We start from the raw sequence: 60,948 nt of genomic DNA on the forward strand, positions 1-60,948 counted from the left end.
GGTTTGCAAGCAAAAGCTAATTAAGTCAATTAATTATCATAAGCCTCTCCTGCCCCAAGATTGGTTCCTTCTAGAATATAAGGCAGGGAGTGATTATCCTCCCTGCTAGTTATAGCGTGGGTGCTGTCTGTTGCTGACCTTCTGTGTGCTCTGTGTTCCTGTGGATACTCTGCAGAACTTCTGATTAGCCTATCTGTTGTCACCCCTTGGCCTATTTCTGGACCCTGCTTATTCTCTGATTAACCTGATCTTTGGCATCATTTCTTTAAATCTCTGCTCGCTGCCAACACTGACCCTTTTACTGTCCCTTACTTCTTTGCCTGCTATGAACCCCTGACCCTGGCCTGCTTCTGACCATCCACTACTGTCTTGGCTACAACCTCCTATCTACCTGCTGTGGTATTGTATATAAACTTCCACTATCTCAAGAGTTAAGACTTGGGGGCATCCGAGTACCAGTGAGTGCAACAAGCTCTAGGGGTAAAGTCAGCTGCTGTAGGCGAAGATCTCTGTCACCTGTTCTGGAAGCTTGTGCCAATAGCTGCTAGCTGTAACACTTGCTGGGCAGGATCATAGCTGTTAAAATGAACATACTTCCAAAATAGCAATATCACTTCCAAACTCTCCTTGTGGCAGTTCCCACATCCTTATTAAATAGCATTCAGAAAGCCTTTATCCACTTTATTTGGAACAACAGTCCCCGAGACTCTCAGTTAATATATTAAAGAACTATATTGATAATAGTAGAAGGGATCTTCCTTATGTTACATTATATGCTCGCTAATACTTCTAGACCTATATATATGTTTGATCACATTACATGTGGCTATATACTATGTATTTACCCTATATTTATGTGATCCCATCTCCATCGCTTTTGTTGATTGCTTTTGTTTATATCTAATGTTGCCTGGCAATAGCGGCCAGATGGCTGTGATATTTTTTATTATCTCCCATTAATATCATTTGGCTTGAGAAATCTTTGTGCCCCATCTAGTACAATCTTATTTACATTCATATATTTATTATTCTGTTTATCTGTGCCCATGTATGTTTACTGTTCTCCTGTATGTATTTTTTACTGTACGCCTTTTTTCTTTTGGATGATTTGTCATGTACTCTGTTAATTAATAGCTGTTAGTTGATTGAATATTCATGCATCATTCATTGTTTAATTTGTGAATGCTTACTCTGTTCATCCTACTATGTGCGGCACTGTAGAAACTTGTTGATTGGGTGGTAATAGGGTAACCTAGTGAGTTTAAGAGTGTGGTTGAGGAATTTTATAAGCCTGCCTGAAGAGGTGGGCTTTCAGAGAACACTTGAAGGTCTGTAAGCCAGAGAAAAGTCTAATTGTGCAAGGGAGAGGATTCCATATTATGGGTACAGCTCAAGAAAAGCCCTGTAAATAGGAAAGGGAGCATGTAATGAGAGTGGATGGGAGATGGAGATCTTGGGCAGAAAGGACTTGTCGAGTTGAGAGATATTTTGAGACAAGAGAGGAGGTGTATGTTGGTGCAGTTTTGTTGATGGCCTTTTAGGTTATTAGAAGTATTTTATATTTGATTTATATTGGAATTGGTAAAAAACAGGTTGCCAATATAGAGACTGGCAGAGTGATTCAGCAGAGGAAGAAAAATTTGCAAGGAAAATCATTCTAGCCACTGCTTGCAAAATAGATGGAAGACTAATAAGGAGGGAATTGCAATAGTCAATGTGGGAGATGATGAGTATATGCATTAGAGTATTTGCCGGGTCATGTCTGAGATATGTTTATGTTCTGGAAATGTTTTTTTAAAAAAATGCAACATGATTTAAATGTAGAGTCGATGTGGGAAACAAGGGATAATTCTGAGTCAAGGATCACATCTAGGGAGCGAACTTGTGGGGTGGGATTTATGGTCATGTTGTCAACAGAAATAGAAATGTCAGGTGGGTAACTTCTGTTGGTGGGTGGGAATTATATTAATTCTGTTTCTAAAAGATTTAGTTTGAGTTGTCAAGAGGACATCCAAGATGAAATGGCAGAAAGACAGTCAGTAGCGGTGAACAACAAACATGGCGATAGATCAGGAGAGGACAGATAAATACTGGTATAATCTGCATAGAGATGAAACAGAAATCCAAAGGAGCTTATTAGTTTTCCAGCAAAAGTGGTATAGATAGAGAACAGCAGAGGACCTAGGACTGAGCCTTGTGGTACGTCAACTAATAATAGAAGCAGAGCACAGGTGGATCCAGAGAAATGAACACTGAAAGAGCAATTAGAATCTAGAATGAGAATCAGAATAGGACAGTGTCTTAAGGACCTTGAGATTGTAGCTTTTGCATGAGAAGAAAGTGGTCAACAATGTCATATGCAGAAGATATATCCAAGAGAATTAGAAGCGAGCAATAGCCTTTGGTTTTAGCAGTGATCAAATCATTGACAACCTTTGTCAATGCAGTCTCTGTGGAGTGTCAAGAATGAAAGCCTGACTAAAGAGGATCCAATAGGTTGTTTGTGGAAAGGAAATATGTGATGCGCGTGTAGGCAATTATCTCCAGAAGCTTGAAGTGGCATGTGAGCTGAGAGATGGGTCCGTAATTTCAGAGAGGGTTTGGGTCAGAATTTTGCTTTTTCAGTTTAGCAGTAATCTCTGCATCCTTCATTAATGATGAGAAGTTACCAGTAGAAAGAGAAAGATTACAGATTTTAGTTAGAAATGGAATGAGCACAGGAGACAGAAATCTAAGAATTTGTGAGTAAATAGGATCAAGAGAACAGGAGGTAGAGTAGGAAGATAAGAAAAGAGTTGATACTTCATCTTCAGTGTGATCAAATAGGATGCTGGAAAGGAATCAAGATAATTGCTTGTTGAGGAAGATGATACCATTTCAAGTTGGATCTAATCAATCTTGTCCTTGAAGTAGGAAGTAGGTTCCTGGGCACTGATAGTATTTGGGATTGGGGTGGGAGGGAAGGCTGTGTTCTTAGGCAAAATTGTGAGTGAGCCCACTCCCACAAGTGCAGAGCTTGCTCAGGAATGGCAACAGACAGGTGTGAGTGCATCTGCAATCACAGTGAGGTGAAGAGTTTTGGAAAATGGCCTGATGTCAAGAAGGCCAGGAAAGAAGCCACTTCTCTCCAGGAAAAACATCAGGGACAGATTCATATTATGCAAAAGGTACAGGGATTGGACTACTGAGGACTGGGGTAAAGTCATTGTCACTGATGAATCCCCTTTCAGATTGTTTGGGGCATATGAAAAAATGCTTGTCCAGAGAAGGAAAGGTGAGCACTATTATCAGTCCTGTGTCATGCCAACAGTAAAGCATCCTGAGACCATTCATGTGTGGGGTTGTTTCTCAGACAATCAATGTATGTCTCAGAAGCAAGGATTCTATGTTTTATCATTTATACACTTCACAGTGGAATTGGTGCTTAGACACATATAAATCTCCAATAGGTATTATATACAATATATGCAAAATCAGAGATCTTATGACTACTTTATGTAATTTCAGATCACCCAGCTGTAAGCATATTCCATTAACTTTTTCAAGAGATTTCCACTCAAGTTGTGTTGCATTGGCTATAAGTCATTCTGGTATTTAAATGTTTTAGGTGCTGTAATGGCGTCTCATATAATGCACATGGAATTGCATTCAATTTTAATCAAAATATATAATTGATCTGTTGGAGAATTTTTTTCTCTTTTTCACATAGTGCCCTCTAATACTTTTTATGTATTTAGAGAAAGGTCTTAGTCGACTTCACTTTCAAATTAAATAAATTTTACAATGCTTTGATGAAATTGGTTTATGTAGAAGTTTGACTGTGTTTAACAGTCACAGGTATCATTTATTGGATACATTATGTCTGCATTTGGACTCCAAATGCATCCTGAAAAGACATATGTTATACTATATTGGACTCAACCCACTGACCTGAAAGTTACACAGTTATTATTATAAAATAAACTGCATTATTGTCATGTCTTTTTGATTGATCTGGTATTTAAGTGTTTTACATGCTGTGATTCCTTCTTCTACATGCAATTTTAATCAAAACTTAAAATCGATCTATTGCGGGAGCTGTTCTTCTTTTCCCACGGTGCCCTCCAAGTGCATTTTTGTTTTATATTTAGACAAAGTTCTGATTCACTCTTGTGACTTAGCCACATATCCCTTTGCAGTGATATCAGTTATCCAATTCCTTATTGAAAATAGTTTGTATACCAAGTTTGACTGTGTTTGAACAGCCACATGTATCATTTCTTGGGTACATCATGTCTGTATTCGGACTTCAAATGGACCCTGAAAAGGAATATGTTATACTAAATTGAACTCAACCCACTGACCTGAAAGTTACACAGGACTTTTTGGAATTTGCAAACTATTACTGACATTATTCTTCCATCATTACTCTTGCTAAAAGCAAAAATTGAATTTCTGTAGCAAAGAAACTTTAAGAAAAAGTATAAAGATTTATTAACAAAATAAAAGCTTCAAGTCTGAAACACTGCCTTCTGGAGACAAAGCAGACCTTTTTATAAACACTGAACAATACACTGTCAAATGTCATATTAAAATTGGCTGAAGTGTTATATAGGTGTTCCATAGTCCATTGGGGTCCCAGGTCTACGATAGGAGTGAAGGATGTCTTTGTTCACCAGGAGATAATTAGCCACATCTGTTCTTAGAGTTAACTCTTCCACTGCTGCTCACATCTCTCGGCTCAGCTCACAGACAATGCAATTGGCATAAAAATATACCACATTAAGTAAAATGATAAAAATAAAATAAGGCAAAACAATATAAATATATTTAATGCTGATCTATTGGCTTCATCCAAAAATACTTTGACACTCTTATTTTATCACTCACAAAAAAAAGGGGCAAAACCATGAGATATTCATATAGTCCTCACCCTTATTCTTGGAACTCCATAGATTTTCCAGTGGCAGAACTACATCCATTGCAGGGGTTGGTGGGGCTGTGGGGCTTGGAGGTGAGGGAGACCCTTAGCTACTGCAAGCGCTGTGATGGGGTTTGTTATACCATCGCCTGCATCCACTATCATCTCAGAGCATGCACAGTGAATTCCAAGTGGGACTCCACTTCTCATGTGCATGCTCCCTATTGCAGAATGGACCACATTGGTTCCCCCCTTAATATTTGGCCCCTTGATTTGGATAAGGGGCAGTTCTGTCTCAATTAAATAAAAGTAGCAAGCATGGCTTGTGTGGATTTATTTTCTAAAAAAATAATAATCTTCTGAACAGATTAATTCAAATGCAGACTGATAATAATAAGCCTAGAAATTGGCATGGAAAGAATGCAGACAAGGGGCTTTTTATCCTATCAACATATTAATAGGTCATTAAAAACTTTCATTATTCTTATGGCAATTTTACCTCATCATTATTGACCAGGATCTGAACACTCCTTATTATTATTATTACCATTATTATTATTATTATTATTATTATTATTATTATTATTATTATTATTATTATCACAACTAGATTTATTACTATTGTTATGCCTTCAGCATTGTTGTTTTAGATAAGCATGTATTTCTGTGCCAGCCCCACCAAGTGGCCAGCCTAGTATCAGCTTAACTGAACACTCAGGCCTCCATAGATAGTTCTCAATGAATCTTGTGTAAATGACAAGAGGTCCTCATCTTAAATCTAACATATTAAGTCAGAGATACAATATACTCTCCCCTTAGCGCAGCATCAATGGTAAGATTTCAGTCAAGTTATGCAGTTATGCCATGTTTTCATGTCTGCAGTGCATTATAACTGTTATCTATTTATTACAGTTTTATCACTTGATCTCACATGTTCTTTATCACTAGAATAAACCCCATTCTTCAGATCTCCACATCTAAACTGGATTAATAAAGTAGGAGTGGTTATGCTGTCTGTCTGATTATACTTAGGTCAAAGGGAAGTTTATAGCGAGGCTAGAACAACTAGTAATGTTAACACTAAGGGCCTGATTTTGAGTTAGGAGCAAAGCAATGAAAAGCAGCAAATTTGAACCTTGGCAAAACCATGTTACATTGCAGGGGGAGGTAAATTTAAAATGTATGAACAGATTTATAGTTGGGATTGTCGGGGTACCGAGGCTTGGTGCCCCTACTATCGATCTCTGATAACCTGATTTCCTATTTGGTACAATTCTGTCGACAGGAGAGTAAAGAAGTGAAACACAAACAAGGTGTTGCAGTTTCAAAATCAGCTCTGAGGGTCTATTCAGGCTGGCCCTTTATTTATACCTAGGGTCCAGCATTAACTGGTTAACAAGTACATATAAGTAAATCTCTTTAGCTCAGCAAATATTTCTTTGCAACAATAATACATATAAGGCAACATCCTTTGTTCAGTACTACGTGGTTTTCCTCCCGGCCGTTTCCTTCAGTCTGGCATCCTGCTATTGTCTGTTCCATAGGAAACACTTGTTTTTCTTCAAGGCGTAGTTCTGCATCTGAAGTATAGTTTTAAGGTATTTCACACATATATTTGTACATCTTAATAACTATTAATTGTTTTATACTCTCACAATCCCCTCTTTTTATTATATTAAACAAATATACATGCGTTTCCTGACCCTTCCTATCATGTCATGATACAGGGCTACCTGGTTCTCAAGCTACATTTACCCAGATTTTGACCTAAAGTCTCCATGTAGATAGAGAATTAAGCATTCACAAGAGAAAGTATCCTCGCATCATTTACTCTTTCCCTAGAAGTATTTCACTACAGTATACACGTCATTTTTGCTTGAAAGGGGTTATTCCATTTACATGAGGTACATACTTTTTGAGTTTGATTAAAATATGTTGGTACCGGAGTCATGGCCTGATTAACCATTTTTCTAAACTTACAGGACAAATAACAATTCCACACAATCAACAGGATCAAAACCACTATTATTACCAGTATTGGATGATGCATTACCTTAAAAATACCTGTTGCAGTGGGGGGGGGGGGATTACCTGTGAACACATCCCACCAATTGTTTTGCAGATTATCTTTTAATTGATGAGCTACATATTTTATTTCCTGTGCTTCTATTATTGTCTGCATTTGTGCATGATTAGCTGAATAGTTTTCCTGTGCCAAATGCTCTTCCAGGCACTGGGCATTGTTTATAGCATTGATTATCCCCTGAAGATTAATAGTCAAGTTATAGGAGGGTAGTTTAATTGGGATAAATTGCTGATATATATTGTGTTTTCTATCCTTATAGAATATATAAGTCTCATTTCTCCATATATGAGCAACATTTAGGATACATCCTGAAAATGGATTAGTCAAGTTATACATTTCTATAGTTTGTTTATCATGGGTTACTAAGCACACTATTTGTGGTGCTACTTCTATAAACATATAATTTCTCCTGTCATGGAGCTCCCAATTATAGACACTAGTTGGATGTTCTAACTTACAAGGCTCATAAACTTGAGCGTTTTGAGAGCACACTATTCCATTGTCTGTATTTGAACACAATCCTAAGTTATGTGTGTTGTTTTTATCATCTATATACTCCCCTTTTATCTGCGCGGTCCATAATTGTGTTCCACCGACCTGGGCATACAGTGGGACAGGCAATATGAGCAATTTGCACATTATCTCGGTCCTCAGTATACTGTATGTCTGAAAACTTCCTATGCACCAGTTTTCTGTACACTTCACACCCATTCCATCGGTTTGAATCCATAACTGCGTAGCTTCATTAAACATATTTCTATATACCAGTTCCATTTTTAGTCATTTACTGTTACTAGTGCTATGCACATTATCACAAGAAAATCAGCGAGACGCTGGGACCCAGGTGTCTCTTCCTCCTAACTTAACAGAAATGGGATATGGACCATGAAATCTGGCTTCCAACATTTTCCTCATGTGCCTTTTTTGGTAGTCGAATCTCCTGGTTGCAAGGCATGGGTTCCTGTATCGTTATTTGGATCTGGAATGGAGGAGAAAACTTGAGAGTGCACATTAGTCATTATCTTTGTAAGCTGTATTAAATAATCAGTTAGATCTGCATAATTATGTTGCAATTGCTGACAAAAATAGCACCCTGTCTTGGCCCCCCCAAACAATATTTCATAAGGGGACAACTTATGCTTTTTTCCTGGTATTGTTCTAACTGAATATAGAGCTAAAGGTAAACAATCAACCCAGGTTTTTCCTGTTTCTGCAATCATTTCCTGAATTTTTTTTTAATGTGCCATTCAATCTTTACAATTGTCCACTTGCCTGAGGCCTAATGGGGGGTATGAAAGGCTTGCTGTATCCCCATATCCTTTATTATATTTTGCATTACTTCACTTATTAGTTTCTTGGCAGTGTTTTTAGCTGTTGCCTTAGCCACTGCCCAGATCTCTGGCCAATTTGAGAATAGATCTGTATACACAAAGACAAACTCCTATGTTCCTACGCTAGCTGTATATAGTCAATCTGTAGGTAGCTGTATATTGTCAATCTGCAATCTCTGAAATGGGTACAATGGCTTTGGTGTTTTCTTCTGTGGTGTTTTCACTACCTGACCTGGATTGTATTTTCCACATATCACACAGGCTGCTGCATATGCCGTAGCAGCTGCATTGAATCCTGGTGCTACCCAATGTCCTAAGACAATATTGGTCATAGCTTCTTTAGAATTGTGGACCAGCCCATGTGCCAATTGAGTCATCATAGGGTATAGGCTTCTGGGCAGACAATATTTATTATATGTACTCCAGAGCCCTCCCTGACACGTAGCACCTTCCTTTTCTCAGGCTTTTTTTCCTATTGAGGAGGCTATACAGGGTTTTCACCCTGTGTCACATGACAGATCTGCACCCTAAGCATAAGGGCTGCCTGTTTAGCAGCAGCATCTGCCTTGGTATTTCCCATAGCCTCCCTAGTCTTTTCTTTAGTGTGTGCCTGGACTTTCAATATAGCTACCTTCCTGGGTAGCTGCATAGCTCTAAACAGAGCCCTTATCTGTTCTGCATGCTTAATAGGTTTTCCTGCTGATCCCACAAAATCCCTGCTCTTCCATATTGGCCCAAAGTTATGGGCCAAGCCATATGCGTACCTGGAGTCTATGTATATTTTAGCTGTTTGGTTTTCTGCCATTATACATGCCTCAGTGAGTGCATGCAACTCCGCCTTCTGTGCTGAGCAGGAAAGTAGGAGTGGTTGTTGTATCAAAGTCTCTTCCAGGGTGGTCACAGCATACCCTGTGTGTGGTGACCCTTCATAATAATACCTGGAACCGTCAACAAATAAGTTCCAATCTGCATTAGGTATAGGGACATCTGTCACATTTTCTAACTCCTTCATCTTCTAGTTTCATTAGTTCAGAACAGTCATGTAACTCAGAAAAGGGAAAATTTTTGTGTGTATATTGTCTGGTACTGATACATTCCTCCCTTTCTGATTCATCAAGGGTGGGTAGGTCCCCACCCACCTCTCTCCCCTCTGTTGAATCTGCTTTAACTGGGAACAGTGTAGCAGGATTCAAAACTGTACACTTTTTAATTGTTACATGTGCGGGACTTAATAATGACACCTCACACTTAGTGAGCCTTGCTGTGGACAGATGCTTTGTTCTTGCTTGATTTAGTATTTCTGTAACTGCATGTGGGACCTGTATGGGTAATGGATGGTCTAGTACTATGTCTGTCACTGTCACTCACCGGACCGTGAGTGCCTCTGCTCTTGTGCGTGGTTCTCTCTCCTTCCTGCCGGCGCCTCTCCTGAGCCGCGGCCGTCCGCCATCTTGATAGGACTGTGCATGTGCAGGATCCCTGAACTCTTATGACCTTGCTTTTAACTTAATTGGTGGATCAATCACCTCTCCCTATTTAAGGCACCTGTGGCCTTTGTATCGTTGCCTGATCTTGATTCTCACTCCCTGTGAGTCTCTGAAGGTGTTTCCTGTGTCCTGCTCGTGTCTTCAGTTTCCTGCTGGATTACCTGCTCTGCTCATCGGCGGTTCCCATACCCACTACAGACTCCTAGCTCTCCTGCTCGTGTCTTCTGCTTCCTGCTGGATTACCTGCTCTACTCACCGGCGGTTCCCTTACCCACTACAGTCTCCCAGCTCTCCTGCTGTGTCTGCACCGGGACAAGCCTCTCTACTCAGCGGCGGGTATGCATACTTGTTATTGACTATTAGCTGTTATCCTGCATATCTGCTTTGGACAAGTTTCTCCACTCAGCAGCAGTATACATACCCGCTATAGACTATTAGCTGTTACCCTGCATATCTGTTTGGACAAGGTTCTCTGCTCTCCAGCTGTATACATACAGCCATAGACTATTACTATTACTCTACTTATCCGCACCTGGACAAGTCCTCACCTCCTCGCAGTGGTACAACTTGCTATCCACAGACCACTGACTTCCCCGCTACCTACCTGCACCTGGACAAGTCTTCCTATCACAGCAGTGGTACAACTTGCTATCCGCAGACCACTGACTCCTCTGCTACCTACCTGCACCTGGACAAGTCTTCCCATCACAGCAATGGTACAACTTGCTTTCCACAGACCACTGACTCTCCCGCTACCTTCCTGCACCTGGACAAGTCTTCCCATCAAAGCAGTGGTACAACTTGCTATCTGCAGACCACTGACTCTCCCGCTACCTACCTGCACCTGGACAAGTCTTCTCATCACAGCAGTGGTACAACTTGTTATCCACAGACCACTGACTCTCCTGTTACCTTCCTTCACCTATTCACATCTGCTCTGCTCTTCTTGGTTGATACCTGCCTCTGCACTATAGTTGCAAGTTGCAGACTTTCCTACCATTATAGCTGTGAGTCGCTGACTCCTATCTACTCCATTGACATTCTCTCTCCACCTGCTGTTGTATAATGTTGGCTGGCCCTTTATTTATACCTAGGGTCCAGCATTAACTGGTTAACAAGTACATATAAGGAAATCTCTTTAGCTCAGTAAATATTTATTTGCAGCATAAATACATATAAGGCAACATCCTTTGTTCAGTACTTCGGGGGTTTTCCTCCTGGCCGTTTCCTTCAGTCTGGCATCCTGCTATTGTCTGTTCCATAGGAAACACTTGTTTTTCTTCAAGGCGTAGTCCTGCATCTGAAGTATAGTTTTAAAGTATTTCACACATATATTTGTACTTCTCAATAACTATTCATTGTTTTATACTCTCACAGGATACAGCATGTCATAGATCAACTTTACTTTCAGTGTAAAAATAAAGCTATCAAGTATCAGTATGCTACATGAAAAAACAGCCAGTATTTAATTTATGCTAGAGATGGTCACTGACCCCCGTGTTTTGGTTTTGGATTCGGTTTTGGATCTGGATTACCGTCGTGTTTTGGTTTTGGTTTTGGTTTTGCAAAACCGCCATTGCGTGTTTTGGTTTTGGTTTTGTTTGGTTTTGTTTTGCTATTTTTTTGGAAAATCCATGTTTTTGGGCCTAAATTAACCCAATTTAGTGCTCCAACTGTTTTAGAGACAAGTAATCTAATTGTTGAGGTAATAAATCATCCAAAAAAACAGTTTAATTCTTCGTTGGTAGGCCTATTCTACACACAAAACAGATTATCTTCCTCTCCATCTATGCATATTGGCAATGCAGCCATCGTCTTTGAATGTATATTACACCCTACACTTATAGTTAAATATGTAAAGAAATGGAAAAAGCCAGTTTGGTTTCTGTCTCTCAAGGCCCCCCTCCACTTGTATAAAATACCAAAAAATTCAGCCATTATAGACTGTACAATATTAATTGACATGGAGAAAGTCAGTTTGGTTTCTGTCTCTCTAGGCCCCCCTCCACTTGTATAAAATACTAAAAAATTCAGCCATTATAGACTGTACAATATTAATTGACATGGAGAAAGACAGTTTGGGGTCACTCTGTCTCTCTAGGCCCCCCTTCACTTGTATAAAATACCAAAAAATTCAGCCATTATAGACTGTACAATATTAATTGACATGGAAAAAGCCAGTTTGGTTTCTGTCTCTCTAGGCCCCCCTCCACTTGTATAAAATACCCAAAAATTCAGCCATTATAGACTGTACAATATTATGAAAAATGGACAAAGCCAGTTTAGGGTCACTCTGTCTATGACACCCTACCCTTAAGGATAAATTGCCCTAACAGCAGCCTTTCAAGATGGTATGTGATATGGAAATGCCACAAGTCCCTTTCCTCTTTGGGGGTAGATTGCACCCTACACTTACATAGAAAGTTTTAAAAAGATGTTATCTGCATCATCTTCAGCTTAATCCTCACCCTCATCAGTGTGTACGTCATCATCACAGACTATCAATTCATCGCTGCTTGAATCCGCCATTAGAGAACAGTCAGTGCTTGGATGTCTTGGATGGTGAAGGCCTTCCTCGTGGAAGATGTAGTTCATTTTTATAAACATCATTTTCTCCACATTTTTGGGAAGTAACCTTCTACGGCGATCACTGACTAAGTTCCCTGCTGTGCTGAACACTCGTTCAGAGTACACACTGGAGGGTGGGCAGCTTAGGTATTGCAAAGCAAGTTTGTACATGGGTTTCCAAATGGCCTGCTTTTCTTCCCAGTAAGGAAAGGGACTGTCTGACATTTCCATATCAACTACCTCTTGAAAGTAATCCTCCACCATCCTTTGCATGTTTATACTCATATTGGATGGAGTTATGGGCAAAGTGACACATTTTTTTGAAAAATCCTTCAAACCAGCCCAGATGTTAAATTGTTCTGGTCTGCCCCCTGTGTCTTCCCTGCTTCTTTTTTGGAAATGTAATTTTTTACGAGCAACAGCTTGAGAAAGTGAAGGAGGACACGTCGTCAAGCCGAGGCCCAGTTCAGCGGCCAACTTGCTGAGCAATAGCTCCTTGCAAAAGTTCACATCTCGCTCATTTACAAGTAAAGACTCAATGTAGGTTTTAAACCTTGGATCAAGCACAGTGGCCAAAACGTACTGATCCGAGTTCAAGATCTTAATAACTCGAGGATCATTGTGAAGCGAATTAAGTACTTGATCGACAAGGCCAACATACTTTGCTGAATTGCTTGCTTTCAGCTCCTCCTTCATTTTCTCAAGCTGCTTTTCCAATAGTCTAATTAAAGGAATGACTTGGCTCAACTAGCAGAGTCTGCACTGACCTCACATGTCACAACTTCAAATGGTTTCAGCACCTTGCACAGCACTGAAAGGATTCCCCACTGTGCAAGAGTGAAATACATCCCCCCTCCTTTCCCAATGTCATGACTTGTGCAATATGCTTGGATGGCTTTGCGCTGTTCCTCCATCCTCTGAAGCATGTACAGGGTGGAATTCCACCGAGTTACCACCTCTTGCTTAAGTTGGTGGCAGGGCAAGTTAAACTGCTCTTGGAGCTGTTGTAATCTCCTACATGCTGTGGCTGAATGCCTGAAATGGCCTGAAATTTTACGGGCCACCGAAAGCATCTCCTGCACCTCACGGTTATTTCGTAGGAAGCTCTGCACCACCAAGTTGATGGTGTGAGCAAAACAGGGAATATGTGGAAATCACCCAGCTGTAATGCTCGCACTATATTGTTGGCGTTATCTGAAATGACATACCCTGGGGAGAGTCCGAGTGGTATAAGCCATGCATCAATCACATCTCTCAGTTTGCGTAACAAATTGTCAGCCGTATGCCTGTTAGTGAAGCCGGTGATACAAAGAGTGGCCTGCCTGTGACAAATGTTACGTAGTGGTGTACATGCTGCTGCTGTTCCTGCTGGTGAAGGTGAATGACCAACCCAGTGGGCTGTCACAGTCATATAGTCTTTGGTTTGGCCACTTCCACTTGTCCACATATCTGTGGTTAAGTGAACAGTGGGCAGAATGGCATTTTTCAGCGCAATCTCTACATTTTTACACACTTTTTGGTATAGTTGTGGAATAGCTTTACGGGAGAAATGGTGTCGCGATGGAATTCTGTAACGCGGACACAAAACCTCAATTAACTGTGAAAAACCAGCTGCGTTTATTGTGGAGATTGGACGCAGATCTAACACTAACATTGCAGCCATGGCGTCTGTGATTCGCTTGGCGACTGGGTGACTGCTGTCATATTTGCTTCCCCTCGCAAATGATTGTTTCACAGTTAATTGCTGAAATGTATGACTGCTCATTTTATTAACCTGCCTCTTGGATGACGATTCACCCCCAGCAGCAGCAACAGCAGCAGCAGGACTAACGCTTTCTTCAGAGGAATCAATAATAGTGCCGGAGTCATCCAGCCTTAAGTGGGATGCCGGGCTAACTCCGAGCGCTACTGAGGATATTGATGAGGATGGTGTGGTGGGTGTATTTTGTAGCCGTCGGTATGTCGGTGAGCGGAGGGTCTTAGCTGATGAGGGAGTGCTTGTATTCTTTTGGGAAGAACTTTCAGCTTTTCCCAACACTTTGCCATGAACTCTCGTTAAATGGCGTAACATAGACGAGGTTCCAAGATGGTTAAGGTCCCTCCCTCGACTGACTGTGGCTTCACATACACTACAAATGGCTATACAATTGTTGTCTGGATTTGGGTAGAAATAATTCCACACATAAGAAGTGGATTTTTTTGTTTTATGCCCAGGCATGACAATGGCCTTTTTCTTGTCACGTGCCAGAACTGCTGCCACTGGTGCAGGACTTACACAAACAACCTCATCCTCATCAACATCCTCATTAGCGCCCTCGTCGCCTACACAAATCTCCCCTATTTATTAGATACTGCTGACAGATATGACTTTTGACTTTTGACAGCCAGAAATATTAATGCACAATTAGGGAGGACACCCCAAAAGCACTGAGGAGTGCTAAAAATTATTTAGTAGATACTGCTAACAGATATGACTTTTGACAGCCAGAAATATTAATGCACAATTAGGGAGGACACCCCAAAAGCACTGAGGTGTGCTAAAAATTATTTAGTAGATACTGCTGACAGAAATGACTTTTGACAGCCAGAAATATTAATGCACAATTAGGGAGGACACCCCAAAAGCACTGAGGAGTGCTAAATATTATTTGGTAGATACTGCTGACAGATATGACTTTTGACAGCCAGAAATATTAATGCACAATTAGGGAGGACACCCCAAAAGCACTGAGGAGTGCTAAAAATTATTTAGTAGATACTGCTGACAGATATGACTTTTGACAGCCAGAAATATTAATGCACAATTAGGGAGGACATCCCAAAAGCACTGAGGAGTGCTAAAAATTATTTAGTAGATACTGCTGACAGATATGACTTTTGACAGCCAGAAATATTAATGCACAATTAGGGAGGACACCCCAAAAGCACTGAGGAGTGCTAAAAATTATTTAGTAGATACTGCTGACAGATATGACTTTTGACAGCCAGAAATATTTATGCACAATTATGGGGGACACCCCAAAAGCGCTGGGGAGTGCCAAATATGAAGAAAAAATAATAAACCTCTATCCTCCTCTCTGCACTAGCGATTTTGGTTAGAGCAATTGCAAGAACAATATTGTATTCTCTGTCCCTGCTCTAATTAGCCTATGACTACACCCTGCTCTCTCCCTCTGTCAAATGGCGATGGATTGCTGTGGAGGCGTGTATTTATAAAGTTGAAGTATCGCGAGAACCGAGCCCCGAGATCCGACGACGTCACAATGACGTTCGGCCTCGATTTGGATTCGGAATGGGCGGGAGAGTTCCGAGCTGCTCAGCTCGGTACTCGGATACCCAAAGTTCGGGTGGGTTCGGTTCTCGGAGAACCGGACCCGCCCATCTCTAATTTATGCGCAAAATAATAAACTAATGTGCACCCCTTACATTGTAACATGGTTTTGACGAGGACAAAACTTGCTCCTTTTTTTGCCTTACTTAATGAATTAGGCTCATTGTGTTGAAGTTTGTAAGGAAGCCAAGGTCAATTTGTACCCCTTGCATTGCATTGTAACATGGTTTGACCAGGTGCAAAATTGCTCCTTTTCTTTGCTTTGCTCCTAACTCAAAATCAGGCCCTATTACCATTTATATGGTGAAAACATATTAAGCACTGCTTTACAGAGGATATCTAATCATATACATCATTAAAATCCTTGCATGCTATATATCCTTATTACTCAACCTCTGTCCAAACCTTTGCTGGAAAAATCTTTGAAAATCTTTGAATATTATGACCTATGGCCCAACCTGTATTGACAGCCCATTCATCCAAGTTAACAGAGCATACTGGTATTCTGAAAATCATGGAATTAGTGAAAAGAAGAATGTGAAGGGTTATGTCTCAGCTTCCCTCCTAGTGTGTGCCCAGAATAAATATCATAACCATACTCCTGGTAGCTGCCTCCTTTATCTGCATCTCCCAATAGTCCATGGGCTTGAATATGTATGAACTTTGTTATTGATTTTCCAGCTTTTAATAATTGTCATTTGGAAGGTAGAAGACTGCTTCTCTAAAATATCAACCTCATTCCCCGTAATGTCATACTATTTTACTCTCTTATTGCAAGATTATTAAAGAGATTGCTCAAATTTCCAGCTTACCACTTCCTATTGTCTGAGATCATGACAAACCTTTGTATGAAAATAGACTTCTCTTAGGTGTACATTGCACATCTGGTGAACAACTGGCTTGCTTAATCTGCTGCCTGCTTTCCAGCTGTTGGGGAACTAACAGCACGTCCTGGGAACACTGGACGTTAAAGAATGAACAGCATAGCCAGTCTGGTGCAATGTAAGAGGGCAGAGACTGCTAGAATGTGCTTGATACAGACAGGTATAATTTGATTGGAAATGTGATGACACCGTGAGTTTATACACATTGGAGATAGGCTAGTATAATGAGATGGGTACAAGCTGGTAAAATGCATTGAGCCCAAGGCTTGTGTAACATTATGAGTAGAGATTGGTATATCATATTTAACTTGGGCTGGTATAATCATATAGATAAGGGTTTGTATATTGTGAGGGACTGACATTTGGCAATGTACGTAGGAAGATATGAGAGTGACAACAGGTCAGAGATGAGGCAATAGGGTAGTTAACGGAAGAGATATGGTGAAAGCATCACAATCACACATGAGGAGTTATGGCAGGAAGCTTAAACTATATGTTAGATAAAAAGGGGAAGACATGAAAGCATAAAAGACATAATGTCACACAACGACCTCCATGCTGGTTGAAGGGAATGAGTACCCACCACTTTGGAAGAGAAAAATTATCATGGTAGAAACAAGAAGTAACTAGGTAAGTGTTGTGTATATATGTTGTGTTTTGTATGTTGTTATTACATGTGGGGATTTTATGAGGAGAGGTTAGTGCAAAAAATGTGCTTTTATATCATTGGCAAAGATTGATTGAGGAACTAGACTGTATAATGAAAAGGTTTCCACAATCTCACCGCAGCACTGCTACATCAGAATAAAACTGTAGCTATGCACTCATACTGGATTATAATTAAGGGTGTGCACCGGGCACATTTAGTGTTTTGGGTTTTGGGTTTTGGGTTTTGGGTTCTGATTTGTTTTGCCAAAACACCTGACTTAAGGTTTTGGTTCTGATTTAGGGTTTTGGGTTCTGATTTATTTTTAAAAAAGCATATAAAGTGCTAAAATCTAGTTTTTTTTTGTTTTTCACTCCTACGCTATTATTAACCTCAATAACATTCAATAACAATCATTTCCACTAATTTCCAGTGTATTTGGAACACCTCACACTTCACAATATTGTTTTTCGTCCAAACCGTTGGACCGAGGTAGCTTTCTGGACTGCGTAGTGGAGTGGCCCCGGTACCCAATTTGGTACCAGGGCCACAATAAAAAAAACATAAACTGGTCTCAATTCCACTGCACAGCTATCTGGACTGCGTAGTGTAGTGGCCCTGGTACCCAATTTGGTACCGGGGCCACAATAAAAAAAACTTAACTGATCAGAATTTCACTCTACAGATGGCTGATCCTACATCCTCTGCAGCATATACAGGGTGTAGTTCTAACGCGTCAAAACCTCTTGTTTTTGACGATGACAGGTCATTTTAATTAATTTTGGATTTGGCCCCAACATTGAATGTAGTTTAATATCTGATACGCATCTATCTGGACTGCGTAGTGGAGTGGCCCCGGTACCCAATTTGGTACCGGGGCCACAATATAAAACCCTCAACTGGTCTGAATACCACTGCACAGATGGCGGACACCGGACGCACGATTAACACCAACATTGCTGTTATTGATGCAGTTATTCGCTTTGCCATAGGATGACTAGTGTCGTACTTGGTGCTCATGGCAAACGATTGTTGGACGGTCAACTGTTTGGTGAAAGACGTAGCGTTCTTGCGACTTCCCCTCTGGGAAGATGACCGACTACCAGCAGCAACAGCAGCAGCAGCAGTAGTAGGCGTACCGCTGCAGGATTCCTCAGATGAATCCCGTATTGAAGAGGACTCAGTCTGGCTGGTGACATGGCCTGCAGGACTAAATCTGATGGAGATCGTGGAGGAAGTTGACGAGGAGGGTGTTGGTGGTGTGTATCCAACAGGACCAAGGGATTTAGGTGTCCCTGGACTGATGACGGTCCTAGCCCCAGTTCCTGAACTAACCACTGAACTTTGAAGGTTATTCAGGTGACATATAAGGGAGGATGTCCCTAGGTGGGCAAGATCCTTACCCCTGCTTATTTGAGCTTTACATAAGCAACATATGGCCAGACATTTGTTATCCGGATTGGGGTAAAAATAACTCCAGACAGAAGAGGTGCATTTCTTGGTCTTCTGACCAGGCATGACGATGGGCTTTTTCATCCCATGGACATCCACTTTTTTCCCCCCTGGTGCCTCATTTAAAATAACCACATCAGCATCCTCCTCATCAAGTTCCTCGACAACACCAGCTACATCAATAGCCTCCTTGACACCTTGATTATCTAAATCTGGAGCGACACTGTGGGTCATCCTTCCAGCATATGCAGAGGGTGTGCTGCAAATGGTGGATGGAGTCACCTCCTTCCGTACAGTGATGGGAAGGTCAGGCTTCGCAACCACCAACACCCTTGGACTCGCCTTGGGGATTTGTGATGTCATCTGTTTAGAAGGCAGAGTTGTTTGCTGTGTTGTTGCTGACAGCATAACTCTTTTAAATTTTTTGGAAGGGGGGGAGGAGGGCTTAGATCCTTGGGTGAAGCTGAACCACTAGTGCTGAACACGGGCCAGGGCCTAAGCCGTTCCTTGCCACTCCGTGTCGTAAAGGGCATATTGGCAAGTTTACGTTTCTCCTCAGATGTTTTCAATTTTCTTTTTTTACTCATTGTAGTGAACTTTTGCCTTTTGGATTTTACATGCCCTCTACAAGGAGATCGGGCATCGGCCTTCGCAGACGACGTTGATGGCATTTCATCGTCTATGTCATGACTAGTGGCAGCAGCTTCAGTATTAGGAGAAAGTGGGTCTTGGTCTTTCCCTACTTTATCCCCCAAATTTTGGTACTCCATTATATGCAACACACGTTGTATTACAGTACTATTTTTTAAATACTGCAAGAACAGTGAACAATTTTTAATAGATTGCAGTATTAATGTTAATGGACTGCAATAATTTTTTTTAGACTTTTTAGAATATTTTTTTATATTTTTTTAAAAAGGATTTTTGTCGAATTATAATTTTTTTGGAAGATTTTTTAATACTTTTAAAATAAAGATGCACTTAGCAAAACAAAGCACAGGACAAAAGCACCGCTGGACTCAGCCAGGACAGAGCACTGGACTGATGCACCACTGGACTCAGCAAGGACAGAGCACTGGACTGATGCACCACTGGACTCAGCAAGGACACAGCACTGGACTGATGCACCACTGGACTCAGCAAGGACTTTTTTGATTTTTTTTTTATATTAATTTAAAAGGATTTTGGTAGAATTTTTCTTTTTTTTTCTTTTTATGGAAGACCTTTTAATACTTTTGAAACAAATATGCACTTTGCAGAACAAAGCACAGGACAAAATGCACCGCTGGACTCAGCAAGGACAGAGCACTGGACTGATGCACCACTGGACTCAGCAAGGACAGAGCACTGGACTGATGCACCACTGGACTCAACAAGGACAGAGCACTGGACTGATGCACCACTGGACTCAGCAAGGACAGAGCACTGGACTGATGCACCACTGGACTCAGCAAGGACACAGCACTGGACTGATGCACCACTGGATTTAGCAATGCCTTTTTTGATTTTTTTTTTATATTAATTTAAAAGGATTTTTGTAGAATTTTTCTTTTTTTTTCTTTTTATGGAAGTATTTTTAATACTTTTGAAAGAAATATGCACTTTGCAGAACAAAGCACAGGACAAAATGCACCACTGGACTCAGCAAGGACAAAGCACTGGACTGATGCACCACTGGACTCAGCAAGGACAGAGCACTGGACTGATGCACCACTGGACTCAGCAAGGACACAGCACTGGACTGATGCACCACTGGACTCAGCAAGGACAGAGCACTGGACTGATGCACCACTGGACTCAGCAAGGACAGAGCACTGTACTGATGCACCACTGGACTCAGCAAGGACACAGCACTGGACTGATGCACCACTGGACTCAGCAAGGACTTTTTTGATTATTTTTTTTATATTAATTTAAAAGGATTTTTGTAGAATTTTTCTTTTTTTTTCTTTTTATGGAAGAATTTTTAATACTTTTGAAAGAAATATGCACTTTGCAGAACAAAGCACAGGACAAAATGCACTGCTGGACTCAGCAAGGACAGAGCACTGGACTGATGCACCACTGGACTCAGCAGAACAGAGCACTGCCAAAAGCACCACTGGACTCAGCAGGACAGAGCACAGCACAGCACAGCATGAGAAATAGCAGGACAGAGGACCACCTAACACACCCTCCCTCTTCCCTGATCAATGCCCGAGTGAAGATGGCGGCGGCAAAGGGGAATTTAAAGGTTCCGAGTATCGCAAGATCTGACAGCGGGATTATGACTCAGAGCCTCGTTTTAAGTTTCGGAATCGGCGGGAATACACGAACAGTGCTCGGATCTGACTTGGATCCGCAATGTTCGGGGGAGGCTCGGATTCCAGGAATCCGAGTGCGCTCATCCTTAATTATAATCACTCTAAAATTGCTTGCTGCCTGTACATGTTTTCAGAGCTCAGTAGTAAATGTGTTAAGGGGAAAAGGGACCCTGTGGAGTGAATAATTTGGGATCCTGGTGCAATATGATTGGGAAATGGGGATTGCATAATATTTGACAGTTAAGGTTTCATTACACGCTGGACATCAGTTTAGCTGTATAACATGCTTTTCGATATTATAATATTACATAATGTAACATTGTTGGGCTTTAAAAAATACTGAACAAACAGGGCTTTATTAATCGTCATTGATGATTGTGTGAAAACATGAACGAAGAGTGGTGTTTATCTGATAAAGTCTATAGATAGCTTATAATGCCTATGGTCTGTCTTAATGTGAATCAGGAACATTTACTTCATTCTGTTGCTAAGAGCCACCAGAGAATACAGGATCCACAGAGATTTTGTTTGGAACCAGTGGAGGAGAACCCCCACATTTGGATGATGGGCCAGATAAGTGTATGTTTACCTTGTATAGCTTATATTAAAGTTGTTAGTGTATTATATGGTCCCTCTCTGTTATATGTTCTACATATTGCAAGGTGTTGTTATTATCCTCAAGCAATGGCGTTTGATTACATCAAGTCAGTCATTCAGACAACACTATTGAATGAATATTATTTGTTAGGCATCCATTTGTATACTTCCATTTTTCACTTTTTATTTGTTATATATACTACACTAACAGGTGCCACTCTTTGTTCATTTGTTCACAGATTCTACTTAACCTGATAAACAACAGGTTCACCTAAAGACGGATGCCACTATGTATAAAATAAAAGGAGTGTTATTTTTCATCATTTTCATCACTGTGTTTAACTGTAGGTTAAGTAAGAGCCAACTTCACCAGTTTTAGCTATCTCAGATTGTGTTGATCATCTTAAAAGCATCAATGACCATGAGAAGCTTTGAAACAGTAATAATTATTCACAGGTCAGCACAGGTGTGGTAGTTTTTGTTTTCAGCCCTCACTGTCTTGGTACCCTTTGCATAACATCATCAGATGTGTAGAAAACTCTTCATCTAAACCAGTAGCTAAAGGAAGATGGGGTATTTTCTAGCTTTACCCTAGTACGCAGTGATTTGCTGAATCTCTGAGAACCTTAATATAAGGCAAACTGTATCACAATAGATGAAAGGTAATGCAATGCAAGATCAGTGTAGTGATGTGTTATTAATTTTCTAAAATCTAAAAACAAGGTGTAGACATTGACCTGTTTGCATATCAACACTGAGGAGACCATAGTCGTAGTGAGGACAAAAAATAGATTCCACAAAGCGCACCAATGCTAGTCAATGCAGGGGACCTTGCTATTATATTGGGCAAAAACAACTGGCACAACTCTGCAAGTCACTTTTGTCAGATCAAATGCATGTGTGTTTCTGATGAAGAGGGAAGAGTGTGTTCAATCCACCACCAGAGGTCAGTGGAACAGATGTTGGTGCGAGTACAAGCAGGAAGTGGAGGAGAAGTTTGCAGCTTTCCTGCCCTTATACACTAAATGGGGATAGGACACGTTTTCATCAATCTCTCGCTGAAAGTAAAGTGGGGGCAGGGGAGCATGACACAATCCAGTGTTGTTTCCAACTACATCCACGAGAACAATGGAGATTACTAAGCCCCTGACACTTTAGTGGAGAGCGATTCAGGCACCAGCAGTGATGTGTTGTTGCACAGTGGTAGATCAAGGCGTAGGTACCCAGAGACAGATTCTCAACCTGATGGCAGCATTTTTTTCAACGTACAAGGCCGGAATGATGGTGCGATGTCTGTCCAAGCTCTGTCCAGAAACTTTGATGGCTTCAGGGCATGTAGCAAAAAGCACTACTGTCTGTACTATGATAAGCCCCTCTCAAAAATAGCCAATCATATGGAGCACATTCATCGGAATTAGACTGAAGTAGCCTGGACCATGAAATTCATCAAGCAGTCAAAAGAAAGGTGCTTGCAATTGGCACATCTTCGGAATAGAGGCAATTTTTGCAGCGTTATGGTCCCGTGCAAACTTCCAGACAAAGAGAGGAATGCCGAATGCTTCATGCACTGTGTATTCTGCCAAGGCTTGTTGGCCAGACAACAAACCAGTCTCTATGCGCTTTTGCATAGCCTGTTCCAGTTGACATAAGTAGTGGCTTTCAGCAGCTCTTGAGCGACATGACACCAGATTAAATCTTGTTCACAGTCAAAACTTACGGATGCATTATGCAGATGGGGCAGCATCTCTTCAACCGGGTTTATTCAGAAATTGTCAGGCACGAGTACATCTGTCAGATGCTTAAAGAGATGGACAGGCTATTGTTACAGGCCAGAAGATCTACCCCTTTGGAGAGGATGAAAAACTTTACCATCCCATCAAACTTTCTGTATGTTGTAGCTGGCTAAGAAGAGGAGACAGATACATTTAAAACACCCACTCTGGCACTGAAGGTCATACATGGCTGCAAAAGATTTTGAGCATCATGGAGTAAAAAGCCATGGCGGAGGGCTGCACTGCTGCGGTCAAAAAGAACACAACTTCAGGAAGATCTATGAGGCAAGGTGGCTTGAAAACTCTTAAGGAGTCCAAGTGGCACATGCCTCAGCTCTTGCCTTTAACTGAAGATGTAAAAAAGATCCACTTCTATCTCAAAAAGAAGCAGCAAGCGTACCAAAGCAGATTATCCACCGAGCCTGTGCTTAACAACTGGGCAATGTTTGCTAAAGTCACCCTGACACAGGTGATCATGTTCAATCGAAGAAGGTAAGGGAAAATTTCCAAGATATTGTTGACTACCTTTTCTTCAAGCGATACTTCGGATCTCCACAATGATGTGGCCCTAGTGCTTACAGAGCTAAAGTGGAAGCGCTGCCGGGACTTCACGTGGATCGAAATCTGGGGGAAACGAGGGAGAAAAGTACCCATCCTGATGAAACCTCTCATGCAAGGCGCAATGGAACTTCTCACAGAGAAGCGTGGCGAACGTGGAGTGGCTACCCAAAATGTCTATATGTTTACCAGACCAGCTTCCTTGTTATACTTCAGAGACTCTGATTGCTTTGGCCTGTTTGCCCGAGAGTGTGGGGCCATCCCTACATGCTGTCTTCCAAGAAGCTTCAAAGGGCCTCAACCTAAACGACACAGAGCTGGATCAGTTGGGTACAACATCCGGGTGCATCGTCAGTACTATCACCTCCCAGAAGGTACCCTCCATCTCGCCAAGATCATCAACTTTTATTTGATCTCGAGAGTGGCAGATTGGGTGAATTCAAAGTCAAATATTTGGATGAGATGCACATTGATTCGGACGTTAAGTTGGAAATTTTGTGTCTGATGAATGCGTTTGACTTTTACCTAGGTCAATAACACATCTGTGTATTTTCAGAACCAGTCCAGCTACTTAGTGACTGGTTGGTTGATGAGCAATCCCCTGTAAAACAGGGACAAGTGGTCAAGCATTCGGTCAACACTTTCATGTCAGAAGAAAGGCGGTGTAGGGACCCGGCAACACAGGACCAGTGCCCAACAAAGACTTCCACAGGTAGGTGTAGCACATAGTTTTGTAAGGTAAAAGCACTTTCCCTTCTCTACAATTTGCAGGGTCGTAATGGGCTGCTCTTCTTCCTTTCAGGTTGTAGATAAGTGCGGTGAAAAAGATGGGACAGAGAAGAGATCCAAACTGTGGAGAAGCACATGATGAAGTTTATCCTAACATGCCGGGAGCCCGGCAAGCATGACTGTGTTGCGTGCCTCATAGCGGAACGATCCATACTGAAAGATCTGAACTGGTCCCCAGTGAAATTCTACATAAAGAACCGCATAACATCTTTAAAGAGGTATTGCATTTGTTGAAGTTGAACAGGGCTGTAACATCTAGTGCTAGATGTTGGTGTATGCGGGCATGCAGATGTCCTCTAAACATAGCACCACCAGGGCTGGCTCCTAAATCTGTGTGTGTGTGTGTGTGTGTGTGTGTGTGTGTGAGAGTGTGCATGTGTATTAAATAGAACACATTTTTTTCAAATTACTGATATTTACCCTTGAAAACAGAAAATACAACTGTTGTTATTTGCAATATTTATTTATTATTCAGTATAGTTACAATCATTGAAACATTATGTTTTATTTTGGGGAGATGCAATTAAAACGCTTATTTTCAATTTCCTTTACACTGATATATGGATTAAATTTATATTTGCAGGCCAAAGGGGAAATGCAGCCTTTGTAATTGACGACTCTAATGTTATTACCTGCAAATAAAGAACATTTTGTATCTCATAAAAAATAACATGGAAGTGATTGCAGTATATAACATTGTACAGTGATGGACAAAATGTTTGATCATGCTTAGAGTATGCATTATGGTAAATGTTTCCATTGGGTGCGGTGAGATTACATTTTAATCAGAATAGTATGGATTAAAGATGTAATCTGTATTAGACCAAATTGGATCAGATTTACCAACTAACATTAAATGTAGAAATAAAATAAGGATCTTTACCAAAGTATGTAATACTGACCTTAAGCAATAAAACTGTCTTGAACCTATTCTAATTAATTTAACATGTAATTATAATGTATGCAACATACATGGCTCTATATCTGACCATCAGTGCTGTGACAACCTAAAAGCCACCCAATTAAGCTATTCTAATTACATCCATACTTCATGTTACAGCTAATTTCATCACTGTGACCATTAATTAGCTTCTCCCCCTTACAATGGAAATATTGAGTTTAATCAGATAGGACCACTAAAGAGAAGCAACTGTAACAGACATGAAAGTGGAAGATCAGCACAAAACAAACAGCCTTAAGGACAAAAATGTTAATGTATTTTACCAGGAGCATTTATAGACATTTGTCACTGTACCATGTAAACTCCTAGCACCCTAGACAGCTCCCTGTTTTGCTGAGCCATAGATTTGCCATGGTTACCGGCTTTATTCATAGGTTAACCATTCCCAATTGTTTCAATTTATTGCAGCATAAAATGTATTTCAGCAGAGATATAGGGTAAGAGTGTACAAGTAAATGGTACTTCCTGAGAGGGGATTGTGTCTCTTAATCTGTTTACTATAGACACATACAGTATTATTTATATATTAATTATTATTATGTAGATTTTAAAGTTGTATAATACTGTACCTCCAACAATTCAATTAAATCTGGACAGTTCAGAAATTCAACAAAAATTGTGACCAAGTAGTTTTGATAAGTGGTTCAGCCAAATCGGGTTAGCGAATTCTAAGTATGTTATGAATGTAGTCTAAAGTGTCCCAATTTTTTATTTGCCAGTGCTGGTAGGTATGTAACATTACAATTGGTAACTCTACAGTAAAGTGTCACACATCAACAGGCTCTTAAATTTATATATAGAAATATGTTACCTGGATCTTTAATTTTTCCGATATAATCAACACAAAGGTCACTTGGATGAAAACATTGCTCTGTATCGTTGCTTATACATTCTGTGAATCCAGCTCCAGAGCAGACAGGGCATATTTTTCCTTTACGTTCTATGTTCCCAGGAGGCACTAGAAATGTTGCATTAATTAATATGAAAACCTACTATAATTATTAAGATTTTATAATAATTAATGTATTATATCTCCTCTTCCTTCCCCTCTTTCACTTTCTCTATTACGATCTATACATCTATCTGTTCTATTTTGTAGCCACAGTCTTACACTGAGATACTTTTATACTTTTATTTATTTAATAAAAATTTGCATTTGATCTGATATGTATATGGTAAAATTCCATTCCAAATCCCGTTCCCCCTTTTTCTTTTTTTCACACCTTTGATTTCAGTGAAATTTCAATAACATTTTATTTTATAAAAAAGTGAATCATTAATTATTAATATAATTTAACAACTACAGCTACTGTCATTGTATTTATTTAACTTGATTTAACTCACAATAATAGACTGAATGATGACTGACAGGTAACATAACTGCATAGGAAATACTTTTTAACTACAGATTGAGTAGAGCACATCTGAATGACATTTTCACTCTCAGAAAAGGTGAATAGTAGTGAAAAATACATTAATAAACTACTTAAAAAAATACTGTAGTTCAAAAACAAATTCTAATTTATGTTTTATCATTTATAAGAATTTGCTTAGCTAAGGGATTTTCATCTTTGAATCTAAAGCTTATGAATCACCAGTAGTCCATAAACTACTAGATTTACTTCTTTGGATATACCAGGGCCTGCCTAACCAATAGGCTGACTAGACTGCAGCCTAGGGTACAAGGCTTTTGGGGTGTTAATATTTGGGTGTGCAAAACTGTGATAAGGAAAGGTATACACATAAATTAATTTTAAAATATTAGAGAATTGTTGTTTTCCAAACTAAAAAGAAAACATGAAAGAAAAATGTAGTAAGGTTTTAATCTAGACATATTCCCATGGTAAACACTGAAGACAATGGGTCATCCTTGGGCAATGTATAAGAATAAGCAAGTAGGAATGACAAGGTTCACAACAGGTGCAGGTGTGACAACCCCCTCCATTTCACATATTTTGGGTGAAGAATGATTTTAAAGGATGAGGTCGCTTTTACCTACCATGTATTAGCCTGGTATGGAATGCGAGTGGGTGATACAAGTGCATTAGCCTAGGGCAGACTGAACCCTTACTCAGGCCCAGGTCAGATACTCAGTGTGAATGGTAAGTTATCTTAGTTTAATTGAAGAGCAATTTGCATCAGCGCACAGTAAAGGCAGCCATTTTGTGGGCTAAACCATTATTCAATAACTTGGAGCCTATGAATTCAGTAGGAACCAGTTCTGAATATTAGTCACGCCTCATGATGACAGGTCATGAAAGGTCTTAGTGATGTCACTGGTGCCTCCTAAATTGCTAGACTTTTTTCTAATAAAAATATGTTAAGCCAATAAAATAACCGCTCCATTTGAGGCTCATTTAGAGTTGGACGCATATATGTTTGGGTTTGCATAAGGTATGTATGTGATTCCCGCAGATGCGGAAGCATATTGTCCCGGAGCCTCCATTTAGAATATCTTTATCCAATGAGATTATGTTTGACTACCAAGCCCCGTTTTGAAATCAAGGCTTTGATTAGTGCAATGCGGAAGTACCGTGGTGCTTGTTCACAATAACGACATAAAAGAGTGTTATCAGAGCCTATTTAGTAAAGCCTTGAGAAAGACCTACTATATAAGGATCGAAACACATCAGCAGGTAAGAGTGATAGAAGGTCCCGGGCTCAAATCATCATCTGTGCAAGAGGAGGTTGGCATGGATTTTCATGCTACACGCTGTTTGCCACTCATATATATGCGCTGTTATTTCAAATCTTGGATTAATTTTAGTTGTTTTAATACAATTTATATAATAAAAGATAAAGTACTATGCTATTCCGTTCCCTCCCTCTTTCTGCATCCTATTAACATATACTGAGTATTCCAACATTCAGAAATAATTGAGGAGTGGAACTTAAGGAATGTTGTGAGAAGATTCTGGTATTGAAGCAGCCTTGATATCAATTTCATTTGCATTTGTGTAAGTGCATTTTCAAGAGGGCCTCCAAACCAGAGGTGAAAGAGATCCCCTCAATATATTTGTATTTTTGAGTCCCCTTATACTATACTCCGTGATTTTCAGTAGCTTGGGAACTTGGATACTGTACACAATTTCAGGCATCCTTATGGGGGAAGGATTGTTGACACATTGTGAATGTATATTCAGAAATACTACATTATCATCTTTTCCTTTATATTTTAGGATATCTACCCGTGTTACCTAAACACCACTCCAAGTCATCATCTTGCAACACCAAGTATATCTGTTAACTTTTAGAAGATTTGAAGGATTGTCGTCTGTGGGATTAATATTCTAAGTGGTTATTTACCATTTTCCGTGAATAATTGTTCATTAAGATAGACAAATATAGAAGAAATTTCCCTATTGGTATAATTTCTATGTGCAAGAGATCAGCGCCATATTACCATATCTTTTTTGTGTATGCATAAGATATGTATGTTCTTACCATGCACGTACACAAAAAAGTATGCATACATCGTATGGAGAAATTTGTGTATCTTCAACATATGAGTCCTTACACTGTAAAAGCCGGGATAGGGAAGGGGACTGGAGGGAGTGCAAGCATAGGCTGAGTACAATAAGGGCATAGTCAAGAAATTTCAATTCAATTAGACATGGACACACTCTCAGATACATATTTCAGATGGCTTATCTCTTGCAGGTGCTGGTATATATACAATGATGACGACTGTCAGCAGCACTAACTAGCTTCTGATTGACTACTTGCATATTTTCTTCCGATGTATAGTTCAAAATTCATTACCATTACAGTATATAGACAAAAGTATTTGGATGCATGACCATTACACCAACAGGGACTGTCATGATATTGTATTCAAATAGATATAATTTAATATGGAGTTGGTCACCCTTTTGCAGAGATAACAGCTTCCACTCTTTTAGGAAGGCATTCCACAAGATGTTTGAGTGATTTTGTGGGCATTTGTGCCCATTCATTCTGTAGAGCATTTATGAGGTCAGGCACTGATGTTGGACAAGAAGGCCTGGCTTGCAAACTCCGTTCCAGTTCATCCCAAAAGTGTTCGATTGGGTTAAGGTCAGGGCTCTGTGTGTGCCAGTCAAGTTCTTCCACACCAAACTCATCAAACCATGTCTTTGTAGTCCTTGTTTTATACACTGGGGCACAGTATGTTGAAACAAAAAAGGTCCTTCCCCAAACTGTTGCCACAAAGTTGGAAGCATAGCATTGTCCAAAATGACTTGGTATGCTGAAGCATTAAGATTACCCTTCACTGTAGATAAAGGGCCTAGCCCAACCCCTGAAACTCAGCCCCATACCATTATCCCTCCTCCACCAAACTTCACAGTTGTCATAATGCAGTCAGGCAGATAATGTTCTCCCAGCATCTGCCAAACCCACGCTCACCCATCTGACTGTCAAAGAGAGAAGAGTGATTCACTCCACAGAACATGTTTCCACTGCTACACAGTCCAGTGTCGGTGTGCTTTACACCCCTCCATCCGGCGCTTGACATTGGTCTTGGTGATGTAAGGCTTTTGTACAGCTGCTCCGCCATGGATACCCATTCCATTAAGCTCCCACCTGGTATGACTCGCCGAGCTCTCTCTCAGAGTAAATAGATAGAAAGATAGATAGGTAGGTAGGTAGGTAGGTAGTTTGATAGGTATTAGATAGCCACTTTGGATGTTTAGATAGTTAGTTTAGTTCTTAGATAGATTAGGTAGATTAGTTTAAGTAGATCAGATACGCAGATAGATTAGCTAGATAGATTAGATAGGTCTTAGATAGGGTCATATAGGTCTCTTCTTTGTCCGAATCTTCCCTCATTCAGGCTGTCATTTCTATGTAATGCCTCACCTGGCCAGCCTGTTTCTCTTAGGTCTCTCACCTGGTGTCCTCATTATCCCCTGCAGCCTATAGGTTCTGCTCTCCTTAAATAGCCATCTAATCCTCTGCAGAATTGCCGGTAATGCGTTTAACATAGTGTTCTGCTCCTTTGTGTTTTCCCTGTTACCAGTTCCTGTTGTTTTCTGCCGGCTTGTTGTATCCCCGTGTACCAGACCGTTTCCGTTCCTGTCTACTCTTCATTGAATTTCCCTGTGTAGTGACTCGGCTTTGCTTTGACTCTTCTCCTGTGTTGCTATCCCCTGTGCCAGACCTGATTCAGTTCCCGACTATTCTGCTATCTACTCACCAGTTCCATATACTTATCAAGAACCTCCTTATCGCACCAGGATAATCCTAGAAACTCCAAGTGAAGAAATATATTCGAATACGGTACATAATTCAACCCCTGGAGATAGGTGCACCCACACAAAATGTTAAGTCTAAGAAAAAACACTAGAAAACACCTAGTGTGTCTTTGGGGCACTCTAAGGACAAAAGAGTAAATTGATATAAAACATACTCAAATTTTATTAGTATACCTTAAAATGATAACATTTATAAGTAATTAGAAGAAGTGAAGTATTAAAAGCAAGTGTATGGTATGATTGACCGAAATAAAAAATCAAAAACTGTTAAGATCGATAGATCAACTATCGAAACGTGCTGTTTCTCCAATATTTCTGCATTTATTAGATAATATTAGAGATGGGGGGTTATATTGGGATGTCTGCCCAAATAAAACTACTATTGGGTTAGGATGAGAGTCTGCTAACAAATAGCCATATCTAGGTAGTATCCACTAGAATATAATTGGTGATTCACATCATAATAGGAACACTACTATCAAGACTAATAACATTGGTAATATATAATCAAATGGCTTGGTAGGTTCCTACTAATGGGTGAATTTCTGTACTTCTTGTGGACAGATTCAGGTGTGGGGTGAAAATGACGTTTCTAGGATGTTTACTACTTTGGTTTATACAAGAACAATGCTCCTGATCATGGAGTAGGAAGCCAAAGTATGCTAGGTATATAAGTAGCTACTTAATCTCTATTGCTATCGTTATAGAGTATTATACACGGAACAAGTGAATTAGGATATTCCAGCTAATTATATAAGTTGCTTAACTTTTTGTAACCAGACTGATATCTAGAGTGAGACTATCATGTTCAAATGTTCCACATGTAGATTGTACAAGAACAGAACTCTTGATCGTTTAAAGAAGCCACATATTGCTGAATGAATAAACAGTTATTATGTCTGCCCTAGTATCGTGAGAGAGTCTAATTGTCGTAGCTCCCCTGAAGTATCAGAAACGGCAGACTCCTAACCCTATAGAACCCCACAACATCCCAGAACAAGGAGATTAATAGTGATATATAAAGCAGAGGAGAAAACAGCACGAGTAACGCCAACGCGCGTTTCACTCTGCTAAGCTTTCTCAAGGCAACCCGATCCAGCGGTTCAGTAGGCTATTTATAGTACAAGAGCCGCCCACTGTTATACGTCATCTCGGGCGGGTACCATGGTAACTGTAAACAGTTAATGTTATCGGACATCGCAGACCGTCTCGTGTCTTGTATTGTATTAAGAAAACATCATAGAGACACTGGATATCCGATATTAGTAACATGCTGTATAACTTATCATCAGGATAAAGGTAAGTTTAAAACAAAGTGTAATGGAGACGAATCTGTTCGCAAGGAGATGTCAATAAAACATTCTGTCCTGAATAACTGAAATAAATTTGGTTGTGTGTGTTATTCACTTATAGAATCATAAACCCAACAGTAAGTAAATAGAGGAATTGAGATGACAAATCCTGTATGTTATAAGCAAGTTAGGTAAACCAGAGTTAGTAAATATATGTTTGGTAACGGGGAACCTTTCACAATCAATATATTACCACTGGATTGAGGGGAACGTGAACAGAAAACAGACAGGCTGTAGAATATAATCCCCACATTGACTCTATATCTAAATCATGTTACATACATCTAAAGAACATTTCCAGAATCCGCACATATCTCACACAAGACACTGCTAAAACCTTAATTCATGCACTAATCATCTCCCGCATTGACTATTGCAATTCCCTCCTTACTGGTCTTCCCAAAAACAGACTCAAACCCCTAAAATCTATTTTGCATGCTTCGGCAAGACTGATTTTCCTTGCAAATAGCTATTTCTCTGTTGAATCACTCTGTATGTCTCTACACTGGCTGCCTGTCTTCTACCGAATCCAATATAAAATACTTTTACTAACCTACAAGGCCATCAACAAAGCTGCACCAACATACATCTCCTCTCTTGTCTCAAAATATCTCCCAACTCGGCAACTCTGTTCTGCAAAAGATCTGCGTCTCTCATCCACCCTCATTACATCCTCCCATTCCCGGTTACAGGACTTTTTTCGGGCTGCACCCACTCTATGGAACTCTCTCCCTCGCACAATAAGACTCTCCTCTGTTCTACAAACTTTCAAGCGTTCTCTGAAAACCTACCTATTCAGACAAGCTTATAATATTCCTCAACCACCATCTTAACCTCACTACCTTTAGCCTGTTACACAATTTCACACAAGACAACTACCCCCGGACCAACATTGTTGTGTGACAGGATCATTTAGCTTATGAGTCACCCTACCTTTGCAGTCTGGCTGGGCCAAGATGCAAAATGTATACTTAACCTCATGTGTCAATCTCCCATTGTCCCATAGATTGTAAGCTTGCGAGCAGGGCCTTCTCACCTCTTTGTCTGTTTTACCCAGTTTGTTTATTAGTTTATTACGTTTGTCCCCAATTGTAAAGCGCTACGGAATATGTTGGCGCTATATAAATAAATGATGATGATGATGATGATGAAGAGTAACATGATGAAAGCCATTCCATATTGAAGTACATAGGGACTTCAAATTGTAAATAAACAGACAAGGAGAGGTGTCACATAGAGCCTTATACATTAAAAGGATGTGTCCAGCAATGTGAAGTGTAAATCATCACGATCCTGTGGGGTATATCCAGTATATTTAATAAACTGTGGACTAAAGTCAGATCAACACACTAAAAACAAATGCAGTGAAATAAATATACACAGAATAGTGTATGAATTGACAAAAAACTAATGTGCAAGGGAAATCAATAGAGTAGAGGACCTTGAGCATATTGGCAATATTAGAAGAGCAGAAAGAGACACATTTAATCACAAGCAAATTACCACAGTAGCTAGGCACTATTTAAATTTAAAGGGAATAAACCAAGAATGTGGAGGTGTTGTGTGTATTATTTTATTATGTACTATTTTATATTTATTTATATTTTTTTTTCTCTCTTGTGTATCTAACCACATTACCTATTTGTAGACAATATGACTATGTCCTACATATTTGTAAACAGATGTTAGACCCCATGAATTCAACCATGTGCTAAAGGACGATCTTCTTTAAGCCATACACAGTGGAAGCCATTGATCTATAATTCGCACTGATTAGATCTAATAAGACTGAAACAGTTGCCTATAAGTTGGAAATATAGCTCTGCATCTCTATGTTTTAAGAACTGGGAAAAAAGATTGACATAGGAGTTATTTCAATATTTCCATACCCCAATAATTTGCTTTTGTGGAAATTAAAAGGAGAGGGTTTTAGCAGTTTTGAGTTGTTGCTTATGTGAATTGTGGGCATTATTGTTTGAATTTGATGACTAATTGAGTTGTTCATAATCATGTCCCAATATTTTTTTAATGCATTTGTACCCATCAACAATTCCTAGAGCCTCCTTTCCTTGATTCTGTTTGATAATGATAATTGTGACAAACATGATAGAAGCATGTGAATACATTAGTATATACATCCAGTGTATTTTACTGTAGATATTGGTAGTTGCATAGTTACATAGTAAGGTTGAAAAAGACCCAGGTCCGTCAAGTTAAATTTTTCATACATTCTGTGTTCATCCAGAGGAATCCGAAATAACTCCCCCCAGCGCGACAGTTGAGAAAGTTTTCATCTTCAATTTATTTCCCTCATTTCATTATACATATTGATTATTATTGAAATAAGTACATACTTTTATAGTCATCTGTGTTGCAGTTATCCTTTGTACAGCAACGGATGTTAAGTCTTACAGTTGCATCATTTAAAGTACTGGAATAAAGTCCGCCACATGGGAAGCCTGGATTGCAATCCCTTTTAATTGAGTGATAAGTGTTTCCTTGGGGATGATAGATAATATCAAGTTTATTTCACAGTAGAGTCTACATTATTCTTTATAATACACAAATTTCCATTTCAAACAAAGCAAGCTGCATGTGTGAGGTGATACCGATATTTATGTGTGATTATCCTTCTTTGGTAGTTATATATTCCATTCTAAAACACTTAGATGTGACAAGAGATACAAGTACATCATTAGTTTCCAATGTTGCATTCTGGGCTGTAGCTAAACATTATACTGATGTGAGCAGCCTTTAGTTTAGTGTTTATACCATTGCCTTTAAGAACTTCCACAAATATGACTGGTAAATAAATAGCAGATGATGACTGGTATAAAAGACATGGTCATTTTTATGCAATAATAAATCTACTATCAAGGTAAATTAAGCATCATGAAAATTGTTATTTAAATCTTACTCTCATTTATGGGTGCCTCAATCCTTGAAGCTTGAGACAGCTGCCTCATGTTGCCTCATTATAGTCACACCCCTAGAAGTAAATGTTCCAAACTTTTATGTGGCGCAAAATGCCTAACTAATTTCTAATTGGGAAAGTCAAATTATTTTAACTTTCTGTACAATGCAATGAAAAGGACACAGCAGCAATCTCCAATAATTATAGTTTCTGGAGCATCCCTCATTACAGTGTTATTTTCTGTAGAGATGCATTATTTATTTTGTAAATTTTATAAACACCCATGTGGTTCTTTTACTGAATGACTGAAAACTTACCAAGTTGAAAGAGTTCAAAAACTACCATGCATTGGGTCATGTTAGGACAATTAACTGACTCTCCGACACACGTGTCACTGTTTGCTTTGACGCACTGGAAACATTCAATGGCATCAACTAGAAGAAAGAATATCAGTTATATTTAATAATGATAACATTATCATTTGAAAAATGTACTAGAAATTGATAGCCTATTGACATTATTCATATTGGACACACAATACTATTTACCTCACGGCATTAATAGATTAACTGAACAGGAAAGGTGAGAATAAGTAAAATATTAGTAAGACATTCAATTTTTTTTTCATGGAATGTATCCATTCACTGCAGAAAATAGCTCACAGGTCCATTAGGTCTGTTATTTGATTTTGCGTTTTAACAATAGCAATATGCTTGGCCCTTACAAACTTGAATGCTTTTACCATAATAACATTAATTTCTGGTTAATTAACTGATACATCTTCTATGGCTAGATTCCCACAGCATTTGTCATATTACATGGCAGTATACAACCTTCAAATTAAATTAGTTTTAAAGAGTATATCTACACTGCTGTCACTGTGTGTGTGTGTGTGTGTGTATGTGTGTGTACTTCCAAGACCTGTGGAGACAATGACGCACTTACACACCAATATTGTAGACACCACAGACATAATGGGAACTCAAAATGAGGTCCCCACGAATCTTGACTATGCTTGACAATGCAGAAGACCTTGCTAATAAACCCAGCATCAAAATTTGGCATGTCCCAATGTGTCAATTTGTCAGGCAACAAGTTTGTGAATATGTCGTGTATGTACTTCACCACTGGCCATTAGTGGAACTGCAGTTTTATCAACACTTATGAGACCTGCAGAAGTCCACTGTTGCATCATATAACTGCCAGGGTCCTCAGTGCATCGGAGCAAAGGAGATCACAGCTGGTCTCCTGATTACACATAACAGGAAGCAGAAAGAGCAAGAGGCAGAGGAAGAGAGAGTCCATCACAGCTTTCTACTGCCTAAAGGAAGATAGTAACTGGGGAAATGAACTGTGGGGAATGACAGCCCTCTTATCTCTTTAATATATAGATATTTATCTATATATTTTATTTTTAATGGTAAATATAAATATTCCCAGTGGTATTGATGGCAGCTCTGATTATTGTCTGGACAACTTTGAAGATGAGTATGTCCCTGAACCTCCAGAGGAGAATGGATCAGACACCAGCTACAGCAGTGATGTGGTACCATTACAGGGAAATGTTACAGAAATAATAACAGAGACTTTTTCTATATACAATGATTCTCGACCTGATAGCAACATTATTTTAAATATAAAAGGAGATTTGTTGCAGTGTCTGTCCTATCACTTTCCAAAAAAAAAGGATCAATAGACTATAACAGAAAGCAGTATAACTATACTGTGAGAAACCCATTTAGAAACTAGACTGGCACATTGAACATGTTCATTGCAATAAGAAAGAAGTTGCAAAGGCTCTCAAATTTCCCATGTACTAAAAGGAAATACATATATCACTAAAAGATCTTGGAAATAGAGAGAACTTTGCGTTCAATTTGGAGGTAATAAGGACGCAGAGTTCTGATTCCGCCGCTTTTTGGTGTGTGCTTGTACATCCCTGTCAGCAGAAATAATGCCTTTGCATGGGGAAGCCTATTTAACAAATTTCTCTGAAGTATTTGTTCTGTTATCGCCATTTCAGGCACTGTGTTACCACCATTGTGGCTAAGGCTAAATGTATTCTAACCCTGCCTACTTTGTGTTGGCCAAGATTAGAGTTGTTTTGATCCCGCCTACATGAGGCCACTTTCAGAATTTTTTCCAGGGCACTTTAAGTTATCATTGTGCCTCAGTTCTTAAGGATTGAAATCCGAGGAAAACAAGGTTCCAAAGTTCCAATCCTGCAAACACCGGCAATGCAAAATGCAATGGAACTTTTTGCAGAAAAGTGTGAAGAATGTGAAGTAACCACTGATAATGTCTACATGATTGTAAGACCATCTGTGTTTACATTTCAAAGGTTATGATTACGTACGTAAGTTTTTGCTGAGGAATGTAGAGCTAAAAAATCCCAAGCCATACACGGTACCTGGAAAGCATGATTGTGTCACATGTATCATGGCGGAACTATATGCACTGAAAGATGGAAACTGGTTAGCTGTGAAATTTTACATAAAGAATTGGATAACAACTATAAAGAGAAATAAAATATTTTAATAAATCCACAGGTGCTGACTATTCCCCTTAATGTAGTGGCATAACTTGCTTGACTAGCCATGGTTAAAGTAATCTGGTAATAAAGATGCCCCCAAATGACTTATGTATTCTACAAGTGGAGGTAAAACCCTGTGTCTATAAGTGTGTTTATGGATGTCCTTAGACAGCAGGAATATATGAAACTGTCCTGTGAAATGTCAGTCTTTTCACTTTAGGTCAAATGAAAGATCTCAAGTTATAACTGTGGTTTCAAACATTTCCTAAACATACCTATTTAGTTGTCTTGTTGATAAGGTATTAGGAAAGGGTTTTCTATATGAGATGTGTTCCAGACATGAGTACTCACTATGTATTAAAAACTAGTGTGTATGTGTGTATTGGGTCTGTTCATTCTTTTAAATGGTATACTATATACACTTAGCAACTGCATTGATTTATGTTAATCCTAACCTGGACACCTTAGAAAGATCTAATATCCAATTAATGTACAGTAGAAATGGAGGTGATTTGCTGGTCATTATTGGCATTTATTTCTCCACATTGATACCTGATATTTTTTTTATCAACTAATAGCATTTTCACCCTGATTTTAAATTATTTTGAATTGATTTGTAGGTGTATCTTGGCAATGATAAAACATTATATAGATGACAATATTTTACAGCAAACTACCTTAAATATGATTCAAAATAAAAATTAATCTTACAACATTGACAATTGACAAATGTACATATAAATGTTCCTGCACTATCAGATATCACCTGTAATTATTGATTACAAACTACAAGGGGAACTCTGGTAAGTGTTTTAATAGATGTACAAATAGAAACCTGACGTGCATGGAGGAAAATGTTTCCTCATGATCGGAACCTTATTTAATATATATTTTGTAATTTGCATGCCTACTTCTATAATTTTCTGTTTGGTATAAAATCCTATAGGATGCTATGAAGGAAAATTACTATAAAAGGGCAATCTCTTATTTTTGCTCAATTTTTTTAACTAATTATATATAAATCAAAAGTTAACAAAATTATTTTTGGGAATTTTTACTTTATTTCTACTACTCTATTAAGGACAAGTTAAGAAAATTAGGTATAATGTCAACAGATTCTTACACTTCTAATTAAATGGGTAAAAGACAAAGATAAGGAAACTTCTTAGATTAAAAAATCATTGTAAATATCTTACCAGTCCATGTAACAGCACATATAATGCTAAGAGAGATGAGAATGGATTTCATCTTAGAGTAAAGTGAACGTAGGCACCCAGTATCTAAATGGATTAACCGGTTTTCTTGATACCTGTGACTATTGTATTTATGCACTAAAATCTGGAATGTATAAGTTATTTTATTTGTCTATTGAGCCTGTTCCAAAATATGCAATTTTATGCCATATCATGTTTGTTTGCAAATAAACAGTGGCAAATTTTGTCATATGTATTCCAGCCATTGACTTGAATTTGCTTAACATGAACAGGAGCCATTGAGTACATAGCCAGATCGGATTTATTAAAATCCTGTGTTTGTTTTAAAATGAGCAGATGTCTCTATGCACACATAGAGCCATATTTTTCCATTTAGTTGTTTAAGGACTTTTGTAAAATAAAGTACTGGGCAAAACAAGCAGAGAAATTAATTGGACTTTGTGGTATATGATGAGGATGTTTGCATTAGATGACTATTTGAGGGGTGGCTGCAGTTATAATAATTAATATATAATGTGTGTGCTTTGGTAGTTTTGCTGTAAATAAAAATGATGTAACATATGATATGTAAAAGCAAACAAAAGTCATGAGGACAAAACAGGAATTATTTTTTTTTATAATTGGAAGATTGACTAAAGCATAATAATAAAAAAATGCACATTTTCTTTCCTTAAACATTGATTGAAAAACTCCTTCTAAATGATGTGTGAAATGAAGTGACCAAGTTGACCACCAGACACACCACCCCAAGCCTAAAATCTTGTTGGGTTTAAAAGTAATTTATTTTGGTTCGGAAAATGTATTGCATGCTCTAATAAAGAGGTGCGCAACTTGTGGACTGGAATCCCAAGTGATGCCCCAGAAATTTTCGGGATCCCTTAATTATCAGATATGCAATACATTGTAATGGGAATCACATCTATAGGGATCCCAGAACAATGGCAATGATCCCAGAACAATTGCATATAGACACATTGGTTCCCAGATAAATAACACAATGCAATATGGGGTCCCTGAACAAATGCATACTTGTCACTGCAATAGGGTGTCTGGGATCCGTCTTGGGACCCTTGGAGCTATCTGTGGCAGGGATGTAGTGGAAACTGTGAGGCCGGATCAGTGTCTTGCTCATGGGGGTACTTCTACTCCTGTATACCAGATGTTAGGAGGGGGAATGCTGGACTGGACTCTGTACTGTAATAAACTACTGCAATCTGGACCTGATGGACTGGAACCTGGACGTGGGAACAGGGAGGACTTGACCCCACGACCAGAGCATTAATACCGCCAGGAACTCAGAAACTCAGAGGAATATTGTACCACAACTGGGACTGGAAAGACTCAGAACTCAGGCAGAGACTATACAGGGGGTGGCAACCTCCTGAGCAGAATAAGTGGTGTAAACTGGACTAAGACCCCGATTCATGACAATACTGTCCTCTGGGATCCCAGGTCAATGGCACACTTACAGATGGAGTCCCCATGATAATGTCAGTCATACTGACACATGGGGTCCCAGAATATTAGCATTCTTAAAAATGGACTCACAATGCAGTGGCATGGCGCAGAGGGTCACAGAACCATGATATGCTGATATATGATGTCCCAGCAGAGTGGAACTCTGATATTTGGGGTTCCAAATGATAAATACTTAAGTATCACTACTCTAATAAATTAGGGTACTGTTGCAAGTTTTCCTAGAGGTGATATTGAATTCTCAATTTTCCTGGAATCTGTAACGCATGTGTTGTTGATGCCATCAATTGTATAGAGGTCATATTCACAAACTATATAATAGTTCATATTTAAATAATGAAATTCTTCTGGATTTAAACTTAATTATACACACATATACACAATACATCCAAAGTAAACAATTTTCTATTTGAAAACAACTTATATGAATTCACTTGTGTGTCCTAAAACCTGTAGCTGCAATCAAATTATACTGTATATTAATGTATTTATATACCACCAGTATACTACACCAAACTTTACAATTTTTAGTTTTAGGCAGGCGTGGAAAAAATGCTGCAAAGTAAGAATGCTTTCAAAAATAAAAGTGTTAATAGTTTATTTTTATCAATTTACAAATGCATAGTGAATGAACAGAAGAGAGATCTAAATCTTATCAATATTTGGTGTGACCAACCTTTACCTTCAAAACAGTGATTTCCACTGCATTTTAAAATTCAAGTGCTTTTTGTTTAAAGTGTGGAGTTAGATCCAGTAAGGAGTTGAATACAAGAGGGGGTTTAACCTGGTAAGGGGCTAGCAAACGATAGTACTTTCGAGTTCACTGTAGGCTATTAGAAGTTAAGTTAGTCATAATAAGATGAGTGGTAGCAGGCTTGATGATCTCACTCAATGCATATCTTGTCATATGTATGCACACTTGAAGCAATTGTTCCAAGATTTATACCTCTGTGAGAAATGTGAGCAGTTGTTCTCTTTGGAAGCCCAGGTAACTGATCTAAAGCAGACCATTGCAACATTGAGAGAGATTGCCAACCTGGAGCAGAGTTTACAGCTCACCGTTGATGCGTTAGCTGAGCAGGGTGGAGCAGAGACAGAGGAGGATGCACAGGTAGGCAGCTGGGTAACAGTTACTAGGGGTAGTAAAGGGAGGAAGAGGCTGGCCAGTTCTGAGCTAAGCTATTCTAGAAGATTTGCCAGATTGGATGAAGATACTGTGGAAGACAGTTCAGAATTGGTAGAGTTGGGTGAGACTGCTTTCTCTAGCAACCAGGGGAACGGTTTCTCCAGCATAGTGGGAACTAGAGTTACTCAGGGACCCAGGCAGATTGTGGTGGTAGGGGATTTAATTATTAGGAAGATAGATAGGGCAATCTGTTACCGGGACCATGCATAACATACAGTATGTTGTTTCCCAGCTGCTCGGACTCGGCATATTACAGATTGGGTGAACAGATTGTTGGGAGGGGCTGGGAATGACCTGGCAGTTTTAGTGCCTGTTGGCACCAATGACCGAGTTAGAGAAGGTGGAGTGTCCTAAAGAATGACTTCAAGGATATAGGTTGCTAACTTAAGGCAAGGACATTGTCACGAAAGCCAGATAGTGGGAATGATCTTGATCTCTGCTTGAGTGACAGCTTACCCCCAGAGTGGTACGGAGTCTAACGGAGGAGAGGTATTCAACAGGGATTCCTGCAAGGAAATATGGTCTTAGCTGCTCTTAACCGCAGGTCACAGCCCTCTAGGGGGCTCAGAGCAAACAAAACGGAGAACCACCAAGTAATTGTAAGGCAGAATGGAATGTAGACTCAGGTATATGGAGTTTCAGGAACTAGACGGATGCTGTATGAAGATCACTAGAATAGCCACAAGTTGTGATAGTGAAACAGTCTGAGCAGGTAGTACTGCGAAGCAATGGGTAGCAGGACACAGAAGGACTGCGCTAAACAGCAGAACAAGCTGAACGATGATGCTGTGAAGCGATGAGCTGTAGAGAGCAGAAGCACTGAGATCCACACCAGTGTTATAATTCTGGAGCGGGATCGATGATGAGCGATGCTCTGCAGTGAGGCCACAGGTCTTGACTGTGGACTAAACCGAACAGGCAATGCTGAGAAGCGATGAACTGCAGAGAGCAGGAGTACGGAGATCCACACGGGTGTAATAACTCTGGAGCAGGATCGATGAACGGTAGAAACCATGAAGCCGGCAACAACAAAGGTAAGTATAATCATGAACAGGAGTCAGAGGTGCTGATTCCTATCTGGTAGGGAGACCTGATGATCGGACAATCATAGAAAGAAGAAGGACCCTTATAGAGAGAACTAGCCGGTGATCACCCAATAACTGCGGAACAGAGGTTTAAAAGGTACCTCCTGAGGGGATCATGTTACTCAACCTGCTTATCAGAGGTTAATTTGATTAATTTGAAGTATTATTTAAACAAGCACTGTTGATTAACTGAATCATTAATTCTTACTAAAAATGGAAGAGCCATGGATCTACACGTGCCTTGTTGTATCTTATGATTGAATATTAGACCCAAATGTCCCTTGTACAAAAGGGAAAGTGAAACGTACGTCGAGACGTGATGACGTCAGTTGTGACATCCCAGACCCGGAAGTGTTAGCCGACAGTGGCTGTGTAGCCGCGGCACTTGATACTTCGATGTACATTATTAGAGCCTGTAGTGTAAAGCAAAGCTTCCCAGTGGTTATATATATGCTATTGTTTTGGAGTAATTATTGTGCCACATATACACATTTTGTACCTAGGTTTGCTAAAAATACAGTGTATACGCTGGGTCATATGTGCATGGGTGTATGTATATGCATATATATGTATATATATAATTTTTGGGGGAAAGTACTGTGGGATAATTCACAGACAAAACAGTATCCCAAGTCATTTTTCTTTCCTTTTCTGGAAAAAAAAATTTTTTCTTTTTTCTTTTCTATTGAACTGTTACCTTCTGCTTCTGAACTAGACAGGTGGCTGATAATAGGGGGAAAGCATTACCTTGTTATATAACAATGTCAGACAAGGGAAAGACACCCCAGACTAAATATTATACCTGCTCCAAATGTAAAGCAAGGCTTCCCAGTGGACAGTTGGACCCAGGGGCAATTTGTGCAGACTGTGGTGTGGGGGCCCGGGGTGACCAGGCCCAGGTTTCTGCTCCACAGCAGTTGGAAAAACCGGTGTGAGTAGTTGCACTGTTGTAGTCGGTGTCGGCACTGCCTCAGATGTTTGCCAGTCCGGCGGAGATCCCAGCGTTTGCTGGGGTACTCCTCTCTGGAGTCTGGAGCACCAGCAGCAGGGCAGAATGTGAATCTCAGCCTGGTTGGTCAGGCATTCACTTCCTCTTTCAGAAGTCCTTCTCAGGGAGAACCTGCTTGGTCCATGTCCTTAGGGGCCTGGACCAGTTAAATCGGTTTCTGGACACTCCCAGAACTCAAGCACAATGTTGCAAGCTTCATAGGTCCACTCATCCTCACCTCGCACTTTCTGATTCAGAAGAGTCTTTGGTGGAGAAAGGTGAGCTTCCTGAGGATTCTGATCCCCTGGGGGGGTGATATGGCTGAACCCTCAATGAATAAGGGCACTGAGGGTCTAGTGCTGGCAGTTCTCCAGACATTGAATCTATTGGATCTAGAGAAACCTAGGCCTCTTAAGAGCAGGAAACACCATATTGTCTGTTTCTCGGCATCAGTGGAATTTACAGATATTGCTAAGTCAGCATGGAAGCAGCCAGATCGTAAGTTTGTTATACCATGCAGATTTCCAGACATTTATCCCCTGAAGGCATTAGAAATGGCCCGCTGGGAACAGGTTCCTAAGATGGATATGCCAGTGGCCAGGTTGTCCCGCCATAATACTCTTCCAGTGCCCTGTTCTAGGGCACTTTCAGACGCCACTGACAGCAGGGTGGAGGGCTTTTTCAAATCCATCTTCCTGGCGGGGCCTAACTAAGACCTATGCTGTCTTCAGCGTGGGTCTCCCAGGCAATGGAGACCTGGGCTGACCAACTGGTAGCAGGGTTACAAGACTCAGATCTTCTTCCCGTGGCTCTACATTTAAAGGAGACCTTGGGTTACCTGTATGAGGCTGTACAAAACGCAGCCTCAATTTCCTCATCTATCTCAGCATTGGCAATAGTGGCCCGTAGGACTCTCTGGCTGAGGTCCTGGGACGCCGACGTAGAGTCAATGAAATCTCTGGAGGCTCTTCCCTACTCAGGTTCAGTCCTTTTTGGCCCAGAATTAGATAATATTATATGTCAGGCCACGGGAGTTAAGAGTACTTTCCATCCGGTGAGTACCCCTAAATCTAGGGTTTCCAGGTTTAGGTCCTTTCAACAATTCATTCGGGGAAGTCTATTGGAGGCCAGACCACAAGGGACAGGTCCTCTATGGCCAGAGGTTATTTCTGGAGAGGTAGAGCCCTATTCTCTGCAAAACATCCAGACCCCATGCTCCCGGACAAACAGGCAGCTTGACTGGACCCTTCCCCTCTCTATAAGCACAGTGGTAGGGGGACACCTGCTGTGGGTCAAGATTCTTGGAGTGGCGATCTTCCAGGACTGGAGGAGAGGAATGATCATACAGGGGGTCAGCATAGCTGTTGTTCTAGGGTCGCCCCCCCTTGTTTCGTTCACATAAGGATGACACTAGATTCTAGCCAGGCTGTAGATTTACTTCTTTCACCAGAAGTCATTTGCTGGAATATGATAGGGAGATGGCTCCTGTCACTCCCTTGACCCCTCAGGCCTCTCCTAAAGAGATGGCTGGGCATGACAGTTTACACTCTTCAGATTCCCCCCGGGGGGCCCTCGCTCCTTCCTGTAGGCCCCCTTGAGCCGGCAGAGGGAATTTGCGTCCCTCACAGAGTCCTTGAGGTTGTTGGCCTGTCTAGAAAAGCCTCTGATAAGCCTGAAGGTTCCAGATTGGCCCCGTCACATTGGGTCCACAGACATTCTAAGCAGGGTAGCAGTTCCAAGAAGGTTTCTGCTCCGTTGAGGTGACCTGTTACAGCAGGGTCTGGTTCTTTACCAGCATCTACCGCTGTGGGCTTTGATGACATAGGCTTTGAGACCAAGCACTGGTGGTCAAGAGGGCATTTTTCCAAAGTGGTAGACATAATGCTGCGAGCCAGGAAACCGACCTCAGCCTGTATTTATTACAGAGTGTGGCATACCTACCTTAAGTGGTGCGAACAAAGAGTCTGCCACTCTACTAATCTTCATCTTTCCCATATATTAGCCTTTCTCCAGGATGGCTTGGCTGCAGGTCTATGAGTTGGGTCCTAAAGTTCCATGTGTCGGCCTTATATATCTTTTTTCAACTAAATATAGCTAATATTCCGGAGATATGAACCTTCCTTCGAGGGGTTCTGGAGCCTAAACTTGGCTTTGGCCATGTTTCAGAGGTTACCCTTTGAACCAATGGGTTCAGATGAGTTTAGATTTCTTACGTGGAAGGTGGTATTTCTCCTGGCATTGCCTCTGCACGGCGGGTGTCGGAGTTTGGGGCCCTTTCTTGTTGGTCCCCCTATCTCATCTTCCACGATGACAGGGCTATGTTGAGAACAGTTCTGTCTTTTCAGCTAAAGGTGTTTTTGAGGTTTTCACCTGAACAAGGAGATTGTGGTCCCAGTGCGTCCCCGGACGCCGGTTTCGGCCGCACAGTGCTGGGGACCGGACTGTCAAAGCGGTCCTCCCCTTAGGGGGCTGTTTTGGTATGTCCCCATGGTAAGCAGTGTCCCCCAGGTGGAGGTAAGAGAAAAGAGGATTTTATACTCATGTTAAAACTATTTCTCTGAGTCCATCTTGGGACACTGCGTTCCCTTCCTTCTGCTCTTCTGAGGTTATTATTTTGCTGTTTGAATTCACTTCCTTTGAGCTTTTGTATTACACACTGAAGTTCATACAGGGTTGGAGAGGGGATATAGCCTGTCGGCATAAAGCTAACTATTTTAGTGCCTACTCCATGCTCCCTCGCACAACCCCATAGTAAACAGTGTCCCCCAGATGGACTCAGAGAAATAGATTTAATGTGCATATAAAATCCTCTTTTTTCAATAACAAAAGTACACTGACACCTGGGTTCCAAAACAATGGCACTCTGAAATATTGGCTCTCACAATAATGCCACATGACACATGAGTTCCGAAACAATGACACACAGACACATGGGGGTATATTTACTAAACTGTGGGTTTGAAAATGTGGAGATGTTGCCTATAACAACCAATCAGATTCTGGCTGTCATTTTGTAGAATGTACTAAATAAATGATAGAAAGAATCTGATTGGTTGCTATGGGCAACATCTCCACCTTTTTCAAACCTGCAGTTTAGTAAATATTATAGATGTTCACTGACCCCCAAGTTTTGGTTTTGGTTTTAGATCTAGATTAACTTTGTGTTTTGGTTTTGGCAAAACCGTCCATGAGTGTTTTGGATCCGATTTTTTTCTTTAAAATCCCTATTTTTTTTTTACTAATATTACAAAATTTGGCTCTTTTTTTCCCACTACATTATTATTAACCTCAATAACATTAATTTCTAGTCATTTCCAGTCAATTTTTGTCGAGTGACAAGGACACTGCTACCCCTCCTGTTTCTGTGTGAGCAATGGCACTGAGCAATGCCTCTGGTGACTGGAGAGTGACAAAAACACTCCTAGCCCTGTTTCTGTGTGAGCAATGGTGCAACGATGACGTTTTGCCTCGATTTAGATCCGAGGACACGCGGAGATACCGAACCGGCTTGTGAGCCTACTTGGATGCCCTAAGTTCGGGTGGACTCGGTTTTAAGTAAACCGAGCATGAGCATCTTTAGTAAATATACCCCATGGTGTTATAGAACAATGGCACACTGACACATGATGTCCCAAAGCAGTGACACACCTACACATGGGGTCCCAGAGTAATAGCATCCAGGCACTTGGAGTCCAGCTGATAAAGGTTTGAGCATCACTGCTCTAATAGCTTAATGTTTTGAGGCAATCTTTACTTTTCTTCCTTAATAGTAGTTTTTTATTATTTCTATAATTAATAGCACATCTGATGTTGAAGTTATGGAGATCACTGCCGCACACTATAAAAACATCCATCCATATTAACAAAATTATGAAATAAAAGATGGATTTGTTATTATTATTTGTAGAAAAAATATACTGCACTATTTATTCTATCTACAGCTTGAGAGTGTGAGAGACACAAGAACCAGCGGTAATCTGTATCAAATGATATGTATGAGATTAAGAGACCAATGTTGACTTTAGAGGATTAACATAGTAACATAGTACATAGTTGATGAGGTTGAAAAAAGACACCAGTCCATCAAGTCCAACCTATTTTGGATGTCCTGCGATCCTGCACTTATATTTGAAATTAATCCAGAGTAAGTAACCTCCAATCTGTTTCAATTGTGAAAATCCCCCCAGACTCAATATTGCAGTCCTATTTTTACCCTATATCCAATACTATCATTCATTTTAATTAACGGTCGTATCCCTGGATACACATTTCTGCTAAAAATTTGTCTAACCCTTTCTTAAACATATCTATTGAATCTGCCATCAAAACCTTCCCTGGCAATGAATTCTATATCTTGACTGCCCTTACTGTAAAGAACCCCTTCCTTAGGGGATGACCACGTGTCCTGTGTATGGTCCTTGGGGTAAAAAGTCCCATGAAAGCTCTCTGTATTGACCCCTAATGTATTTGTACATAGTAATCATACCTCCCCTTAGACGCCTCTTTTCTAAAGTAAACATGCCTAAACTGGATAACTTTTCCTCGTAACTTAATTACTCCATACCCTTTATCAATTTTGTCGCCCTTCTCTGAACCCTTTCTAGTTCCAAATTATCTTTTTTATAGAGTGGTGCCCAGTACTGTACTGCATATTCAAGATGAGGTCTTACCAACGATTTATACAGTTGAAAAATTACACTGTCTTCCCTTGCATCTATGCCCCTTTTTATGCATGCCAATACTTTGTTTGCCCTTGCAGCTGCTGCTTGACATTGAGCACTATTGCTAAGTCTACTGTCTACGAGCACTCCCAAATTTTTTTCCATTATAGATTCTCCTAAATTAATTCCATTTAATTTATAGATTGTGTTCTTGTTTTTGATCCCTGAATGCATAACCTTACATTTATCTGTGTTAAACCTCATATTCCATTTGGCCGCCCAATCATCCAGTTTATGTAAGTCCCTCTGTAGAGAAGCTACAACTTGCTCTGATTTTATTACCTTACAGAGTTTAGTGTCATCTGCAAAAATAGAAACTTTACTCTCTAAACCATCACCAAGGTCATTAATAAATATATTAAAAAGGAGTGGCCCCAGCACGGAACCTTGAGGTACTCCACATAAGACTTTTGACCAATTAGAAAATGTTCCATTTATCACAACTCTCTGTTCCCTATTATCTAACCAGTTTTCGATCCAAGTACAAATTTTGATTCCTAGACCCAGTTCATGCTTCAGAATCAGATACTATTTATGAAATCAAAGTATAGGGGTTTAATAAAGTTTCCGACTTTATTGAGTGAATGGTTGTATTGTTTTTCTGTTGCTATTTAATAATGGTTACTTTGATAATTTACCTACTTTAATAATATTTTCTGCAATTTTTCCAAGGAAAACTTGTAACATTCTATGTAGCACAATAATTATCAGCCAGCTAAATAATGTAATGTACTTCTATGGTATATCTTGACTGAAAGGCAAAAAAACATAGCTGCACATGTATTCCTCAACCAACCTAATTCCGCACTGTTTTTTGATGTCACTAATTTGGCGAATACTGTAGAGGGCATGAAATTGCATATATGCATTAGAGAATCATACTTACCAGTTGCACTGTATATCTTATATTTTTCTTGTGAATTTATTCATTTATGTGGTCGCCATTTAAAATTTAAATTCAATTTTAAGTAGCTTTTAGAAAGTGAAAAAATAATTCCAGGTTTTCAGAATTTTCAGGGCTAATTTTAAAATAAGAGAGCTCCCAATTTATGAAGTTCTCTGAAAATGTTGGACAATCATTGGCTTAGAAGTGAATAGTAGAATGCCATCTGTGTACAAAGCTATTTTGTGTTTGCAGTGATATATCAGGGCCCTGCCCTATTCTGGTGGACAGGGATTCCATTATAAGGGCAAAAATGAGAGGTGATAGATGACAACCTGGCGAGTGCTGTTCGTGTTTCACATGGTATTGAAAGGAAGTCACTTACTATAATCTATCATCTCCGATTTTAGTTAAGACCCAAGATCGCAGCCAAAAACTCCTCCTTCAAAACCTTAAGGGCCAATTGATGCAATCAAAGACGTTCACCACATCTAATGCAATACCTAACTTTGAGGTCTTAGTGGATTAATTTGATGAACTCAATTGTCCTCTTGGTGTTATCTAAAGCTTGACAGGCAGTAAAAAACTCAACTTGAGGGTGAATCATCTTGGTAAACCATACATTAAGTCTATTGGCCAGTATCTTATCAAAAACCTTCAAGCCATTATTCAGGAGGAAAGTAAGCCTATAACTCATGCTAGAAGAAGGGTCCTTGCCTTCTTTATGGATCACAGAAATTGTGGTTGTTGTGATGGCTCAACCAAAAGATGATTAATCCTGAATGGAGTTCAAATAAGTTTCTGGAAGACAATATCACTAATTGCATTTATAGTTGAAGGCCAGGAGCAGTGGCTGTATTGAGTAAATAATTGACTGAGTTAATTTCTCTTTGTATTAATACGTCTAGTATGGTATCTTGGTGGGCAGCCCAAAGTGTATGGACGACATTTTAGATGTAATTCGGTGCCAATCAATCTTATGTATAAATAAACTATGGTGAAGAAGGTAATACACTAGATAGCCTTCTTCTGTTATCCATTATAGGTAATTTAATTAGAGCATGATGCCTTTGAGACTTGAAGCTGATTGTTCGGAGGAAGGAAAGCATTGGAGGAAAGGCTTTTGTTTTCTATAGATTCAAGTGAGTGTAATACAACCAGATTATGTTTAGACACAAATAGTAAAAATTGGACTCCACTATTGGAGCTTATATTTTTTGTCAGTGTTCTGCATGAGAGCGCCACCTGTAGGAATTTCCAGAAAGGAGTCATCAAAAAAAAAATATGAAAGGCAATTTCAATGTGGGTTTAAGTGCAACCCAATACAAGATATATCAACATAAACGTGCTTCACTATATGAAATTTCTAATTTTTCTATGATTGTTCTGCTCTATAGATGGCTGTCACTATTTCTGTGTTGTATAATGTGGATTGATTCATGCACAAATTGACTTGAATGAAGTAGTAAGAAAAATCCATAAGTGAGTTTTTATAGCCCTGGTCCTACTTCACCACTACCATTGGACTTTGATTAAAGTAGTGCCTCTAATCTAAGCATAGGTCTTTTGGGTGCCAATATTGCCCATGTTATCCAGGGGTTCAATGTGGTTTATTACCTTTCATATGTTCTAAAATTCAATCATCAATAATGCTTTACTGATTTATTGTGATATAGAGTATGCCAATGTTGTGATATATTTCTAAGGTAAACCTGTTTTTATTAAAATAAGTATATGCTTGACAATGTGTACTTGATACTTGGGTAGAATAAGTCACTTGTGGTTTAAATGTCATAATGTGTGCTAGGGCAGACACTCTATGGGGACATGGGGATAAAAAGTACATGTTCAATGGTGTCGTCACAGCAACAACTCCTTATACTAGGTAGAATATTTATCATCTTCAGTGATACACAAGAAATATTTGTGATCTGTGATACCAGACTTAAGCAATAGATTTGTGGGATGTGCATTTATTAATAGACATTTGTATTTGACACAGGCACACTGCTGGTGATGCACACATGAACAGCTTCTTGCTTTTTACTCTGCTTTTATTATCAAAGTAATTCAGAATTCATAACATAAAGTTGCATACACTTTCATGTGACCCTAATGCTAAAGTAACAGAGACCAGCTCCCTAGACACCGGCCACTTCCTGGCATCGGTCACACTGCACATAAGCACAATACAAGTTTATATAGACAAATCTCGTCTCATTGATCTAATTACATCATTAAACTACCTGTGTGTTTTCATCTTAGGAGTTTTACTGTGCAAGGACTTAACCCTGTAAGCAGTCTTCCTCTGCAGACTGTCATCTGAATAGCTGATTCCTCTCTTAGAGGCCTGGGACTAATCTCAAAAAATGCAAATTCCCTTTGTAATTTCTCATTAAAGAGACACTGCTTAGTGCACTCACATACACCACATATACACCGCATAGATAAAAGTGTACTCTGTAGAGTGAGCAATCCTGGCTCCTTGTACTCTGGAATATGAATGAAAAATGGGGTTTGCATACTATGTTTTACACTATAGGTTTCTTTGTATGCTAGAAAATTGTGTGGCTGTATGATATTGTGTTGTGGGCCCTTATTGTCTATGTTTGCTAATGTAGCCACATCAATTATTCTGCACAAAATGTCAAAATGTGCAATATCTTCCTTTAGAAAAAGCATAAAATACAGATGATGGGCCTGATTCATTAAGGATCTTAACTTGAGAAACTTCTTATTTCAGTCTCCTGGACAAAACCATGTTGCAATGCAAGGGGTGAAAATTAGTATTCTGTTTTCCACATAAGTTAAATACTGACTGTTTTTTCATGTAGCACACAAATATCAACTTTAAATTCAGTGTACAAATAATCTATCAAGTATTTGTGTGCTACATGAAAAAATAGGCAGCATTTAACTTATGTGCAAAACAGAATACTAATTTGCACCCCTTGCATTGTAACATGGTGTTGTCCAGGAGACTGAAATAAGAAGTTTCTCAAGTTAAGATCCTTAATGAATCAGACCCGATATGATTTAATATATTTATTTATTATTCAGTATGGTTACAATTAGTGTAAATTACGTGTGCATGTATCAGTTCTACTTGCCCGGAGTGCAAATAAAATGAATATTCAACACTTCTTGAAGACCAGCCAATGCATCAAATCTAAATATACAGCCCATTGGAGAAACGCAGCCTTTGTAACTGTAGTCTCTAACGTTCCCACCTGCAAATAAAGAAAATTTAGACTCATGCAACACAGTCTACAGGTAATTACAGTATTTTATCAATGAATAATGATGCACATTACATTCTGATCACGGTTACAGTGTGTATCAAGTTAAATATTTCCACTGGGTTTTGTGAGATTCATTTGTTTTATAAATACAGTATGGATTAAAAATGTAGGGCCTGAGACATTAGTGATCTTATCTGCCGTTTTTCGCTTATCTTAAGCAAATCCACTCTGTGCATGCCCAAAAAAGGGAGATAAGAAGTAAAATCCACTGCGTAAGTGAAGAATTTCTTAAGTTAAGATGAAAATCCATCTTAACTTCACTCTTATCTCCCACGTTTCTTCTTAAAATAAGCATCTTAACACAAGATAAGATCACTAATGAATCAGGCCCATGGTCTATATTAGTCCATGTTGAATCAGATTTACCAGCTACTATGGTGAGTAGATATAAAATGTAAATATTTACCAAAGCTTGTACTACTGACCCTAAACATAAAGCTCTCTTGAGCTTGTCTTATACATAATTAGATTAGTAGGCAATAAAAAATATATGCAACACACATGGCTCATATGATCTCCATCAGTGTTGTTGTAATGTACAATGCACCCGAGATTCGCATTCTATTTGTACCAAGATTCTATTCTAAAGCTAATGTCATCAGTGTGGCCATCAATTAGCTTCTCCACCTTACAAGGGAAAGACAAAATTGTAATCCCGTGACCACTAAAGAGATGCACACTAGTAGGGAGATATTAAGGTGGAAGATCAGCACAGCAACAACTTCTAAGGGTAATAACTGCTAATCCTAGCATAAAGGTTTTTATTTGTTTGGGAGCACTCCTAGCACTCTAGACTAAGAATTAGCAGCTTGTCCTGCCCTAGACTTGACTGTGCTTCCTGTTTTAGTTTTAAGGTTAATTAGTCTCGATTGCTTCACCTGTCTCCATACTCATTCCACCATTAAATGTATTCCAGCAGAGATATAGAGTGACAGTGTGATTATATGGTACTTCTCTGACGGGATCATGTCCCTCAATATGCCTACCGCCAAAACATACAGCATTAGAGAGATTATATAAAAATGGTCAAAAAATTTTGCCAAAAATCTAATGTCACCACAAGTCAAGATCAAAGTAATTTACATTTTACTTGTTATGGGCACGTCTCTTTTTTCATTACTAACACTTAATATGACAAAGAAGTGACATAGATAAAGAGGTGGGCATTTTTCTACTAATTGTATTGGTGAATATCCATTTGATTGTTTGTACTTTTCTATTCGCTTATATTTTTGGCTTTGTTTTCACTTGAAGATTTTAAATTCTACCCTACCTCCACCAGGAATACTACAATTCTGATTGTCCACAAAAAATGGAAGTGGGCAAGTAACTTTGGCACGTGGTAAGGCTAAATTAGTTTAGCCCTCAGCATATTATAGGTGTAACCTGAAGTGTCCATATGTTCTAACTGGGACTGCTTGTAGGCATGTAATAATACATCTGGTATCTCTACAGTAAAGTATCATTAACCAACAGATTTCTCTTTCATTTGTATATAGAAATACATTACCTGGATCCTTGACTTGTCCAACATAATCAAGACATAAGTCATATGTATTAATACATCTCTCTGTACGATCGCTTATACATTCTGTTAACCCATCTTTGAAGCAGACAGGGCATATTTTTCCTTTGCGTTCTATGTTCTTAGGAGGCACTAGGAATTTTAAGGAATTCCATGTTATTTAAACAATCACTGTTGATTTCATTTATTTATTCTTAATAAAAATATATGTAAATGTTCAGCTGTAGTTCTTGCATTTATTTATTTCGAATTTATTAACACTGATAGACCATGATTTCCAGTGGACAAAAAACTGCATAGGAAGTGCTATTTAATTACAGATGGGTTATAGTTTATTGTAGTGGATATTTTGCAATAAAAATGAATTTCCCACACCTATTCACAGCTAAACTTATCAGAACTTTGTAGCAAGTTAGAACCGATTTCCCTTTCAATCCTCATATGCACCATTGACTTAATGAAATCTTCTACTACTTTATTTTATTTGAATCTAACAGAAGTCCTGCATACCTTACTGATATTCCTCCAAAAATGGGAACAGTATTCAAGAAAAAAAATTCTCAACAATACAAATTATATAAAAATAATACTGCCACCTGAAAATAAAATTTAATTTATATGTTTTAACATTTAATAAAAACTTGCTAAGTTAAAAATTGTGGAGTCAGACATTTTGTGGGCTGATCCAATGTTCAGCCTATTAATTCAGTAGGTACCATTCATGAATATTGGTCATGCCTTATGACTAGTGGTCATGAAGTCTCTCACTGATGTCACTAGTTTCAAATAAGTTGCTAGACTGTATTCTAACAAAATATCTGCCCAGCTAACCAAATAACTGTATCCATTGTGTGCAATGGATAGAAAACATACAACCGGTCTCTGGTACTTTAGTAACAGAGCTGAGAAACAATGATTTAGCAGACTACTTGAATTTATAATCAATATTTGTCTTTTCCTAAAGACAGTTGTCATCTTATTTTTCAAATGATTAATCTGGCTTCTTTGTCTGAATTGTATACAATGCCACTAACATTAAATAGTGTTTGGTGGAAAAGGAGAATGATCAGAATGTATTCCCAAAAGTGTCTGGTACATTAGGATATTACATAATTTGTCAAAAAGTTGGAATTAGGATGGTCAAAAGTTAAACGGGTTGGCATTTCATACAATGTCGTGAAGATTAAGTTCTACCAAGGGAGTTATTCAAGGTGGACGGGAACCCAACAACCAGTGGAGGAAAACATTTCCTGGCTTGAACCAATTTTTAGCACTCAATGAAATCACTAAATCTCTTCCTAATGCTCCTGGCTTATATTTATGAGCTAATGGTTCATAGTGAATTGATAGATGAAAGTCTCATGAATTTTATTTTATCCCTCAAAATGTGAGTAAAGTTTACAACTTATTTAATGGAAATCTATCATCAAATGCAAGCTTTTATTTGGCATGCTATAAAAATATTACATTTAGTTGACCTTTGCATATTTCAATGTGTCTATACCCCAATAATCAGGTTGTTGGAAATTAAAAAGGACTGGTGGTCATAGCAGTTTGAATGTGTTGCTTCTGTTCTATGCAGACATGATTGTTTGGATATAGATAATTTGGGTAGATTGAAAGAATGGACATTTGGTGTTCTGATATTTTTCATATTGGTCTCTACCAACACTTCCCAAAAGAAGGGGTAACTTTCATTATTTTTGATTCAGTGAGATAATGATGATTGCTATAAATGTGCTAGATGCATGTGAATACCTTCTGATTTAAGTCGGGTCGCTTTGGTGAGGTTTACTGTAGATACAGTAAACCTGATAGCAAATTTGAAAAAAAAACATCCAGCTGCATCAGGTTTAACTTCTATAAATACTAATTGCTTTGATCTAGAGAAATCTAACACAAGCACCCAGTTTGACAGTTAAACCATTTCCCCGTCCATGGGATAATAGCCCATAAATAAGACACTTACTTTTGTAGTTATCTGTGTTGCAGTTATCCCCTGTGCAGCAATACATAGAAGTGCTAATGTTTACATTATCGAAATCATAAGTATAGACTCCTTCACATGGGAGGCCTGGATTGCAACCTTTTCTAATTGAATGATAAATCTCATTTCCTAGGGAATGATAGAGATATGTGAGAAAATTATTTTTATTTCATATTAGAGGACACATTATTCCTTATATGACAGTTTTCCATTTAAAACATATCACGTTGCTTGTTTGAGTGTGGTTTTCCTTCATTGACAGTTATACATTGCAAAAGATTTATATAATGTGACAAGTGACACAAGTGACATCACTGCTTTCCAAATATAAATGATGAAAGTACTACTCTAGAATTATCTACTATATAAATGCCTAGTGGTGTGTGTGGGAAAAAAAACAAGCTGCAGCGCCACCTGCTGGGCAGAGTTATACACTCACCTATATATTTCTTGAAGGAGAAGTGACAGTTGGGAGTGGTTGGTGGTTGCCGGGGGTGACAGTGGGGAGTTTTTAACACCTTAAGTAGCTTGATGAAGGATGTGGCGATGAAGATGAAGGATGAGGTGATGGAGAAAAATGATGAGGTGGTGACATGTGGACAAAACCACGTTAAAAAAGGGCGCTTGCATCGGGAAGTAACGCTCTTCCCCTGAGGAGGCCTTGGCTAGGCCCACATGCATGACAAGTATCTTTTTAACACCTTAAGTAGCTTGATTTGACTAGAATGCATGAGTATCATGCACAGGTTAACTTGTAATGTTATATTCTACATGTTGTTCTACATAAACTTATGACATATGTGTGCTTTAGCAGCAAACTGAGCACCCATACTGGAAATTCTGGTGAGGAGACTGGTAAGTATAATTTGTACTACTTTGAACCCCATGGGGTATATTTACTAAATGACGGGTTTGAAAAAGTGGGGATGTTGCCTATAGCAACCAATCAGATTTCAGCTGTCATTTTGTAGAATGTACTAAACAAATGATAGCTAGAATCTGATTGGTTGCTATAGGCAACATCTCTACTTTTTCAAACCCGCAGTTTAGTAAATCTAGTCCCATGTGCGCTAAGGATGAGTGGGACTCACGGTTAGCACTTTTGAGATACATGTGCAGGATAAGTCCCTTATTACAGGGGGTTAAAGGGGTGCATTCTGGGGTGTGACTAACCATTATTCTGATGAATACAACATCTGATTTATTACTTATATCATCCCTTTTACAAACTGCCACAAATATTGTGATTTTAAGCATTATTAAATCTACTAACAATTTAAATACCATTAATTTAGAATTAGGCTTCACAAAATTTGATATTTAAAAAACAGCTTACTTTCAATGTGCCTCAAACCTTGAAGCCTAAGACAGCTGCTTCATGTTGCCTCATTATGGCCAAACCCCTGCATGAATTTTAGACCAATCAGTGATTGTTCCAAACTTTTATGTGAAGCAAAACACCCCAAAACTAGTTTTATCAGATGTAGAGGAGGTAAACATAAACATAAACTTAACTTTCTGTGAATGTCAGAGAAGATTTTATTTTTTGACTCATTATATAATTTAAGTGAAGGAAATAAATTACATTTTTAAGAAAATGCAGTTTAACCAAAAATATATAAGTGCATAATAAATCAGGCCTTGTTTAACAATCTGTTCGGAAACAGACATTCAGAGGTATGTATTTCTGTTACTTCCAAATTTACTTTTCTATCTGCATCATGGCAGCTTTCAGATATATTACTCTAGAAACATAGTGCTTGCAAATAATTTATTGCACAATAATCTTACTACCTATGCATCCGTATTTCCTGTAGAATAAATAGTTTACAACTGCTGTGGCAAAAGACTTTCAAAATATTAAATATAGGTTAAGCGCTACGGAATATGTTGGCGCTATATAAATAAATGATGATGATGATGATAGGTGTATAGTCACAATATAAGCTGTTGGTGTTATGTACAATACAATGTAAATGTCTAAGTAGAAGCAGACATCAATAACTATAGTTTCCGACTCCTTAGTCACTCTGTTATTTACTGTAAAGATAGATTATTTCTTGTGCCCGTTCCCTCACACACCCAGGTGTTTGTTCTAGTGAATTATTTTAATACTTACGGATTTGAAAGTGTTCAGAAACCACCATGCATTGGTTATCAATTGGACAATTAACTGACTCTCCTTCACACGTGTCACTGTTTAGTTTGCTGCAGTGCTGACATTTAGTGGCATCAGCTAAGAGAAAGAATATTAATTATATTTAATAATGAGAACATTATTATTTGAAAAACACAGTAACAATAAAAAAGCATATCTACAGTAATAATATTGGACACACAACACTAATTAGCTTACAACATAAATATATTAAGTTACATGAACAGGGAAGGACTTGAATGATCGTTCAACTTACAATATAAAAGAATCCGGAATATCTTAGTATAATATCCATTTTTATATGGAAACATTGACTTTTAAACAAACCCATAGCTCTATCCAATCTGTCATTTGACTCTGTTTTACAAATAGCAATATGTTTGTCCTATGCATTCTTGAATCATTCTGCTAAATTGTACACCATATACACTTGACTACTTATTAATTAAAAGCAAATTTTAATCCACATCAATACCTTAGAAAAGATTATACATCCAGAAAAAAAGGAAACACACCGCAGGAATAGAAAGGAGTTTCTGGTATGTAGTGGTATTGCATGTAGTCAATCTGCATTTGTAACAGATACTGTTAAGGGATTCAAACCGTATCATAATGCCAACTGTTCACTTGTTTATGATGGAGATTGAGAAATGAATCATACCATACCGACAAATATACATATAAGTGTTGTAAAAGCCTTTGTAGTTTTCTTGTGGTTTCTTATCATTAACAATCACATTTGATGATGTGGAGGAGGGGTACAATTAAGCTAATTATTTGAAAATCCAAAAATTGACCCAATTTGATCTATTAGTCTACTCAACAAGAAATATTGTCTTCCCAAGTGTTAATTACAGTTGTAGCAAGCAACATAAATAAAACTTTTTGTGGACTTCTAATGATAAGTTAAGAAAAATAAAGATCATTCTTACACTTCTAATTAAATCGGCTAAAGAGTAAGAAAAAGAAGCATTTTCACTTAAAAATCAAATGTAAACCTCTTACCAGTCCATGTCACTGCATAGATAATGCTGAGACAGATCAGGATGGACTTCATCTTAGTTAGAGCAAAGTTGAATATGACACCCAGTTGTTATATGGACTTGTCTGTTTTCTGAAACTACGTGACTGTTGTATTTATACACTGAAATCTGGAATGTGTTGTTCATTTTATTTGTCTAATTACCCTGTTCCAAAATATCATATTGAATGTCTTGCATTGCATTATCATGTTTATTCGCAAATAATTACCAACAAATGTACTAATCACCATGTGTGTTCCAAATGCTGTCTTGAGTTTCCTATTATGAACATATGTCATTGATTAGTACATAGCCAGATCAAATGTTTAATTGTTTGTTTGTTTCTAAACACGCAGATGTCTTGGTTGTTTATAGAACCATCTTTTTCCATTTAGTATCTTGGACATTGTCTTAAAATAAAATACTATGCACAGAAAGCTGATAAATGTATTGTAGTATATAAGAGGGGGATGTTGGCACTAGTAGAGTAGGCGAGGGGTGGCTAGAGTCTGTAACAATTAATATATAGCTTGCATGACTTTATGGTTTTGCTTTTAATGTTGTCTTTGTTTCTCTGTAAATCCAATGCACAATTGTATGTAAAAAGGACGTAACACAAATGATGTAAAAATAAACAAAAAGTCAAGAGAACCAAAAGGAACATAATTTTTTTATAATTGGAAGAGGGAATATAGTACACACAGATATAATGTGAATTAATGGCAAACCAGAAATTTGTCACAAGAATAAATCTTACTAAGTTATATGTGAAGTGTAAAGTGATCCAGTTGACCACCACACACCATCGACAAACCTAAAATCTCTTTGAATTTAAACATCTTTTAGATTCAAATGTATCTCCATTTTTTGGAATAGGACAATTAATTTCTTGGTCTAATACAGCGGTGCACAACTTTTTGGTTTGGAACACCAAGTAAGGTTGCATATTTTTTTTAGATCCACTAATTATCAGATATGCAGAACTTTCTAATGCGAACCACCTCTTTTGGGATCCCAGAACAATATCATACTGCTAGATGGGCTTAAAGAGGAATAGTAGAATGCCAAATGTGATCTAATAGCAAAGGTGCACTGATATACAAAGCCCCAGAAACATGGCAGGCTTATACATGGGAATTAAGAACAGTAGCATAATGACAATAGAATACTAGAAAAATGACATTGTGAAAATATGGAGGTATCCTCTAGAGGGTATTTGATACACTGGGGCACATAGAAATGGTTCAAACAAATGCAATTTATTATGATAGTTTAGAGGATTGCATCATATCACAGCAACTGTACAGCCAGATGAGTGCCAGGAAACCCAGCAAAAGTATCCACAATACACTTTTCCGATTTAGGCAGAAGATGTTGGTAGCAGTCACAGATGATAGCATACAACCTATTCAAGTGAAGGTCCATAGTTCCATGTCTCATTGAATAGGATACAAGTTCACATATCCTATTATTTGAAGATCATGGTCCAAGCTGACAGAACCGTTGTTCCTGCTCAGTCTAACATGCCCTATTACTACTGCATCCCTCTTTTTATCCCACATTTCACAATGATTATGAATGTGAAGGGCTAGTTGATGCCATTATGTCTGAGTTTGGGAACGGAGCCAAGTTCTTCCACATCACAGGCTAACTGGACAGTTAAGTTAATTAAATTAAATTAGATACATTTTAAATTGAAAATG

The 60,948-nt window shown here is 38.9% G+C and overlaps 2 protein-coding genes across 2 annotated transcripts; both read right to left on the bottom strand.

Annotated features, from left to right (window-relative positions):
* Positions 1-25,190: 25,190 nt before the first annotated feature.
* Positions 25,191-38,976, bottom strand: LOC142107384 (phospholipase A2 inhibitor gamma subunit B-like). The gene is made up of 5 exons (XM_075190797.1): positions 38,895-38,976; positions 35,483-35,599; positions 34,606-34,749; positions 26,477-26,623; positions 25,191-25,336 (listed from the first exon to the last, which is right to left on the bottom strand). The coding sequence occupies exons 1-5, from the start codon at positions 38,944-38,946 to the stop codon at positions 25,209-25,211; spliced, it is 588 nt and encodes a 195-aa protein (XP_075046898.1). The 5' UTR covers positions 38,947-38,976; the 3' UTR covers positions 25,191-25,208.
* A 12,308-nt stretch (positions 38,977-51,284) lies between these two features.
* Positions 51,285-59,342, bottom strand: LOC142106804 (phospholipase A2 inhibitor NAI-like). The gene is made up of 5 exons (XM_075189821.1): positions 59,229-59,342; positions 58,185-58,301; positions 56,048-56,194; positions 54,064-54,210; positions 51,285-52,481 (listed from the first exon to the last, which is right to left on the bottom strand). Exons 1-5 carry the CDS (start codon positions 59,278-59,280, stop codon positions 52,354-52,356), a joined length of 591 nt encoding a protein of 196 aa, XP_075045922.1. The 5' UTR covers positions 59,281-59,342; the 3' UTR covers positions 51,285-52,353.
* Between the last annotated feature and the right edge of the window lie 1,606 nt (positions 59,343-60,948).

The sequence above is a fragment of the Mixophyes fleayi genome, chromosome 11 (genome assembly GCF_038048845.1).
Source record: "Mixophyes fleayi isolate aMixFle1 chromosome 11, aMixFle1.hap1, whole genome shotgun sequence".
In the NCBI taxonomy this organism is placed as follows: domain Eukaryota; kingdom Metazoa; phylum Chordata; class Amphibia; order Anura; family Limnodynastidae; genus Mixophyes; species Mixophyes fleayi.

What these genes read in the sequence shown, in the direction of transcription:
- LOC142106804 (XM_075189821.1), bottom strand. Translation starts at nt 59,280, where the DNA reads ATGAAGTCCATCCTGATCTGTCTCAGCATTATCTATGCAGTGACATGG. An exon ending in CTATGCAGTGACATGGACTG is followed by an intron (nt 58,302 to 59,228) that starts GTAAGAGGTTTA and finishes TCTTTCTCTTAG; the next exon opens with CTGATGCCACTAAATGTCAG. An exon ending in CAACACAGATAACTACAAAA is followed by an intron (nt 54,211 to 56,047) that starts GTAAGTGTCTTA and finishes TAAAATTCCTAG; the next exon opens with TGCCTCCTAAGAACATAGAA.
- LOC142107384 (XM_075190797.1), bottom strand. Translation starts at nt 38,946, where the DNA reads ATGAAATCCATTCTCATCTCTCTTAGCATTATATGTGCTGTTACATGG. An exon ending in ATGTGCTGTTACATGGACTG is followed by an intron (nt 35,600 to 38,894) that starts GTAAGATATTTA and finishes TCTTTCTTCTAG; the next exon opens with TTGATGCCATTGAATGTTTC. An exon ending in CGGAAAAATTAAAGATCCAG is followed by an intron (nt 25,337 to 26,476) that starts GTAACATATTTC and finishes CTTTATTTGCAG; the next exon opens with GTAATAACATTAGAGTCGTC.